General features: G+C 45.5%; 2 protein-coding genes and 1 pseudogene across 2 annotated transcripts; 2 read left to right on the top strand and 1 right to left on the bottom strand.

The window, feature by feature from the left end:
* The first annotated feature begins 11,515 nt into the window (after positions 1 to 11,515).
* Positions 11,516 to 14,468, top strand: LOC109783207 (transcription factor PCL1). The gene is made up of 2 exons (XM_040404436.3): positions 11,516 to 12,236; positions 13,599 to 14,468. The coding sequence occupies exons 1-2, from the start codon at positions 11,587 to 11,589 to the stop codon at positions 13,768 to 13,770; spliced, it is 822 nt and encodes a 273-aa protein (XP_040260370.1). The 5' UTR covers positions 11,516 to 11,586; the 3' UTR covers positions 13,771 to 14,468.
* On the bottom strand, positions 11,556 to 16,171 carry LOC109783201 (protein Brevis radix-like 4; annotated as a pseudogene).
* Positions 16,172 to 44,935: 28,764 nt separating this feature from the next.
* Positions 44,936 to 45,978, top strand: LOC109783199 (uncharacterized). The gene is made up of 2 exons (XM_020341799.4): positions 44,936 to 45,056; positions 45,129 to 45,978. Exon 2 carries the CDS (start codon positions 45,174 to 45,176, stop codon positions 45,726 to 45,728), a length of 555 nt encoding a protein of 184 aa, XP_020197388.1. The 5' UTR covers positions 44,936 to 45,056; positions 45,129 to 45,173; the 3' UTR covers positions 45,729 to 45,978.
* Positions 45,979 to 72,089: the final 26,111 nt, after the last annotated feature.

Here is a 72,089-nt window from a genome sequence, read left to right on the forward strand (position 1 = left end):
AATTTCAGAGTGAAGTGGAAAATCATCGTAACAAGAAAATAAAGTTTCTACGATCTGATCGTGGAGGAGAATATTTGAGTTACGAGTTTGGTCTTCATTTGAAACAATGCGGAATATTTTCGCAACTCACGCCACCCGGAACACCACAGCGTAATGGTGTGTCCGAACATCGTAACCACACTTTATTAGATATGGTGCGATCTATGATGTCTCTTACTGATTTACCGCTATCATTTTGGGATTATGCTTTAGAGACGACTGCATTCACGTTAAATAGGGCACCATCTAAATCCGTTGAGATGACACCTTATGAACTGTGGTTTGGCAAGAAACCCAAGTTGTCGTTTCTTAAAGTTTGGGGCTGCGATGCTTATATGAAAAAGCTTCAACCTGATAAGCTCGAACCCAAATCGAAGAAATGTGTCTTCATACGATACCCAAAGGAGACTGTTGGGTACACCTTCTTTCACAGATCCAAAGGCAAGACATTCGTTGCTAAGAATGGATCCTTTCTAGAGAAGGAGTTTCTCTCGAAAGAAGTGAGTGGGAGGAAAGTAGAACTTGATGAGGTAACTGTACCTGCTCCCTTATTGGAAAGTAGTTCATCACAGAAATCAGTTCCTGTGACTCCTACACCAATTAGTGAGGAAGCTAATGATGATGATCATATAACTTCATATCAAGTTACTACTGAACCTCATAGGTTAACCAGAGTAAGATCCGCACCAGAGTGGTGCGGTAATCCTGTTCTGGAGGTCATGTTACTTGACCATGACGAACCTACGAACTATGAGGAAGCGATGATGAGGCCAGATTCCGCAAAATGTCTTGAGGCCATGAAATCTTAGATGGGATCCATGTATGAGAACAAAGTGTGGACTTTGGTTGACTTGCCCGATGATCAGCAAGCCATCGAGAATAAATGGATCTTCAAGAAGAAGACTGACGCTGACGGTAATGTTACTGTCTACAAAGCTAGACTTGTTGCGAAAGGTTTTCGACAAGTTCAAGGAGTTGACTATGATGAGACTTTCTCACCCGTAGCGATGCTTAAGCCCGTCCGAATCATGTTAGCAATTGCTGCATTTTATGATTATGAAATTTGGCAAATGGATGTAAAGACTGCATTCCTAAATGGATTTCTGGAAGAAGAGTTGTATATGATGCAACCTAAAGGTTTTATCAATCCAAAGGATGCTAATAAAGTGTGCAAGCTCCAGCGATCCATTTATGGACTGGTGCAAGCATCTCGGAGTTGGAATAAACGTTTTGATAGTGTGATCAAAGCATATGGTTTTATACAGACTTTTGGAGAAGCCTGTATTTACAACAAAGTGAGTGGGAGCTCTGTAGCATTTCTAATATTATATGTGGATGACATATTGTTGATTGGAAATGATATAGAATTTCTGGATAGCATAAAAGGATACTTGAATAAGAGTTTTTCAATGAAAGACCTCGGTGAAGCTGCTTATATATTGGGCATCAAGATCTATAGAGATAGATCAAGACGCTTAATTGGACTTTCACAAAGCACATACCTTGATAAAGTTTTGAAGAAGTTCAAAATGGATCAAGCTAAGAAAGGGTTCTTACCTGTGTTACAAGGTGTGAAGTTGAGTCAGACTCAATGCCCGACCACTGCCGAAGATAGAGAGAAAATGAAAGTCATTCCCTATGCTTCAGCCATAGGTTCTATCATGTATGCAATGCTGTGTACCAGACCTGATGTGTGCCTTGCTATTAGTTTAGCAGGGAGGTACCAAAGTAATCCAGGAGTGGATCACTCGACAGCTGTCAAGAACATCCTGAAATACCTGAAAAGGACTAAGGATATGTTTCCCATCTATGGAGGTGACAAAGAGCTCGTCGTAAATGGTTACGTTGATGCAAGCTTTGATACTGATCCGGATGACTCTAAGTCACAAACCGGATACGTATTTATATTGAACGGTGGAGCTGTCAGTTGGTGCAGTTCTAAGAAAATCGTCGTGGCGGGATCTACGTGTGAAGCGGAGTACATAGCTGCTTCGGAAGCAGCAAATGAAGGAGTCTGGATGAAGGAGTTCATATCCAATCTAGGTGTCATACCTAGTGCGTCGGGTCCAATGAAAATATTTTGTGACAATACTGGTGCAATTGCCTTGGCAAAGGAACCCAGATTTCACAAGAGAACCAAGCACATCAAGAGACGCTTCAATTTCATCCGCGATCAAGTCAAGGAGGGAGACATAGAGATTTGCAAGATACATACAGATCTGAATGTTGCAGACCCGTTGACTAAGCCTCTCTCACGAGCAAACCATGATCAGCACCAAGACTCCATGGGTGTTAGAATCATTACTGTGTAATCTAGATTATTGACTCTAGTGCAAGTGGGAGACTGAAGGAAATATGCCCTGGAGGCAATAATAAAGTTGTTATTTATATTTCCTTATATCATGATAAATGTTTATTATTCATGCTAGAATTGTATTAACCGGAAACTTAGTACATGTGTGAATACATAGACAAACAGAGTGTCACTAGTATGCCTCTACTTGACTAGCTCCTTGAATCAAAGATGGTTAAGTTTCCTAGCCATAGACATGAGTTGTCATTTGATTAACGGGATCACATCATTAGAGAATGATGTGATTGACTTGACCCATTCCGTTAGCCTAGCACTTGATCATTTAGTTTATTTTCTATTGCTTTCTTCATGACTTATACATGTTCCTATGACTATGAGATTATGCAACTCCCGAATACCGGAGGAACACTTAGTGTGCTACCAAACATCACAACGTAACTGGGTGATTATAAAGGTGCTCTATGGGTGTCTCCAATGGTGTTTGTTGAGTTGGCATAGATCGAAATTAGGATTTGTCACTCCGATTGTCGGAGAGGTATCTTTGGGTCCTCTCGGTAATGCACATCACTATAAGCCTTGCAAGCAATATGACTAATGAGTTGGTTGCCGGATGATGCATTACGGAACGAGTAAAGAGACTTGCCGGTAACGAGATTGAACTAGGTATTGAGATACCGACGATCGAATCTCGGGCAAGTAACATACCGATGACAAAGGGAACAACGTATGTTGTTATGAGGTTTGACTGATAAAGATCTTCGTAGAATATGTGGGAGCCAATATGAACATCCAGGTTCCGCTATTGTTATTGACCGGAGACGTGTCTCGGTCATGTCTACATAGTTCTCGAACCCGTAGGGTCCGCACGCTTAACGTTCGGTGACGATCGATATTATTAGTTTATGTGTTTTGATGTACCGAAGGTAGTTCGTAGTCCCGGATATAATCACGAACATGACGACGAGTCTCGAAATGGTCGAGGCATGAAGATTGATATATTGGACGGCTATATTCGGACACCGGAAGTGTTCCGGTGATTTCGGAGAAAACTGGAGTGCCGGAGGGTTACCGAAACCCCCCTGGGGAACTAGTGGGCCTAGATGGGCCTTAGTGGAGAGAGAGAGGGGCTGCCAGGGCAGGCCGCGCCCCCCTCCCCCTTGAGTCCGAATTGGACTAGGAGGGGGGTGGCGCCCCCCTTTTCCTTCCCCTCTCCCACTCCTTCCTTCCCCCTCCTAGTAGGACTAGGAAAGGAGGAATCCTACTCCTACTAGGAGGAGGATTCCTCCCCTCCTTGGAGCGCCCTAGGGTCGGCCGGCCTCCCACCTTGCTCCTTTATATACGGGGGCAAGGGGCACCCTAGGACACACAACAGACAACTGTCTTAGGCGTGTGCGGTGCCCCCTCCACCATAATCCACCTCGGTCATATCGTCATAGTGCTTAGGCGAAGCCCTGCGCCGGTAACTTCATCATCACCGTCATCATGCCGTCGTGCTGACGAAGCTCTCCCTCGACACTCAGCTGGATCGAGAGTTCGTGGGACGTCACCGAGCTGAACGTGTGCAGATCGCGGAGGTGCCGTACTTTCGGTATTGGGATCGGTCGGATCGTAAAGACGTACGACTACATCTACCGCGTTGTCATAACGCTTCCGCTTTCGGTCTACGAGGGTACGTGGACAACACTCTCCCCTCTTGTTGCTATGCATCAGCTAGATGGATCTTGCGTGTGCGTAGGAAAATTTTGAAATTACTGCGTTCCCCAACAGAGCTTATGCGGTCATTGCTGATCCACTCAGAGCACCAGGTCTCCTTGAAATGCTCTACCCTTGACGTTCCTTGCATGGAATCGACGAAGATCTTGCTGATAAATAGTCGACCTGATCAAAGCCATTTCTCGTTCTTCTTCCAGAAGGTCTACTGCATCTTGATGTGCCTGCTCTGCTTCAACTTCCGAATAAAGTTCCACTCGGGTCGCATTGTGCAGCAGGTCACTCGGAAGCACAACTTCAGCTCCGTACACCATGAAGAAAGGGGCTCGGTTGGTGGAACGGTTGGGAGTTGTCCTCAATCCCCACAAGACAGATGGCAATTCTGTTACCCAAGCTCCAGCTGCGTGCTTAAGGTTGCACATGAGTCGAGGCTTCAGACCTTGGAGGATTTGACCATTTGCTCTTTCAGCTTGACCATTCGACTGCGGGTGCGCAACGGATGCGTAATCCACCCGAGTGCCCTGGGAGGCGCAGAACGCTCTGAATTCTTCCGAGTCAAAGTTTGAGCCAATGTCTATGATGATGCTGTGCGGAACTCCATATTGGAATATCAACTCTCTTATGAAACTGATGGTTGTGCTTGAGTCTAAGTTCTTGATAGGCTTGGCCTCAATCCACTTGGTGAACTTGTCGACTGCTACAAGTAGATGAGTGAAGCCACTTCTGCCGGTCCTGAGTGGTCCAACCATATCCAAACCCCACACAGCGAACGGCCAGACGAGTGGGATGGTTTTTAGGGCAGATGCGGGCTTGTGGGACATGTTTGAGTAAAACCGGCAACCTTCACACTTCTCAACGATTTCTTTTGCAGTTTCATTGGCTCGTGACCAATAGAATCCTGCTCGGTATGCTTTGGCCACGATGGTCCGAGAGGACGCATGGTGACCACAGGTCCCCGAGTGGATCTCATCCAATATCAGTCGACCCTCTTCTGGAGAGATACATTGCTGAGCCACGCCAGTAACACTCTCTCAGTAGAGCTGTCCTTTAATCACTGTGAAAGCTTTGGATCTGCGGACAATCTGACGCGCTTCAACTTCATCTTCTGGAAGCTCCTGCCTGAGCAGATATGCGATGTACGACACTGTCCAGTCGGGTGTGATCACGAGGATTTCCATAACAAGGTCAATAACGGCTGGTACCTCAATTTCAGTCGGATTGGTAGGACTTATTGCTTGGGGAGGTTCCTCTGTGAAAGGGTCTTCTTGCACCGACGGGGAATGGAGATGCTCAAGAAACACATTACTGGGGATAGGTTTCCGAGTGGAACCTATTTTCGCCAGGTCGTCAGCTGCTTGATTCTTGATTCGAGGAATGTGGTGAAGCTCCAAACCCTCGAACTTTTTCTCCAACTTCCTCACTGTGTTGCAGTATCTAGTCATGGCAGGGTTTCTGACATCCCACTCCTTCATCACCTGATTGACCACCAAATCTGAGTCACCGTAGACAATCAGGCGACGGACGCCGAGTGAGATGGCCATATGCAACCCGTAGAGGAGCGCTTCATACTCAGCTTCCTTATTGGAGGAATCAAAGTGAATCTGGAGGACATAACTGAGTTTGTCACCTCTTGGGGACACCAGGACCACTCCGGCACCAGAACCATTTAACATCTTAGATCCATCAAAGAACATGGTCCAGTGTTCCAAGTGAACTTGAGTCGGGTGCTGCTGCTCAATCCACTCGGCCAGGAAATCCGCGATTGCTTGAGACTTGATTGCCTTCTTTGCTTCAAACTTGATATCCAGAGGAAGAAGTTCAATTGCCCACTTAGCCACTCGGCCGGTTGCATCTCGATTGTTCAATATTTCTGATAATGGAGCGTCGCTGATGACTGAAACCGAGTGGTCTTGGAAATAATGTGCAACTTTCTTCGCAGTCAAATAAATCCCATATACAAGCTTCTGGTAATGCGGATACCTTTGCTTGGATGGAGTCAAGACTTCAGAGATGTAATACACTGGGCGTTGAACTTTATAGGCCTTTTCTTCTTCTTCTCGCTCCACTGTGAGCATTGTGCTGACAACTTGATCAGTGGATGCAATATACAACAGTAGATGCTCTTTGCTAATCGGAGCAGCAAGCACCGGCTGGGTGGAATGCAGGGCTTTGAGCTCCACAAACGCTGCTTCAGCTTCAGGAGTCCACTCGAATGTATCAGACTTTTTCATCAGTTGGTAAAGAGGCAATGCCTTTTCACCGAGACGAGAAATGAATCCACTTAATGCAGCCAGACAACCTGTAAGCTTCTGAACATCATGCACACGCACAGGGCATTTCATTTGAAGAATTGCACCGATCTTTTCGGGATTTGCATCTATCCCTCATTCAGAAACGAGAAAACCGAGCAACTTTCCTCCAGGAACTCCGAATGTGCACTTGGACGGATTCAGCTTGATGTCACATCTTCTCAGATTGGCAAAGGTTTCAGCAAGGTCAGATAGCAGGTTGGAACTCTTGCGTGACTTAACCACGATATCATACATACATGCCTCCACATTCCGACTGATCTGAGTGAGCAGGCACTTCTGGATCATGCGCATGAATGTGGCACCAGCATTCTTGAGACCGAAAGGCATGGTGACATAGCAAAAACACCCGAACGGAGTGGTGAAGGTCGTTTTTATTTCATCGGGCCCATACAGTCGGATCTGATGGTACCCAGAATATACATCCAGAAAAGACAAACGCTCACACCCCGCAGTCGAGTCGACTATTTGATCGATGTGGGGGAGAGGAAAATGATCTTTCGGGCAGGCCCAGTTGATATGCTTGAAATCAATACACATACGAAGTGAATTATCCTTCTTGGGGACCATGACGATGTTGGCGAGCCACTCGGAGTGGTATATCTCGCGGATGAACTCAGCTGCCAGGAGCCGAGCCACTTCCTCGCCAATCGCCTTCCTCTTTTCCGCGGCAGACCGACGGAGATGCTCTTTGACTGGTTTGGCTTTGGAGTCGACACACAAACGGTGCTCAACCAGTCCCCTGGGTACACATGTCATGTCTGAAGGTTTCCATGCGAAGATGTCCCAGTTCTCACGGAGGAACTAGATGAGCGCGACTTCCTATTTGCTGTCGAGTGTCGTTGAGATATGGGTCGGAGCAGCCATGGGATCTTCTGGGTGAATGTGAACTGGCTTCGTCTCCCTGGTCGACTGAAATGCGGACTCAAAAGCGGGCTTCTTGGCTCAGAGCAGATCACTCGGATTAGCGTTCTTCTTGTATTCCACCAGTTCAACCACTGCCATTTGCTCGTCAGCGATCTTGGACCCCTTCTGGAGGCATTCCTCCGCTCTCTGCCTGTTCCCAGTGACCGTGATCACGCCTTTGGGTCCGGGCATCTTCATCTTAAGATACACGTAACATGGACGGGCCATGAAACGAGTGTATGCCGGTCTGCGCAGAATAGCATGATAGGCACTGTGGAAATCCACTACCTCAAACGTCAACTTCTCCTTGCGAAAATTCTTGGAATCACCGAAAACTACGTCCAGAGCAATCTGTCTGAGTGACTTTGCCTTCTTCCCTGGTATGACTTCATGGAATTGCATGTTGCTTTCACTGAGTTGGGACATCGGAATGCCCATCCCCTGGAGGGTCTCAGCATACAGAATGTTCAAACCACTGCCACCATCCATGAGAACTTTCGTCAGTCGGGTGCCCCCAACGACTGGGTCGACCACCAAAGCTTGCTGCCTGGGGGTAGCAACGTGAGCTGGGTGATTGGACTGGTCGAATGTAATGGGAGTCTTCGACCACTTCAGGTATGTTGTAGTTGCCGGAGCAACCATGTTCACCTCTCTGTTTATGACTTTCAGTCGACTCTTGCTCTCAACATCAGCAAAAATCACCAAGGTAGCATTGACCTTCGGGTAACCATCATCCTTTTCTTCATCTTCGTCCTTATCAGAGTCCTTCTCACTGGGCTGACCATCTCGGAACTGCTGAATCAGGAGTCTGCACTGTCGAGTGGTATGCTTGGGCAGAATCAAGTTACCCTCCTCATCCTTCTTCGTGTGAATGTGACACGGCAAATCCATGACGTCTTGGCCCGACTGATCTTTGATCTTCTTGGGTGTCCATTGCCCCTTGGGCTTTCCCTTGAACTTTCCTTGGGTATTCACCACTGCGTCTTCTGCCTGACCTGAGGCTTCGGCTTTACGTTTCTGCTTCCGACTGGTATTTCCCCCTCCGGTGTCAGGGTCGACTGTCTTCCCTTTGCCATAGCGGAGTCGGTCTTCCTCTTCGCCATTCATGTACCGAGTGGCTATCTCCATCATCCGATTTAGAGTCATGGCCTCGGAGCGACCAAATTTCAGTGTGAGCTCTCTATACCGTACGCCTTCCTTGAAAGCGTAGACCGCCTGATGCTCTGAAACATTCTCCACCAGATGATGAAGTGTAGTCCACCGCTGGATGTAATCTCTCAAAGTTTCATTCGGCTTCTGGACACAGTGCTGCAACTCAGACAGCCCAGCGGGGCATTTGCAAGTGCCTTCGAATGTCTTGATGAACACTCGGGCCAAATCTTCCGAAGAGAATATGCTTCCAGGAGCCAACTGATTCAACCAAGCCCTGGCCGAACCTTCAAGCATCAAGGGGAGGTGCTTCATGGCTACTTCGTCGTTGCCTCCACCAATCTGCACTGCCACTCGGTAATCTTCCAACCATCTGTCTGGCTTCGACTCGCCAGTGAACTTGCTCACTCCCGCAGCCAATCTGAAGTTGGGCAGGATCTCAACTGCTCGGATGGCTCTGCTGAAACATTCGGGCCCAGAGACGAATGCTCTGCTTCCACTCGGACGATCTCTGTCCAATCCTTCTCTGTAAGCTCTACAAGGACTGACCTTGCATCAAATCCGGGCTCTCGGGGTCGACTGGAACCCTCCGCTCGTCGCCGTACGGCGCCTATCATCATACCGCCGGGGCACGTACGAACCACCCCTCGGAGGGGGCATAGACACTCGACGGCGGTCATCGTGGTGATATCGAGGGTCAAACTGCCCGTGGCCTCGACCCAGGTACTAGTCCTGGTGAAAACCACGATCTTCACACCGCAGAGGCGATCTCGGGCTGTGTGCCGACTGAACTGTGTCTGCCATGACAGATCTGCTGTGAATCCTACTGCGCGACTGGGAAACAACTGAGTTCTGTTCACCAGCCGCCTTGAGCAGTGCTCGAATCTGCTGTAAACCTCTTCCAGCCTAAAAGCGGGACGACTGGATGGAATCTGCAATACAGGCCGCTGCCACAACATTCTAAATCGGAGTGCGGTATACCTGACACTCATCTTGAGGCCCAGTCGGAAACAACTATCGTCGACTGGAACTTGGAATCTCCCTGCGGGCGCGGTCGTCGAGTGCTTGTTGAAGATTCTCTAGACGCGCACGCTCGGCCAGAGTGGCCACACGCGCAGTCTCCAGAGCTTGAGCCTCAGGGGTCTCCCCAATGATGGGGGTCTGGAGAGCCTCCTCATTCTTGCGCCGCAGTTCCTCCCTCTGCTCGGCAGTGAGGGCTTGGGGATAATACTCGTCGTTGCCGTGCGACGGGCCGCCGAATTCACCCCCACCATGGGGAAAACCCGGCAGGCTACGCTGAGATCCAATCACGAGGACCTCAGCCGCTGGGTCGTTGCTTTCGCACTCGGAAAGCGTATCCGAATGGCGAGTCGACAGATCGAACAAGCCATAAAGGGATTCATCGGGCTCGATTGTCGCGATTTGAGGCGTGGTCGACTGTCGAGCCACTGTGTGCTTCACCCACCGCTGAAGTCGCGAGCGGCCGGATCGCTTGCGGCGACGGGCAGCGGGGGAGCGAAGATGCCGCGGGGGCCTGCCGATATTGAGTCGACGGCTGCCGCAGGAGGACGACGCAGAAACTCGCGCGGAAGTGCGCCTCCCCACGAATGGGGAGCGCCTCGACGTCGAGGGGGGCCTCCTGGAGCCAGGTCGAGTCGTCGGCGATGAAGGTGAGCGCGCCGAGACGGATCTCACGACCCAAGGACAATCCACCGCCGAAAACCATGTTGACGAAGATCGCAACCTCACCGGGAGTCGCTTAGACGCCTGCCCCACGGTGGGCGCCAACTATCGTGGGAACGGATCTGACAGTAGAGATGGGGGGGGGGTACATAGGAGAGGGCAGAGTCCTAGGTACGGTGAAGCTGTACACTCGGATTTACGAGTTCAGGCCCCTCTCGGAGGAGGTAAAAGCCCTACGTCTCGGTGCCTCGGAGGCTCTGTTGATTAGAGTGTGAGTTACAGGGGGTGCGAACCCCTAATTTTTTCAAAATTTTAGGAAACCACTCTCACGAGTGGAACTACTCTATTCCGAACAACGGTCGGTCGGTTTGGAAACCTCGACCCCCTTTCTTCACTGATTGTGAGCGTGCTTTTCTCCGCTTTTGCTTCTTTGTGAAAGCAACGCGGAAAAGCACCAATCAGTGCTTGACACCCCCAGTAGGCCCCCTCGAGGGGGACGGACACCTCTACTGGGATGAAAGGAAGGTTAGTGGATTAGATAAGGAATACTGTTTATTTCCTTTCATACCCAGGAGGTGAGGTAGAGATGGAGGGCGGCCCTCGGGGGGAGGGCCATTACACCGTTAGGTTTCCTAACATAGGACTGAGGGGTGGCTTATATAGAGTGCGCCGACCCCTCGCAGCCCTCAGTTACACCAGGGTTCAATGAGAATTAAGTCACGTACGTTACTGGTAACGCCCGTATTAAATGATCTTTATGACGAGGAGTGAATGCCTGACCGTTGCCATCCAGGGGTGGCTCTAGGTCTTCTGAACTCCGAGTGGATTCTTGTCTTCCGAGTGAATAATGTCGGTCGAGTGGAATTGGGATATCCGAGTGAGATCTGCTGTGGAGTGTACCGCACTTCATGAGGATTTCAATCGGTATCTTCTGTTGAACTTTATAGGTCTTGGATCTTTGTACAGTGTCCTTGGGTAGGGTGTCTAGTTCAGGCCTAAGACCCTACTCTAGATACATGTCATCGTCACCGGCTGGGTGCCACTTGGCTCTACTGATTGGCCTAGGACCAAATCGTCACATGTGCCACAAGTTTGAAGACGACAGGGTCACATTTTATAACTTTTGGACCAAATCATCACAATTCGTGCAAGTTGTAGGACTGTTAACTAAAAAATAAGCCTAAAAAAGAAAAACTACTCGCGCCACTTGTCGTGGAAAGCATGCACGGGGCCGACTGACTCGCTCCACGTACGTGCCCGGGGCCGAGTGACGAGCGCAGCTCCCCGCGGCTCGCGCCCACGGATCAGCGGGGCATCGCCCACGTCGTCACATATCCAATCCCTTCTTCCCTCGAGAAATATCCTACCCCTTCCGCCTTTTGAGCCACCCCAGGCCCCACCCCGTCCTCAGCAAACCTGACCCCGCCCCCGCCCCCGCCGGGAAAGAGAAGAGAAGAGAAGAGAAGAGTATATGCCATGTTATCCCCTCGCGTCGTCCGGCCCCAGCCCCACGACGGCGCGGCCTCCGCCGGCTCCTCCTCGTCGCGGCGCCACATGGTGGACCGCGTGTCCGAGTGGGAGCTCGGCCTCCCCTCGGCCGCCGAGCTGACGCCCGTCTCGCAGCCGCTCATCCCGCCGGCCCTCGCCGCGGCCTTCGGGATCGGCCCCGCGGACGCGCTCTCCTCCCCCGTGGACGCCGGCTTCCTCCACGACTCGCCCACCTCCCACCTGACCCTCAGGTTCGACGAGTACGACGAGGAGGACGAGGAGGAGGGGGAGGGCGAGACCGACGACGCCGCCGCCCCCGGGGGCCGGAGGGGCGGCGGCGGCGGCGGGAAGAAGGCGAGGATGGTGTGGACGCCGGAGCTGCACCACCGGTTCGTCGAGGCCGTCGAGCACCTCGGCGAGAAGGGCGCCGTGCCCAAGGCCATCGTGCGCCTCATGAACGTCGACGGCCTCACGCGGGAGAACGTCGCCAGCCACCTCCAGAAGTACCGCCTCTACCTCAAGCGCTCCAGCCCCGGCGCCGCCGCGCCCGCGCCGCCGCCACCGCCCTTCTTTCCCCGCTTCGACGTCCAGCGACCGCATCAAGACTCCGCCAACCGGAGCGGTTACTGCGCGTATCCGTATGTTTCCTACCAGAAGCTCGGATGCGATTGAGCAGTAAGCTCGATCGATGCAATTGCTCCGCGGTTTCCCCGCACTGGAAATCGTTCTGAATTTTGTCTTCCAAAGAAAACAAATGGCAAACACGAACAGTGTATGAGATTCACACTTTTGAATCCACCCTGTCGTTTAAAAAACGGAGTTTCCAATACATGTACTGCCATCAAAAGACCCTGGTGGCAAGCATTTCAGGCATAGGTACAATCCATTTTCATTCAGCAAACTGACCCAGAACCTAAAGCTGCCAGGCTAAGTTTGCTACCAATTAGTATGCACTTCTACTCCACCTCTCGTGGCAATTTCTTTACTAGATTATTGTAACGAGTATGTCCTTGCTTTGTTCTTTGGTTGTTTTTGTTTATAAATCAACTTGTATGTCTGCCAGAGTGTGATTTGTTGTTGCTACAATCAAAAGTTTATCAGTACATGGCCAAACTTAGTAATGCCTGTTTTCAGTAATGCGGTTGGGGAGATACTGGAAGCAACTTTATGACCACACCAGTTTCTCTTCAGTTCATTGAGGTAGCTTCAGTTGTTTAGTTCCTGTAACTAGTTCTGAATGACTGCTGGAGTTTTCCACATTTTGCTTTGCTGAAGTCGATTTGGATGCATGGTTGGGTACTTGGCAATTACCACCTTTGCACCAATTTGATCTGGAGACCTATTTGTTGTTTTGACGAGAAACTCCTTTTTTATGCTGTCAATTCTTGCCCAGGAAAAATCATTCTCTCTTTACAAAATACAACACACATGTACTTTCACTTAGAGTTAAAAGCACCAGGAGTCCTAGAACTTGCTCTCAATGTGATGCTTTAGTCCTACAACTTGAAATTTGACCCTACCCAGTCCCTCAACTTGCATAAGATGTGCAAATTTGGTCCTGACGAATCAGAGAGCGCCATGTGGACGTGTGGGTGCATACCCGGTCAGCGCGTGCTCTTTTGCAAAGAGGCCCCTGGCGTTGCTGTGAATCAACCCGCATAGATGAGCACTTCTCTGATTCTCAAAGTGGCCCGCTGCACTGGTAAAGGTATGGTTTGAATCATCCGGGGTCTACTGTGGTCCAAACGCAGCAATGACTACCAACTGTTACACTAGTTGTTTTTAAGCTAACTGATACACTGGTTCATAGTAGTAATAGGAGCAATAGTTTTGGCTAGTAGCAATTTTTTCCTGGTTCTATAGCATGACTCTTGATGATGCTGAATTCTCTGATTTTTGAAGTCAGTCGCATCTTCTGCTTCCTATAGCTATTATAGATAGAGGTCATAGCTTTTAACCCACGGCAGTAAAAAAAAACTAACCTATATCTATTTCTGCAGCAAGCAAATGACCCTTGTGATTCGACACTCAACTCAGAGTTCAGAACACAGCGGCAGACAGAGTACTTGCTGGAAGCATTCCACCTTCAGCACCGAGCAGCTGAAACAAGGCAGAAGCTCGGCACAGTGCAGGCAGAGACCGCGAAAAGCAGCTTCGGCGATGCCAAAGTGAGCACAAGAAGAGCACTAAGTTCAGTCAGGAACAATTTCAAGGAAATCCAGCGAAGGCTGGAGATTTGGCTCGCGAGAATCCTCGGAGACCTCGAGGGCATGCTGGCGAGGGACGGGGCATCCCGGATAAGAGAGTACATTCTGTCCCCCTACGCGTCTGCTGTTCGATGAGCCGGGCTGCTATGGAGCGTTTCTGACTTCAATCGTCGATGTGTGCACTACATTGATGCGCCGTCGTCAGGTAAGTTACCGAATGCAAATTCAGCATGTGAAGCCATCAGGCTCCCTGTGTGTCTTGGTTGGTATTATTGCAACCCTTGGCAAATGTGAAGAGGAGTGATCTAAGACCATGTCAAACCTCAGATCACATTTTGATCCAACCCTCTACAAACAGTAATCTCTTTCTCCTCCCAGTATCAAGGTTTGACACCGAGTCTGGTCATGTTTTAGATCACTTCTCTTCACATTTTATCAAGATTACTGTCAAGAAAACCGCGTGACAGGGGTGCATCCAGTTTGCGGGCTCGTGGTGTTTATGTCCCTTGCCGTAGTTCATTTGGGTAGCAGTTGTACATGTGGTATGTGCTTATGATTTCTGGTGGATTCATCATATTTACTGTATGCCTGTATGTAGCACATTTCTTTGATGCACAGAACTGTACCAGTCTTGTTATTAGTCTATAAGATTATTACTGATCTGTGTACATTGGTGATTGTTGCAGTGCTAGGATATTGCCATGTTAGTTGTATGCCTATTAGCACTGCATAATAAATAAATAAACAAATGGACAGATAAATAAAAGAGCATTACTACTGAAACAACATGTTCTGCATGCAGAGAAAATGAGGACTAAACATACTCAAGTCAAGCATTGTGAATGGTTCTCAACATGAACATGGTACACCTGCATGCAGTGACAGTCACAGGTCACCTGGGCATGCATCATGGCACTGCCCTAATTAAACCCTAAACAAACATTTCTCTTTCCCCTCACCCCCCCTCCTATCCCTCTCTCTCTCTTTCCCAGCTCCAACCCCAAACACAAATTAAACTCTATATTTACTTGTAATTAAGCAGCAGCAGTAGTATCAGAGACTATTAATCTTTCCCCTTCCCTTGCACAAAGCTTGAAGCTTCAGAATGAAAGTGTCCCAGTTTTACCAATGGAGATTCAGAGGTACTGCGCGTGTATCCTCTCCTTGTTCTCCTCCCACCACAGCTTCGCGTTCAGCTCCGCAAACTTCTCACGGCTGCATGCAACAAGATGATAATAAGACTCTAGGACCCCAAAGAATCACCATCGGTGGATGCAATGCAGCAGCAGGAGAGATCATCTGATCATGTGCTGGATTCAGAGAAGGAAATTTGTTTAAGATTACCTGAAGCGGACGCGGCGGAGCTCGCGGGCGCCGTCGGCGAGCTCGCGGACGGTGATGTACACGCCGGGCTCGTCCTGGATCACCAATTCCGTCACCTCCAGCTCGCTGGCGTTGCTGATGGACACGTCGTCCGGCATGGACGAGGTGGTCGTCCGCGCCGGCTCCGGGACGTCCGGCTCAGGGCGCTGCGGGTGTTGCTGCTGCTGCTGCTGCCAGGCGCGCTCCGACGGGTTGGACGACGACGGCGGCGGCGGGGACAGCGGGCCGCGGAAGCTGTGCTGCCGCGCCGCGCCGCCGGGCCCGCCTGGGCCGGCGCCGGTCGTTGCGGAGGGCTGCCCATCGTCGAGCCCACCTGCGACTGCGAGTAGAACGACTCCCTCTGCTGCAAACAAATCCTTGAGCCTTAAGCAACGATGCACGACGATGGCGCCGTCGGCGCACAGAGTGCCAGTGACACTGACCTCGGCGTCGTCGTCGTCGCGGGGCGGGTCGGGGAGCACCTGGCGGGTGAAGCGGCGGACGTTGTAGAGCTCCATGATGCGCTCGTTGTTGTCGCCGCACCACCGCTGCGCCTGCCACTTGTAGTACATCTCCCGGCTGAACCGGATGCGCTTCAGGTCGTTGCCGGCGCCGCCCGCCAGCGACACGAACGTGATCTGCACCCCGGGCTCCACCTGCGCCACCCACTCCCGCACCGCCGCCTCGCCCTGCCCCCCGTTGGGCGGCCGCTCCCACGCCGGCGTGGAGCTCGCGCTCGACGCCGCCGTGCCGCCCCCGCCCCCGGCGCCGTGGCCCAGGTACGTGGCCGGCGGCACCGCCATGTCGTCCTGCACCACGCCCGACCGGTAGTACCCGCTCCGGTACAGCGACGTCGTCCGGCCCCTCGGCGGCGGCGAGCCGCCCCGCTTCGGCACCCCCTGCCTCTGCGTGCCCGACAGCTTCAGCACCATGTTCTTGAGTACGGGTTGACCGGGTATGCACCATACCATGAGAATCAGAGAAGTGCTCATCTGTGCGGGTTGATTCACAGCAACGCCAGGGGCCTCTTTGCAAAAGAGCACGCGCTGACCGGGTATGCACCCACACGTCCACATGGCGCTCTCTGATTCGTCAGACCAAATTTGCACATCTTATGCAAGTTGAGGGACTGGGTAGGGTCAAATTTCAAGTTGTAGGACTAAAGCATCACATTGAGAGCAAGTTCTAGGACTCCTGGTGCTTTTAACTCTTTCACTTAAGTAACAATCATACAATACAAGGTTGTACCCTGTCGATTCTGTGGTTTGGAGTTTAGGACTAATATCTGAAACTAGTACTGTCTTCCTGAAGGTAGCCAGGGCAGAACGTGTGGCCTTCCTTTTTTACTTTTGTTCTCGAAGTTCAGTTACTACTAAACTTTTGCCCCGATGTTAACTGCAATTACATAGAAGAAGGAAATGTAAAGTAAGCAAGACACAGATCTGAGGGAAATGGTGCATCTTTTAATCATGAAAATAAATCCCTTGTTCTTTGCACTATCCTGGGGATCACTCGAAGTGTCTTCCATGGAGAGTTTGTACTGAGGGCCTCTTTGATTCGTAGGATTTTCAAAACAGGGGAATAGGAAAAACGTGGGATTAGAGTGGCATGTCATCTTGAATTCTACAGGATTGTATGAGTATTTGATTGTGCATAGGAAAAGCGTAGGATTCTTTCAAAGAGGTTTGAGTGGATGAAAAATTTCCTATGAAATCTAGTGCAAATGAATCCTATAGAAAAATTCCTATGGTTTACAATCCTACGAATCAAACAACCCACATAGGAAAAGTTCCTAAGGACTAGAATCCTTTAAAATTCTTTTGAGAATCCTTTGAATCAAAGAAGCCCTAAGGGCCCGTTCGCTTCATGGGAAGAGTGAAGGAAACGTCGAGGGAATTGATACCTATGGGTTTTGTTGCTGTAGCTGCGTTCGGGACGTAGGAATCCATCATTTCCAATCCTCTGGAAAGTTTTCCTAGCATGTACTTTTGGAGGAAATCAAACATCCACTCCCAGCTCTTTTTTGTGTGCGTTGGCTCTGGCTCGAGGTGGTGCAGCTCAACCATGCAGCTTTGGGCCCACATCAAGTTAAGAACAGGCTGCATCTGTGCATGCTGGGGCCCATTGACCTGAACTCAACCAATGTGTTATCTTTTTCAACATTACAATTTCATTTTGTGGGACCAACTTGTCTAGATTTCCTGCACTATTTCTCCTGCATTCCGAACACCTACGTTGTTGTTTCTGCAAGGTTTTTATATTCCAATGTTTTACACCTGCCTTCTTTTCCTTTTCCTCCATTTTGTTCCAATCCTTTATATTTCTTCCCTTTGATTCGAACGGGGCCTAAGTCTTAAGAAAGAAATAGAGATAACGTTAAACTTTATGGTCCATTTATCTGTTTTTTTATAAAGAGGCTGGACACCCTCGGTATCTGAATAGTTGGACGCACACAACCCTCAATTACTTATTGCAGAGTTTACAAGTATCCAAATAGGTAGATAGTATAAGTGCGACAAAAAAGCCACAAGCGCAAACCAAGGAACAAATTTCATCCAACTGCTATGCTCAATTGGTTAGAGCAAAGCCCAGCCAAAGCGGAAGCTGAGGGTTCGAGCTGGCGCAAAAGTGCATTGAAGAGAAGGGGATACCTGCAACCAGTGCTCTCTCCTTGAAGAGAAGGAGATACCTGCAACCAGTGCCTAAATAAAGGTATATGTTGAAATGTTCCACTACTAATAGATTCAGTAAAGGAAGGTCCGGAGCAAACAAGAAATATGAAGCTCCATGCATGATGCATCACATATCCTATTATTAGGTTACCACCTAAATCAGTTGAAAAGGCTTCGAACGATCATCTCCAATTAATTGCATGCAGAGACCATGGATGCACGGTCCTCCTCCCGGTGAAGAAAGAACTATGGATTGGCCCTGTTTGTTTGGGTTTTTACTTCTATTTTAGCAAAAAAGCCACAAAAGCTCCTAAATAGGGGACGCCGAGTTTCTCAGCCCGAGCTCAAATGAGCTCGGGTGAACAGTAAATAAAAAATTCAAACAAATTAAAAAAAATATATTTTTTTTGTGACTAAACACTAAGAAAAGTTTCAAGTGCTTCCAAAAATTCGTCATGAAATCGCATTCCTAGAAGGCGTGGCAAATCAAAATTGATACTCTGAAAATGCTACTTTCAAAAGCATTTTGGAGCACTGATTTTTTTTGCCATGCCTTACAGGAATGTGGTTCCGTAACGAATTTTTGCAAGCCCTTGATACTTTTGTCAATGTTTGTCACCAAAAAAATCCAGGATTTTTTGTTTTTATTTTATCTTATTGTTCACCGAGCTCATTTGTGCTCGGAAACAGAAGGGTACTTTCACTAAATAGGGGCTTTTTTGCTTCGACTTTTGGCATATGAATCAGTATTGTTGATGGTATAAGCCAAAAGCTAAAGCAAAAATGCACCTATTTAGGAGCTTTTTTTGGCTTTTTTGTCAAAGTGGAAAAGCTGCAAAAGCACAAGCAAAAGCCCAAACAAATAGGGCCTAATATGTGTCTATGTAATGATCCGTAAAAAATTGGCAACTTACGTTTAAAACAATCACCGTGACAATTCTATATAGCTCAAAGTAAAACACAAACTCTCACAAAGATCCAAGCCTTAATATTAGGATGCACCACGCCAGCTAACTACCAAACAAATTTGTAATACCCGCGGGGGTGGTAGATTGAAAGCAATATGAATAGAGCGCCACAAAATCTTAGCAAGTGGGCAATGTTGGAACAAATACTGAATAAATTCCTTATTTGCACAAAAACATCTTTTTGTGCAATCTTGCCATCTGCGGTTTTTGAGGTTCTCTACTGTTAGGACACTTTCCCATCACAAGGATATTATCATCAAAGGGACTTCAAGTTTAAAATAATTTGTGGTTATATAGGTCTGGCCATCATTGATGAGATAGAAATACATTGATTTAACAGTGAAAACGGCCTGAGGCAATTAGTTTTCCATCGAAAAGTGTCCGATTCATGTTTTAGATTGATCGTCATCAATCTATTAACCAAATGCAACCATCACGCCCACTTCACACCGGTGAGTGCCTAATGGAAAGCAATATTTAGAGGGAATTGTCGTAGAACAGAAGCAACGAGAATCCCTTTCATTGAATAATGTTGTAGAGACGATGACACTGCAAGGCCAAGGGCGCATCCCCTGACCAAATGTCCTCCTAGAATCTAGTTGTTTGCACATCTCTTGGGTCAAAAACACATCTACAGAGAAAATGCTCTTGACTCGTCAATCATTTCCAAAAGGGTTAATCTTGGCAGTTACTTGTGATAGGTTTTAGAGGGAAGATACTTGTTTCTAAGTAGCTCCTTCCAAACGCCATCCCCCATAAGTAGCTTGCACAATCATTTGCCGAGCAAGCACTTATTCTTAATCTCGAGATCTTCCACCCAAGGTCACCTTGATCCTTAGGTCTACAAATAACATCTCACCTAGTTAAATGGTAATATGTTTGTGTTCATTAGATTGCCAAAACAATTTGGATCCTTAATAGTCTAGTCTCTTCCATACTCAATTGGTTGTCTCAAATAAAGACAACATGAACATAGGTATGGTAGTGAGGAGCATGTTGATTTGAACATGATGTGCCCCAGAAGGCATGAGCTTCTCCATCCAAATTGTCAAGCTTGTTTTCAAAGTGGTCACCAATGCACTTCCATTCCTTATGTAGGAGTTTATGAAAGTGCATCATAACACCAAGGTACTGAAAGGGAAGAGCTACAGATTCGCAGCCGGACAACAACTTGTAGTGATTCTCCTCTGCTCTGTCCTTTTTAAAACAGAAAAGTTCACTCTTATTGAAGTTTATTTAAAGGCCAAATAATAGCTTACTATAGAGCGAGATCCCACCATCCGCAAGTTGCGGAATTTTTCTACCCACTTGGCCGACTTCCTTAGCTCTCCCAATGAGTAATGCCAACCTATCTACAACAATGTTGAAGAATATGGTGAAAAGGGTCGCCTTGTTGCAGCCCCTTACTAGTCTGAAAAGAATTACCAATGCCATCGTTATGATGCCCGTGCTACCATCTCGGACGAAGGTGTCAATCCATTGACACTACTTTGTCATGAAACCATTTATGCACATAGCCTGTTGGAGAAAAGTCCACTTGACCATGTCATATGCTTTTAAAGTCCACCTTGAATATTGTTCATCAGATTTCTCAAAAGCAACTCATGAATGGTCTCATGTAGCAAAACAAACCCTTCTAATTTATGTCGTCCTAGCATGAAAGCTGACTGAATCAGTCATACCACTTTGTCTGTTGTTGCTATGACATAGTTATTGGCAACCTTGGTGAAAATGTCAGGTCCCTTTTTATTATCCCCCAAAAATGTTGGTAGAACTCCACACAGAACTCATTTGGTCACGGTGTTTAAACCGGATATTTTGAGATACTTTTTATGTGTATCCCTCCAACTTGCCCGCTAATCACTAATAAATGCAAAGCTGTGCAAATATCTTTGTTTATTTTATTCCTTGTAGATATGGACGTTTTAGGTGAAAATCAACTCATATGTGGGATGTACTGGAGAACAAGATCATTTCCATATAATTTGCCGCGCACTGAAAGTAACACAAGAGAAGATGATGCCTATATAAATGAGTAGGAAGACGCTATCGTAAGAAACAACCCATCCATCCATCGAAGCACACACACAACCATCATTAACCTTGCTTCACATCTCATTTCCATAGCCATATCCACCATCGCTATTAGTTTAGTTACTATTAATCAAGATACCATCGTCATCAACGACATTGTAAGACTATCGAGCATTACTTCCATAAAGAATGCTGGAGCCACCACACGTGGGAGTGCTCTCTGCATCATTTGTTTTGCGCAGGCCTCACACGGCCGGCTCCCTGGGGCTCTCCGGCCATCAAATTTGCGCGTCCGGCTCGCGCCCAGACAACTTCCCTCGAGGGTCAATGACGGGTGGGCCATGGCCGGGGCCACCGTCATGTGTTGTTTTCGCGTGCTGCCTCACGTGCGCCCACTCGCGCGCTGCCCCGTGTGACGGGTCAGCTGGGTCCGCCTGTCAGCGTCTTCGCCCACTGCCAAAGTGCTTCACTCGCGCTGAGTCGGGCAGGCTGCAAGCGTGGTAGGGGCCACAGCAGGCGAAGCGGATCCGCATAGACCGGGCAAACAAATGAGATATATTCCATGTACCCTCCTTCATCTCTTTGATGTGTTTGGTTGTGTTATTTTTCCAAGGTAAGCAAAACCAATTCAACCAAATAAAATTAACATCATGTTGTGGCCTACCATCACATAGATTAGCATCGTGCTTTTATGCTTTCAGATACTTCGCGAAGAACTTCTTTATAATAGTTTGCTTAACTTTTAAGCTGTGTTCGTTAAAATCAATTTCATATAGTATGGTTGGCTTCTTTGTTGCTTATTCATAGTCATGTAGGGAACCATACATCCTCCACAGATAACTCATGAAACATGTTGTTCATAGGTTGCTTGGCTTCTTGACTGCAATTGATCTCTACGCATCTAGTAGCATAAACATAGGGCATATGCAACAAGCTCATATTCTTCAACCCATGTAGGCATGTATTCCAGCTTGCAATAAGAACTTGCACAACATCTTTTCTAGTACCCTCTCGTTTCAACACGATTCTAATGAAAATTGAGGGTAATTTTTTTCGACAAAGAGTGGATTTTATTGGCTCAAAATGGAGCATCACGAGGATACAAAACACAATGAGCACACACCCGTTATCTGCATAGCTAGGATGCACACAGCCAATACCAACACACGCACACGCCATAAAATAGCAAAGTCATACAAGACCAAAGCTATGTGTAGGCGAGAGGAAAAAGAGCGATCAGATCCGCGATCAGCACACTACAACAATGACCTTATTCGCACCAACCATCTCATGACAACACATGGACGACGAGGTTGTTCAACAACAACGCACCGGAGCAAAGCATAAACACTCAATGAATACATGTAATCATCAAATTATAGCGATTCCCATTGATATCCAAATTATTTTCAATTTCAGGTCTCCATTTCAGAAACTATAATAGGTGCATACGCATTGTAGGTAAGATCCAAACACATACATATTCATGAAACAAAAACAGTTCACATCTGAAGCCATATCAGTCGGACCCTAGTGACAAGCATTAAGTGAAGTAAGTGTTGGGAAACGTAGCATACAATTTCAAAAAAATTCATACGATCACGCAAGATCTATATAGGAGATGCATAGCAACGAGAAGGGGAGAGTGTGTCCGCGTACCCTCGTAGACCGAAAGCGGAAGCGTTTAGTAACGCGGTTGATGTAGTCGAAAGTCTTCACGATCCAACCGATCCAAGTACTGAACGTATGGCACCTCCGTGTTCAGCACACGTTCAACACGATGACGTCCCTCGAACTCTTGATCTAGCAGAGGGTCGAGGGAGAGTTTCGTCAGCACGACGGTGTGGAGACGGTGATGGTGATGTGATCCGCGCAGGGCTTCGCCTAAGCACTACATGAATATGACCGGAGGAGCAAACTGTGGAGAGAGACGCCGCACACGGCTTGGAACAATTGTTGTGTCTCCAAGGGGTGCCCTGCCCACGTATATAAAGGAGGGAGAGGGAGGAGGCCGGCCCTAGGGGGCGTGCCATAAGTGGGGAGTCCTACTAGGACTCCTAGTCCTAGTAGGATTCACCCCCCTTCTTTTCCTTCTCATGGAGGTGGAAAGGGGGAAGGAGAAGGAAAGGGGGGGGGGTGGCGCCCCCTTCCGTAAACCAATTCGGCCTCCTCCCTTGTGGGGGGCGCACCAGCCCCTTGTGGGCTGGTTAGACTCCCTCCAATGGCCCATATCTTTCCCCGGGGGTTTCGGTAACCCCTCCGGTACTCCGGTATGTACCCGATACACTCCGGAACCCTTCCGATGTCCGAATACTACCTTCCAGTATATCAATCTTTACATCTCGGCCATTTCGAGACTCCTCGTCATGTCCGTGATCTCATCCGGGACTCCAAACAAACTTCGGTCACCAAAACACACAACTCATAATACAAATCGTCATCAAATGTTAAGCGTGCGGACCCTACGGGTTCGAGAACTATGTAGACATGACCGAGACACATCTCCGGTCAATAACCAATAGCGGAACCTGGATGCTCATATTGGTTCCTACATATTCTACGAAGATCTTTATTGGTCAAACCGCATAACAACATATGTCATTCCCTTTGTCATCGGTATGTCACTTGCCCGAGATTCGATCGTCGGTATCCTCATACCTAGTTCAATGTCGTTACCGGCAAGTCTCTTTACTCGTTCCATAATGCATCATCCCGCAACTAACTCATTAGTCACATTGCTTGCAAAGCTTATAGTGATGTGCATTACCGAGAGGGCCCAGAGATACCTCTCCGATACTCGGAGTGACAAATCCCAATCTCGATCTGTGCCAACCCAACAAACACCTTCGGAGACACCTATAGATGATACGTCTCCAACGTATCTATAATTTTTGATTGTTCCATGCTATTATATTATCCATCTAGGAAGTTTTATATGCATTTATATGCTATTTTATATGATTTTTGGGACTAACCTATTAACCTAGAGCCCAGTGCCAGTTTTTGTTTTTTCCTTGTTTTTGAGTATCGCAGAAAAGGAAAACCAAACGGAGTCCAATTGACCTGAAATTTCACGGAGATTATTTTTGGACCAGAAGAAGCCCACGGAGTATCGGAGATGGGCCAGAAGAATCCCGAGGCACCCACGAGGGTGGGGGGCGCGCCCCCCTACCTCGTGGCCGCCTCGGAGACCCCCCTGACTTGTTCCCGATGCCAACACCTCTTATATATACCCAAACTTCCAGAACATAACCTAGATTGGGAGTTCCGCCGCCGCAAGCCTCTGTAGCCACCGAAAACCAATCTAGACCCGTTCCGGCACCCTGCCGGAGAGGGGAATCCCTCTCCGGTGGCCATCTTCATCATCCCGGCGCTCTCCATGACGAGGAGGGAGTAGTTCACCCTCAAGGCTGAGGGTATCTACCAATAGCTATGTGCTTGATCTCTCTCTCTCTCTCGTGTTCTTGATTCGGCACGATCTTGATGTATCGTGAGCTTTGCTATTATAGTTGGATCTTATGATGTTTCTCCCCCTCTACTCTCTTGTAATGGATTGAGTTTTCCCTTTGAAGTTATCTTATCATATTTAGTCTTTAAGGATTTGATAACACTTGATGTATGTCTTGCATGTGCTTATCTGTGGTGACAATGGGATATTCACATGATCTACTTGATGTATGTTTTGGTGATCAACTTGCGGGTTCCGTGACCTTGTGAACTTATGCATAGGGGTTGGCACACGTTTTCGTCTTGACTCTCCGGTAGAAACTTTGGGGCACTCTTTGAAGTTCTTTGTGTTGGTTTGAATAGATGAATTTGAGATTGTGTGAGGCATATCGTATAATCATACCCACGGATACTTGAGGTGACATTGTAGTATCTAGGTGACATTAGGGTTTTGGTTGATTTGTGTCTTAAGGTGTTATTCTAGTACGAACTCTAGGATAGATCGAACGGAAAGAATAGCTTCGTATTATTTTACTACGGACTCTTGAATAGATCGATCAGAAAGGATAACTTTGAGGTGGTTTCATACCCTACAATAATCTCTTTGTTTGTTCTCCGCTATTAGTAACTTTGGAGTGACTCTTTGTTGCATGTTGAGGGATAGTTATATGATCCAATTATGTTATTATTGTTGAGAGAACTTGCACTAATGAAAGTATGAACCCTAGGCCTTGTTTCAACGCATTGCAATACCGTTTGTGCTCACTTTATCATTAGTTACCTTGCTGTTTTTATATTTTCAGATTACAAAAACCTATATCTACCATCCATATTGCACTTGTATCACCATCTCTTTGCCGAACTAGTGCACCTATACAATTTACCATTGTATTGGGTGTGTTGGGGACACAAGAGACTCTTTGTTATTTGGTTGTAGGGTTGTTTGAGAGAGACCATCTTCATCCTATGCCTCCCACGGATTGATAAAACTTAGGTCATCCACTTGAGGGAAATTTGCTACTGTCCTACAAACCTCTGCACTTGGAGGCCCAACAACGTCTACAAGAAGAAGGTTGTGTAGTAGACATCAAGCAGTTTCTGGCGCCGTTGCCGAGGAGGTGAGTGCTTGAAGGTATATCTTTAGATCTTGCAATCGAATCTTTTTGTTTCTTGTTTTATCACTAGTTTAGTTTATAAGAGAAAACTACAAAAAAAATGGAATTGAGGGTGCCTCATATGCTTCATCTTTTTAATATCTTTCATGAAAATAAGGATTCCGATAATTGTGCTCAATTGCTAGAGGAAGAATGCATTAGAATGTTTGCCACTAAATCTTTGAATGATGAGCATGATTGCAATGTTGTTAGTACGAACTCTTTGAATATCCATTGTACTAATGATGATTGCCCTAGTAATGATGAAAATGTCTCTTATAAGCATGTCAACTTTTGTGGAGTGCATAGAGTTTGCAAGTACACACCAAATAGGGAAGATAGTTTTGCAAGAGGCATAAGTATTTAGAAACTAAATGGTTGCAAAAAAGGCTAGATGTTTGTGTTGAAAATTTAAATTTTCTTAGCCATCCTTGTGAACTTTGCAATGAAGGTGGTCATTTAAATATCCAATGCAAATTGTTTCATGATCAAATCGTGTCCAAAAATTGTGATGACTTGATTTCCCTTGCACATCATAATGAACTTAGTTTGCTTCTGGGTTATGAAGAAATGAAACGTATAACTAAGGATCTTCCAGAATTTGTCCTTGATAAAGTTCTTGATTTTGATCTAGAGGAAATTTATATGTATTATGAGGTGAATTGCATTGAAAATCCTTATATTGCCAATTACATAAAGACAAGAAAACAAATAGAAGATGAAGAGAATAATAATGGAAGGGAAGAGGTTTCCCAATATCCTCCTATTATTTCCTATGATGAATCAGGTAACGAGGAAGAGCCTTCTATTCAACCAATCTCATTAATAAGGAGCTCCAAAAAGAGGATTAAACCCACACATAATGTGAAGAAGAAAAAGAAAAGACGGAGAAGCAAAGGTAAAAAGGTATCCCTCCCAAATGATGTTGCTCCTATTACTCATTGTGATGATGATAATTGCTATACTATTGGTGCTATCCATACTATTAATGATGAGAGTGATTATGCTTATGATATGAAAAGGCCCAAGCTTGGGGATGCTATGTTTGATGAGAATGACATGTTTGAGAATTTATTTGCTGCAATTAATGTTTGTCCCAAGCTTGGGGATGCTATGCTTTATTCAGATGATATTTTTAAGCTCCCAAGTTTTGATATGCAAATTTATTATGATGATAGCATGCCTCCTATTTATGATGATTATATTGATGAAAGTGGGTTTGGAAGAGTGTCAACTTTAGGAAGTAATGATCCCACTATTTTGGAGGGTGTTGAATCTTATTGTGACAATTATGAAACTGGATTTGGAGAGGTCATGACTTTATTTAGTAATGATTCCACTATCTTGGAAGAGGTTTCAATTGATCATGACGAGAACAAAGTTGCTACTTATGATCATTATTGTGATGACACTTATGCTCTAAAAAGTAGTGATGATTATATTTATAAAACTTTTCATGATTATGATTACCCTTCTTCTGAAAATTACTCTTTTAATATGGAAACAATTTATAGTATTCGAGTTTCTTATGACACTCCCACTATTCCGAATGAGAAGAATTTTGCTTATGTGGAGAGTAGTAAGTTTTCTATGCTTGTAGATCATGAAAAGAATGCTTTATGTGATGGTTATATTGTTGAATTCATTCATGATGCTACTGAAAATTATTATGAGGGAGGAACATATGCTTGTAGGAATTGCAATAATATCAAGTTTCCTCTCTATGTGTTGAAAATCTTGAAGCTATGCTTGTTTTGCCTTCCTATGCTAGTTGATTAATGTTCCCATAAGTTGTTTGCTCACAAAATCCCTATGCACAGGAAGTGGGTTAGGCTTAAATGTGCTAGTCATATTCTTCATGATGCTCTCTTTATGTTTCAATTCTTATCTTCTATGTGAGCATCATTGAAATCATCATGCCTAGCTAGGGGCGTTAAACGATAGCGCTTGTTGGGAGGCAACCCAATTTTAGTTTTGTTCTTTGCTTTTTGCTACTGTTTAGTAATAAATAATTCATCTATATTCTGTTTAGATGTGGTTTTATGTTTTAATTAGTGTTTGTGCCAAGTAGAACCTTTGGGAAGACTTGGGTGAAGTCTATGCGATCTTGCTGTAAAAAACAGAAACCTTTGCGCTCACGAGATTAGCTGCCATTTTTTACTGGAGAGCGATTTTAGGTTGATTATTTTTGCAGATGATTAATAGACAAATTTCTCAGGTCTGCCAATTTATTTCAGAATTTTTGGAGTTACAGAAGTATTCGGATGATACAGATTACTACAGACTGTTCTGTTTTTGACAGATTCTGTTTTCATTGTGTTGTTTGCTTATTTTGATGAATCTATGAGTAGTACCGGAGGGTATGAACCATAGGGAAGTTTTAATACAGTAGATATTGCACCAATATGAATTTAGAATGAGTTCACAACAGTACCAAAGTGGTGGTTTTATTTTCTTATACTAACGGAGCTTACGAGTTTTCTGTTGAGTTTTGTGTTTGAAGTTTTCAAGTTTTGGGTAAAGATTCGATGAACTATGGAATAAGGAGTGGCAAGAGCCTAATCTTGGGGATGCCCAAGTCACCCCAAGGTAATATTCAAGGACAACCAAGAGCCTAAGCTTGGGGATGCCCCGGAAGTCATCCCCTCTTTCGTCTTCGTTCATCGGTAACATTACTTGGAGCTATATTTTTATTCACCACATGATATGTGTTTTGCTTGGAGCGTCATTTTATTTTATTTTGTTTTGATTTCTGTTTGAATAAAATACCAAGATCTGAAATTCTTAAATGTTAGAGAGTCTTCACATAGTTACATAATTATTCAACTACTCATTGATCTTCACTTATATCTTTTGGAGTAGTTTGTCATTTGCTCTAGTGCTTCACTTATACCTTCTTAGAGCATGGTGGTGGTTTTATTTTATAGAAATTATTGATCTCTCATGCTTCACTTATATTATTTTGAGAGTCTTTTAGAACAGCATGGTAATTTGCTTTGGTTATAAAATTAGTCCTAATATGATGGGCATCCAAGATGGGTATAATAAAAACTTTCATATAAAGTGCATTGAATACTATGAGAAGTTTGATACTTGACGATTGTTTTGAGATATGAAGATGGTAATATTAGAGTCGTGCTAGTTGAGTAGTTGTGAATTTGAGAAATACTTGTGTTGAAGTTTGCAAGCCCCGTAGCATGCACGTATGGTAACTGTTGTGTAACAAATTTGAAGCATGAGGTGTTTCTTTGATTGTCCTCCTTATGAGTGGCGGTCGGGGACGAGCGGTGGTCTTTTCCTACCAATCTATCCTCCTAGGAGCATGCGCGTAGTGCTTGGTTTTGATGACTTGTAGATTTTTGCAGTAAGTATGTGAGTTCTTTATGACTAATGTTGAGTCCATGGATTATACGCATTCTCACCCTTCCATCATTGCTAGCCTCTTCGGTACCGTGCATTGCCCTTTCTCACCTTGAGAGTTGGTGCAAACTTCGCCGGTGCATCCAAACCCCGTGATATTATACGCTATATCACACATAAGCCTCCTTATATCTTCCTCAAAACAGCCACCATACCTACCTATTATGGCATTTCCATAGCCATTCCGAGATATATTGCCATGCAACTTTCCACCGTTCCGTTTATTATGACACGCTTCATCATTGTCATATTGCCTTGCATGATCATGTAGTTGACATCGTATTTGTGGCAAGGCCACCATTCATAATTTTTCATACATGTCCCTCTTGTTTCATTGCACATCCCGGTACACCGCCGGAGGCATTCATATAGAGTCATACTTTGTTCTAGTTTCGAGTTGTAATCTTTGAGTTGTAAATAAATAGAAGTGTGATGATCATCATTAATACAACATTTTCCCGAAAAAAAAGGGAAGGCAAAAAAAATGGGCAAAAAAAAAACCAAAACAAAAAAAAAAGAAATAAAAGGGACAATGCTCCTATCCTTTTTCCACACTTGTGCTTCAAAGTAGCACCACGATCTTCATGATAGAGAGTCTCTTATATTGTCACTTTCATATACTAGTGGGAATTTTTCATTATAGAACTTGGCTTGTATATTCCAACAATGGGCTTCCTCAAATGCCCTAGGTCTTCGTGAGCAAGCAAGTTGGATGCACACCCACTTAGTTTCTTTTGTTGAGCTTTCATACATTTATAGCTCTAGTGCATCCGTTGCATGGCAATCCCTACTCCTCGCATTGACATCAATTGATGGGCATCTCCATAGCCCGTTGATTAGCCGCGTCAATGTGAGACTTTCTCCTTTTTGTCTTCTCCACACAACCCCCATCATCATATTCTATTCCACCTACAGTGCTATATCCATGGCTCACGCTCATGTATTGCGTGAATTTGTTTGAAAAAGTTTGAGAATACTAAAGTATGAAACAATTGCTTAGCTTGTCATCGGGGTTGTGCATGATGAGAGCATTTTTGTGTGACGAAAATGAAGCATGGCCAAACTATATGATTTCGTAGGGATGAGCTTTCTTTGGCTATGTTATTTTGAGAAGACATAATTGCTTGGTTAGTATGCTTGAAGTATTATTATTTTTATGTCAATATTAAACTTTTGTCTTGAATCTTTCGGATCTGAACATTCATGCCACAATAGATAAGATTACATTGAAAATTATGTTAGGTAGCATTCCACATCAAAAATTCTGTTTTTATCATTTACCTACTCGAGGACGAGTAGGAATTAAGCTTGGGGATGCTTGATACATCTCCAATGTATCTATAATTTTTTATTGTTCCATGCTATTATATTATCCATCTAGGATGTTTTATATGCTATTTTATATGATTTTTGGGACTAACCTATTAACCTAGAGCCCAGTGCCAGTTTTTGTTTTTTCCTTGTTTTTGAGTATCGCAGAAAAGGAAAACCAAACGGAGTCCAATTGACCTGAAATTTCACGGAGATTATTTTTGGACCAGAAGAAGCCCATGGAGTATCAGAGATGGGCCAGAACAGTCCCGAGGCACCCACGAGGGTGGGTGGCGCGCCCTACCCCCTGGGCGCGCCCCCTACCTCGTGGCCGCCTCGGAGACCTCCCTGACTTGTTCCCGACGCCAACACCTCTTATATATACCCAAACTTCTAGAACATAACCTAGATCGGGAGTTCCGCCGCCGCAAGCCTCTGTAGCCACCGAAAACCAATCTAGACCCATTCCGGCACCCTGCCGGAGGGGGAATCCCTCTCCGGTGCCCATCTTCATCATCCCGGCGCTCTCCATGACGAGGAGGGTGTAGTTCACCCTCGGGGCTGAGGGTATGTACCGGTAGCTATGTGTTTGATCTCTCTCTCTCTCGTGTTCTTGATTCGGCACGATCTTAATGTATCGCGAGCTTTGCTATTATAGTTGGATCTTATGATGTTTCTCCCCCTCTACTCTCTTGTAATGGGTTGAGTTTTCCCTTTGAAGTTATCTTATCGGATTGAGTCTTTAAGGATTTGAGAACACTTGGTGTATGTCTTGCATGTGCTTATCTGTGGTGACAATGGGATATTCACGTGATCTAATTGATGTATGTTTTGGTGATCAACTTGCAGGTTCCGTGACATCGTGAACTTATGCATAGGGGTTGGCACACGTTTTCGTCTTGACTCTCCGAGAGAAACTTTGGGGCACTCTTTGAAGTTCTTTGTGTTGGTTTGAATAGATGAATCTGAGATTGTGTGATGCATATCGTATAATCATACCCACGGATACTTGAGTGACATGGGAGTATCTAGGTGACATTAGGGTTTTGGTTGATTTGTGTCTTAAGGTGTTATTCTAGTACGAACTCTAGGATAGATCGAACGGAAAGAATAGCTTCGTGTTATTTTACTACGGACTCTTGAATAGATCGATGAGAAAGGATAACTTTGAGGTGGTTTCGTACCCTACAATAATCTCTTCGTTTGTTCTCTGCTATTAGTAACTTTGGAGTGACTCTTTGTTACATGTTGAGGGATAGTTATATGATCCAATTATGTTATTATTGTTGAGAGAACTTGCACTAGTGAAAGTATGAACCCTAGGCCTTGTTTCAACGCATTTCAATGCCGTTTGTGCTCACTTTTATCATTAGTTACCTTGCTGTTTTTATATTTTCAGATTACAAAAATCTATATGTACCATCCATATTGCACTTGTATCACCATCTCTTCGCCGAACTAGTGCACCTATACAATTTACCATTGTATTGGGTGTGTTGGGGACACAAGAGACTCTTTGTTATTTGGTTGCAGGGTTGTTTGAGAGAGACCATCTTCATCCTACACCTCCCACAGATTGATAAATCTTAGGTCATCCACCTGAGGGAAATTTGGTACTGTCCTACAAACCTCTGCACTTGGAGGCCCAACAACGTCTACAAGAAGAAGGTTGTGTAGTAGACATCAGTAGAGCATCTTTATAATCACCCAATTACGTTGTGACAATTGATAGCACACAACGTGTTCCTCCGGTATTCGGGAGTTGCATAATCTCATAGTCAAAGGATTATGTATAAGTCATGAAGAAAGCAATAGCAATAAAACTGAACGATCAACATGCTAAGCTAACGGATGGGTCTTGTCCATCACATCATTCTCCTAATGATGTGATCCCTTTCATGAAATGAAAACACATGTCTATGGTCAGGAAACTTAACCATATTTGATTAACGAGCTAGTCAAGTAGAGGCATACTAGGGACACTCTGTTTTGTCTATGTATTCACACATGTACTAAATTTACGGTTAATACAATTCTAGCATGAATAATAAATATTTATCATGATATAAGGAAATATAAACAACAACTTCATTATTGCCTCTAGGGCATATTTCCTTCAGTCTCCCACTTGCACTAGAGTCAATAATCTAGTTCACATCGTCATGTGATTTAACACCAATAGTTCACATCTTTATGTGATTAGTTCACATCTCCATGTGACTAACACCCAAAGGGTTTACTAGAGTCAATAATCTAGTTCACATCGCTATGTGATTAGCACCCAAAGAGTACTATGGCATGATCATGTTTTGCTTGTGAGAGAAGTTTAGTCAACGGGCCTGCCACATTCAGAGCCGTATGTATTTTGCAAATTTTCTATGTCTACAATGCTCTGCATGGAGCTACTCTAGCTAATTGCTCCCACTTTCAATATGTATCCAGATTGAGACTTAGAGTCATCCGAATCAGTGTCAAAGCTTGCATTGACGTAACCCTTTACGACGAACTTTTTGTCACCTGCATAACCGAGAAACATGTCCTTATTCCACTAAGGATAATTTTGACCGCTGTCCAGTGATCCACTCATGGATCACTATTGTACTCTCTTGCCAAACTCATGGTGAGGTACACAATAGGTCTGGTAGACAGCATAGCATACTTTATAGAACCTATGACTGAGGCATAGGGAATGACTTTTCATTCTCTTTCTATTTTAACCCGAGTATTCTGCGTATGCAAAACTGGCTTGCACCCGTTGTATGTGAACGTAGAGCTTATCACACCCGATCATCACGTGGTGTCTCGGCATGACGAACTGTCGCAACGGTGCATACTCAGGGAGAACACTTATACCTTGAAATTTAGTGAGGGGTCACCTTATAATGCTACCGTGATACGTCTCCAACGTATCTATAATTTTTGATTGTTCCATGTTGTTTTATTATCAATCTTGGATGTTTTATAATCATTTTATGTCATTTTTTGTACTAACCTATTGACATAGTGCCAAGTGCCAGTTGTTGTTTTTTCCATGTTTTTTACATCACAGGAAATCAATATCAAACGGAGTCCAAATGCCACGAAACTCCATGATGATTTTTTATGGGCCAAAAGGAAGCAGATGGGCCCTGGTTGCACCTGGGGGAGTCCCGAGGAGGGGACAACCACTAGGGCGCGCCAGGAGGCCCTGGCGCGCCCTGGTGGGTTGTGCCCACCTCGGGTGCCCCCCGGACTGCCTCTTTGCTCTATAAATACCACAATATTCCAGAAACCCTAGAAGCATCGACGAAATATTCATCCAGCCGCCGCAGAGCCAGAACCACCAGATCCAATCTAGACACCATCATGGAGGGGTTCACCACTTCCATTGGTGCCTCTCCGATGATGCGTGAGTAGTTCTTTGTAGACCTTCGGGTCCGTAGTTAGTAGCTAGATGGCTCTCTCTCTCTCTCGCTGAATTCTCAATACAATGGTCTCTTGGAGATCCATATGATGTAACTCTTTTGCAGTGTGTTTGTTGGGATCTGATGAACTTCGAGTTATGATCAGTTATATCTTTTTATATCCATGAAAGTTATTTGAGTTTCTTTGATCTCTTATATGCATGATCTCTTATAGCCTCGTATTTCTTCTCCAATATTTGTGTTTTGCTTGGCCAACTTGATCTATTTATCTTGCAATGGGAAGAGGTACCTGGTAGTGGGTTCGATCTTACGGTGCTCGATCCGAGTGACAGAAAGGGAAACGACACGTATGTATCGTTGCTGCTAAGGATAAAAAGACGAGATCTATATCTACCTCCATATAGATAAACGGATCTTGTCTACATCATGTCATCGTTCTTATTGCATTACTCCGTTTTTCCATGAACTTAATACACTAGATGCATTGTGGATAGCGGCCGATGTGTGGAGTAATAGTAGTAGATGCAGGCAGGAGTCGGTCTACTAATCTTGGACGTGATGCCTATGTAATGATCCTTGCCTGGATATCGTCATAATTATTTGAAGTTCTATCAATTACCCACCAGTAATTTGTTTACCCACCGTTTGCTATTTTTCTCGAGAGAAGCCAGTAGTGAAACCTACGGCCCCCGGGTCTTCTTTCTCATATATTTGCCTTGCGATCTACTTTTCCTTTGCATTTTTATTCAGATCTATTAAACCAAAAATTACGAAAATACCTTGCTGCGTTTTATCTTTATTTATTTTATTTGGCGTTCGATCTATCAATCTACTACAATTTACCTCACGTCAGCTTGCCTATCTTGAGGCGCCGTACCCCGGAAGGGATTGACAACCCCTTTAACTCGTCAGGTTGCGAGGTGTTGTTGTTTGTGTGCAGGTGATGTTTATGTTGTGTTGCTTGGTTCTCCTACTGGTTCGATACCTTGGTTTCATAACTGAGGGAAATACGTACAGTCGCTTTGCTACATCATCCCTCCCTCTTCGGGGAAATGCTGACGTAGTTCCAGCTGCCATCATACCGCCGTACTAAGCAAAATAAGATGCATAAAAAGATAAACATCACATGCAATAAAAATATGTGACATGATATGGCCATCATCATCTTGTGCCTTTGATCTCCATCTCCAAAGCACCGTCATGATATCCATCGTCACCGGCTTGACACCTTGATCTCCATCGTAGCGTCATTGTCGTCTCGCCAACTATTGCTTCTACGACTATCGCTACCGCTTAGTGATAAAGTAAAGCAATTACATGGCGATTGCATTTCATACAATAAAGCGACAACTATAAGGCTCCTGCCAGTTGCCGATAACTTTTACAAAACATGATCATCTCATACAACAACTTATATCTCATCACGTCTTGACCATATCACATCACAACATGCCCTGCAAAAACAAGTTAGACGTCCTCTACTTTGTTGTTGCAAGTTTTACGTGGCTGCTACGGGCTTCTAGCAAGAGCCGTTCTTACCTACGTATCAAAACCACAACGATTTTTCGTCAAGTGTGCTGTTTTAACCTTCAACAAGGACCTGCCGTAGTCAAACTCGATTCAACTAAAGTTGGAGAAACAGGCACCCGCCAGCCACCTGTGTGCAAAGCACGTCGGTAGAAACAGTCTTATGAATGCGGTCATGTAATGTCGGTCTAGGCCGCTTCATCCAACAATACCGCCAAATCAAAGTAAGACGTTGGTGGTAAGCAGTATGACTATTATCGCCCACAACTCTTTGTGTTCTACTCGTGCATATCATCTACGCATAGACCTGGCTCGGATGCCACTGTTGGGAAACGTAGCATGCAATTTCAAAAACTTTCCTACGATCACGCAAGATCTATCTAGGATATGCATAGCAACGAGAAGGGGAGAGTGTGTCCACGTACCCTCGTAGACCGAAAGCGGAAGCGTTTAGTAACGCGGTTGATGTAGTCGAACGTCTTCACGATCCAACCGATCGAAGTACCGAATGTACGGCACCTCCGTGTTCAGCACATGTTCAGCACGATGATGTCCCTCGAACTCTTGATCCAGCAGAGGGTCGAGGGAGAGTTTCGTCAGCACGACAGCATGGTGACGGTGATGGTGATGTGATCCGCGCAGGCCTTCGCCTAAGCACTACGTGAATATGACCGGAGGAGCAAACTGTGGAGAGATACGCCGCACACGGCTTGGAGCAAATGTTGTGTCTCCAAGGGGTGCCCTGCCCATGTATATAAAGGAGGGAGAGGGAGGAGGCTGATGACCCGCAAGTATAGGGGATCTATCGTAGTCCTTTCGATAAGTAAGAGTGTCGAACCCAACGAGGAGCAGAAGGAAATGATAAGAAGTTTTCAGCAAGGTATTCTCTGCAAGCACTGAAATTATAGGTAACAGATAGTTTTGTGATAAGATAATTTGTAATGAGCAAGAAGTAACAAAAGTAAATAAAGTGCAGCAAGGTGGCCCAATCCTTTTTATAGCAAAGGACAAGCTTGGACAAACTCTTATATAGAGAAAAGCGCTCCCGAGGACACATGGGAATTATCGTCAAGCTAGTTTTCATCACGTTCATATGATTCGCGTTCGGTACTTTGATAATTTGATATGTGGGTGGACCAGTGCTTGGGTGCTGTCCTTACTTGGACAAGCATCCCACTTATGATTAACTCCTATTGCAAGCATCCGCAACTACAAAAGAAGTATTAAGGTAAACCTAACCATAGCATGAAACATATGGATCCAAATCAGCCCCTTACGAAGCAACACATAAACTAGGGTTTAAGCTTCTGTCACTCTAGCAACCCATCATCTACTTATTACTTCCCAATGCCTTCCTCTAGGCCCAAATAATGGTGAAGTGTCATGTAGTCGACGTTCACATAACACCACTAGAGGAGAGACAACATACATCTCATCAAAATATCGAATGAATACCAAATTCACATGACTACTAATAGCAAGACTTCTCCCATGTCCTCAGGAACAAACGTAACTACTCACAAAGCATATTCATGTTCATAACCAGAGGGGTATTAATATGCATATAGGATCTGAACATATGATCTTTCACCCAATAAACCAACTAGCATCAACTACAAGGAGAAATCAACACTACTAGCAACCTACAGGTACCAATCCTAGACTTGGAGACAAAGATTGGATACAAGAGATGAATTAGGGTTTGAGAGGAGATGGTGCTGGTGAAGATGTTGATGGAGATTGGCCCCCTCCCGATGAGAGGAGCGTTGGTGATGACGATGGCGATGATTTCCCCCTCCCGGAGGGAAGTGTCCCCGGCAGAACAGCTCCGCCGGAGCCCTAGATTGGGTCCGCCAAGGTTCCGCCTCGTGGCGGCGGAGCCTCGTCCCGAAAGCTTTCTTATGATTTTTTCCCGGACGAAAGACTTCATATAGCAGAAGATGGGCACCGGAGGGCCACCAGGGGGCCCACGAGGCAGGGGGCGCGCCCAGGGGGGTAGGGCACGCCCCCCACCCTCGTGCCCAGGGTGTGGGTCCCCTCTGGTATTTTCTTCGCTTAGTATTTTTTATTATTTCCAAAAATAACTCCCGTGGAGTTTCAGGACTTTTGGAGTTGTGCAGAATAGGTCTCTAATATTTGCTCCTTTTCCAGCCCAGAATTCCAGCTGCCGGCATTCTCCCTCTTTATGTAAACCTTGTAAAATAAGAGAGAATAGGCATAAGTATTGTAACATAATGTGTAATAACAGCCCATAATGCAATAAATATCGATATGAAAGCATGATGCAAAATGGACGTATCAACTCCCCCAAGCTTAGACCTCGCTTGTCCTCAAGCGGAAGCCGATAGCGATAAATATGTCCGCATGTTTAGAGGTAGAGGTGTCGATAAAATAAAATACGGACATGAGGGCATCATGATTATTCTTATAACAGCAACATATATAGATATTGTCATATGATTTCTTATGCTCAAGTAATAATCTATTCACAATGTCAAGTATGAATCAGAAACTTCATTGAGAACCAACAAACTATAATCTCAGTCATTGAAGCAATTGCAATTTATCATAACATCGGAAAGAGTCTATGTCAGAGCTTTTCAGCAAGTCCACATACTCAACTATCATATAGTCTTTCACAATTGCTAACACTCTACGCAATACTTGTGGTTACGGAGTTTTAATCGGACACAGAGAAAGATAGGGGCTTATAGTTTCGCCTCCCAACCTCTTACCTCAAGGGTAATGTCAACAATAATAGTTCATGCTAACTTACATCCAATTGGATATATATATCAGGATCTTTCCAACACACTGTGCTTGCCAAAGGATAAAATGTAAAAAGGAAAGGTGAAAATCACGATGACTCTTGCATACGGGTAAGAGATAAAAGTAAAAGATAGGCCCTTCGTAGAGGGAAGCAGAGGTTGTCATGCACTTTTATGGTTGGATGCACAAAATCTCAATGCGAAAGAATGCCACTTTAGAGTAGAAGATGGGCACCGGAGGGCCACCAAGGGGCCCACGAGGCAGGGGGCGCGCCCGGGGGTAGGGCACGCCCCCACCCTCGTGCCCAGGGTGTGGGTTCCCTCTGGTATTTTCTTCGCTCAGTATTTTTTATTATTTCCAAAAATAACTTCCGTGGAGTTTCATGACTTTTGGAGTTGTGCAGAATAGGTCTCTAATATTTGCTCCTTTTCCAGCCCAGAATTCCAGCTGCCGGCATTCTCCCTCTTTATGTAACCTTGTAAAATAAGAGAGAATAGGCATAAGTATTGTAACATAATGTGTAATAACAGCCCATAATGCAATAAATATCGATATAAAAGCATGATGCAAAATGGACGTATCAGAGGTCGGCCCTAGGGGCGCGCCATAAGGGGGATTCCTACTAGGACTCCTAGTCCTAGTAGGATTCGCCCCCCTTCTTTTCCTTCTCATGGATGTGGAAAGGGGGAAGGAGAGGGAGTAGGAGAAGGAAAGGGGGGGGGGGTGGCGCCCCCTTCCCTAAACCAATTCGGCCTCCTCCCTTGTGGGGGGCGCACTAGCCCCTTATGGGCTGGTTAGCCTCCCTCCTATGGCCCATATGGCCCATATCTTTCCCTGGGGGGGTTCCGGTAACCCCTACGGTACTCCGGTATGTACCCGATACACTTCGGAACCCTTTCGGTGTCCGAATACTACCTTCCAATATATCAATCTTTACCTCTCGACCATTTCGAGACTCATCGTCATGTGCCTGATCTCATCCGGGACTCCGAACAAACTTCGGTCACCAAAACACACAACTCATAACACAAATCGTCATCGAACGTTAAGCGTGCGGACCCTACGGGTTCGAGAACTATGTAGACATGACCGAGACACATCTCCGATCAATAACCAATAGCGGAACCTGGATGCTCATATTGGTTCCTACATATTCTACGAAGATCTTTATCGGTCAAACCGCGTAACAACATACGTCATTCCCTTTGTCATTGGTATGTTACTTGCCCGAGATTCGAACATCGGTATCCTCATACCTAGTTCAATCTCGTTACCGGCAAGTCTCTTTACTCGTTCCGTAATGCATCATCCCGCAACTAACTCATTAGTCACATTGCTTGCAAGGCTTATAGTGATGTGCATTACTGAGAGGGCCCAGAGATACCTCTCCGATACTCGGAGTGACAAATCCTAATCTGGATCTATGCCAACCCAATAAACACCTTCGGAGACACCTGTTGAGCATATTTATAATCACCCAGTTATGTTGTGATGTTTGATAGCACACAACGTGTTCCTCCGGTATTCGGGAGTTGCATAATCTCATAGTTAAAGGAATATGTATAAGTAATGAAGAAAGCAATAGCAATAAAACTGAACGATCAACATGCTAAGCTAACGGATGGGTCTTGTCCATCACATCATTCTCCTAATGATGTGACCCCGTTCATCAAATGACAACACATGTCTATGGTCAGGAAACGTAACCATCTTTGATTAACGAGCTAGTCAAGTAGAGGCATACTAGGGGCACTCTGTTTTGTCTATGTATTCACACATGTACCAAGTTTTCGGTTAATACAATTCTAGCATGAATAATAAACATTTATCATGATATAAGGAAATATAAATAACAACTTTATTATTGCCTCTAGGGCGTATTTCCTTCAGTAAGGTCATAGCAACATCAATCTCAAAACATAATGGCACTAGCCATCAAATCCTAACAAATTTGATAATTATTATATGATGGATCTCAACCAATTTCATCCATCCCATGTGCCTACAGAGAATTACTCATACATAGATGGAGGAAGGAGGATGGTGATGATGAAGAAGAAGTTGGTGATGTCAGTGACGAAAAATCCCACTATTTAGAGGCCAGATCGGCCTCAAGAGAGCCCATGAGAGAATATTAGAGATGGCAGAGGCTTTGCCCGAAAAAATTAGGCAAAAATATGTTTTGCATTTGAAGGTCATGAGTGGATGTATGTGCGAAGAGTCAACACACGGGCTACTTGGTGCGGCCAAGGGCTAGGCCTTGTGGGCGGCCCCTGGCCTGTCTCGTGGTTCTTTTTCCTTGTTGTCTGAGAGTACTTTCCGGGATGTTTTCTACATAAAGACAACACCAATGAAAATGGAAACAACACAATTTCAATTATTTTTTATTCTTTTTAAAGCCTGAACCATAGAACAATTGTTCTACGGTATATTTTCCATTAATTAAAGTAAATATGTATAAGCAGAGCCATCAGGCCTGAGTAACTCTATCCAATACCAGTTTTCTCTAACATGAGTAAAAAAATTAAAGACTGAGCTTAGAATCTATCCAGAGGAGAAGAGGGTATAGAAATTTTGCTTTCATCATGTGCCTGACTAGCATGAGATCCTGCTTTAGATTGTACTTCCAGCTCCTTATGCTTGAGCTTTCCTGCTTGAAGATAACACCATTTCATTGCATCAAAATATTCCAGCTCCCCATAATTATTATGTCCATAGCAATACCTTTTGGTAGTTCTTGGTGGAGGAGGAGGACCTCATCATAGAAGGAAATGCCTCTCTTCTTAGTGGGGCAAATTTCTACCCAGCATTGTTGAGCAAATGTGCAGTCCCAGAGTAAATGGGTAATGCTCTCCTCACAGTTTTCACTAGAGATAACACAATTGTATGAGGGCATGAGGAAGGATTTCGGGTAGACCTCTGGTGCTCACTCTGTCATACATGGCCAGCCAAAAGAAAATCTTATGTCTTATTCTACTCGCACATTTCCATAACCACTTGAAGATGCAATGACTAATGGAATTCCCCATGATGTACTTGTATACCTATTTGGAAGAATATTGAGTCTTATGCCAACTATAGTACCATAGGTCTTTCTCCTTAGTTAGAGCGATTTAAGTGAGGTCTTGTTGCAGCGAGAGGTATTGAGCATGTGCTTGTATAGACAGTGGTCTGTGGAATTTAACTAACATCTCCTACACAGATATCATTTCTGTGACTAGGGCCTTTTGATTAATTGCAAAAGAGTGTAGCTCAGGGAATTGGGTTGCAAGTGAGTGTCCTTTCCAAATATCTTCCCAGAAGGGAACTGACATCCCATTGCCAACTATACATTTTGCAAATTCTTTATAAAGAGGAATGCGTTTTAATAGAGCTTTCCACCAGAGGAACCCTCATTTTGCCAATGGGGGAGATTCAGAGTAATAGGATTCCCACAATAGATTGACCCATGGTATGTTATCTTTATTGAAGAACTTATACAGATTTTTAAGAAGCAAGGCCTTATTTGACTAGCTAAATCCATAACTCCCCCCGCCTTGGGCTTTAGGTTTGCAAACTAGGTCCCAAGAAATCATAGCAGTGCCCATTTGATCAGAACCAAATTTCCTCCAAAAGCAGTGAGCTTCAAGTATTTGTTAATTTGGTCCACTACACCAGCTGGAAGTGCCAGACTACCCATGTAAAAAGTGGGCAATGAGCGGTACACATATTTTATAAGCTGCAATTTTCCATCAAATGATATTAAGGTTGAGCAGCCTAAGATTCTTCTGTCAATTCTTTGCATCATGGGTGAGAAATCATCTATCTTGAGTTTGTGAGTGCTTAAAGGCAGGCCCAGATAAGTGAAAGGAAAGGAGCCAACCTAACATCCCAGCGTGTTTTTAGTAATTTCAATCTTTTCAGCTCTAACATTCAATGGAATGATCACTGATTTATGATAGTTCACTTTAAGCCTAGTTTGTGCAGTGAAGAGCAGTAGTATATTCCTAATCTGACTTACTTGACTGATGTCAGTAGGTAGTACTAATATTGTATCATTAGCATATTGTATAACTGGAAAGTCGGGACATGAGTGCCTTATCAGTGTGGTGCAATCAGATTGTTTCTCATAGCTTCATTGAGGATTGACTGTAGCAGATCTGCTGCTAATACAAGAAGCAGAGGGGAAAGTGGGTCTCCCAGTCTAACTCCTCTCTTGCAATGAAAATTTTCCCTGGTATGCCATTTAACAGAACCGTTAAAGTTCCCGAATTAAATTTTTTCTTAATCCATCCAATCCACCTTTGGCTAAACCCCCTTGCTTCCATAATCTACAAAATTAGGTCATGCTCAATTAAGTCAAAGGATTTCTCAAAATCCAATTTAGCTACTATGATATCTTGCTTAGAGAGCTGACACTGATGTAGATATTCAAAAGCCCAACCCAAAAAATCATGTATTGATCTCTCTTTTAAGAAGACATATTGGTTTATATGCACCAGCTTGAGGAGGATCTTCTGCAATCTGTTTGCCAGCAATTTTGTGATGATTTTGATGGAGCAGTTTAGTAGTGATATAGGCCTAAAGGCACCGGGTGTTGCTGGATTTTTCTTCTATGGAACCAGTGTGATGTATGAGCTGTTAATGCTCTACAGATTGAGGTTGGCATGATAGAAGTCCTGAATGAGCCGGTAAAAATCTTCAGATATAATATCCCAGCACGTTTTCATGAATGCATCATTGAATCCATCAGGTCCAGGGCTTTATCTACGGGCATGTTTGCAATAACTTCATCAATTTCTTCCTTGCTGAAAGGTGCATCTATTTCAGAAAGGTTTTCATTTCTACTCAGCAGATCTTCCAACCTGAAAGCTTCATATATAGGGACAGTGGTACTTAGTCTTCGCTTGAAGGATCTCCAGAGGACTGCAGCCTTGGCATTGTGCTCATTGTCCTCATTTCCAAGTTCATCAAGAAGGTGAGAGATTTTTTTTCTGTACTTGATTGTAGCCTTTGCGTGGAAAACTTAGTATTAGCATCACCAAACTTGACCCATCTAATTGTTGCTCTTTGTTTCCAATAAGTGTTTTGAAAAGAGAGAAGTTTTACGCACTGTTCCTTGATGTCAACTCTACCATTCCATTCTTCATTAGATAATACCCTGAATTCCTCAATAATATCAAAGAGCAGAATACATTGATTGCAAGCTCTGATAGAAGTAGCTAAGTTTGAGATGGATCTTGACCAAATTTTGAGTCCCTTTCTTAACCTTTTGAATTTAGTTGTGATCTTTTCGGCACTATCAAGTTCATTTGTTTCTTGGCTCCAGATGTTTTTGACCACTTCCTTGAAGTCAGTGTGCTCAATCCAGTAGTTTTCAAATCTAAAGAGTGAGGACTTAGGGATGGTTGTGCCAATTTTGACTATAGAAGGAGCATGATCGGAAATTGGTTTGGATAAGGAAGTGGCAGTGGTGTCAGGGTAGTGTAGGGTCCATGCTTCAAAGGAAAAGATCCAATCTAACTTTTCAAGCAAGGGAGCTGATTGCATGTTACTCCATGTGAAATTTCTTCCTTTAAGTGGAATCTCCACTAGGCCAAGGTTGTTGATTGCTTCATTGAACTGCAGAAGTTACCCCTTGTCCGTTCCTATTCTCTGGATATCTTATGTAATTGAAATCACAAAGAACAAGCCAATCCACATCAGAAGGTGTTTGTATATTATAAAACCAATCAATGAATTCCATCTTTTCCTCTTGATGACAAGGGCCATAGATGTTTGTCAAGATCTAGGTGTCCCCACTGTGAAGTGAGGTGAACTGAATAGAAAGGGAGAATTTTATTTTCAAAGATTTTCTGAGCATGAAACAGATTATCATTCCAAGCAGTGAGCTAGCAATCTACCAGAGGCTCCAACAAAGGGGAAGTATTCAAACTTATCAATTCTTTTGGGGCAGAATTTTTTCAGATAGGAGTCAAAGCTTTCTCTCTTAGTTTCCTGAATGCACAGAATGGCACAGCTAGATTCTTCAATCTTGTTTGAGATAGCAAGCCATTTATCTGGGGAGTTAATCCCTCTCACATTCCAATTTAGAATATTCCAGTTTGCAAATCTATTGTTCATAGCATATATAGGTTAGATCTTCATGAGCATACAGGACATGGAAGACATGATAGATTGCACCCAACTTTCTCATGCAAAAGAGAACATTCAAAGGAGTCTGTCCAGAATTAGAAATCAGAGAGGAGCTACTAAAAGTGTACTGGTTTATTACAGACATGTTCCAAAATACTACTGACTGCAGATATACAATCTTAGCAGAATAAACACAACAAAATTATTTACAAACGTAGTATCAACCAATGAAAACTAATCACAGCGACGAGAGCCTGAATGATTATCTGGCGGCGAGAGAAGGGCATGTCGTCGAATATGTCGTGTGGAACACCCGTGATCCGCACCCACACTTTCCTCCAGAAGCAATGAAGCATCATGGTCGTCGGGACCGACAAAGCGGAGTACTGGACTTCCACTCTCTCAATGTGGACCGCCCAAGAGAGGTCATCGCCCGTCGGCACTGGGAAAATAAAGATCTGGAACACACCATCGCCGCCGGGGGGTGACTGTTAGGAACTAGTTATTCTCTGAATATTTCTCAAGCGAGTACAGGTTGGGGATACACCACAAGTCTCTCTCAGTTACAAATTGCAGAGAAAAGGGAAAGAGTAGGAGGAGCCGGTGCCGTTGCCTTGTGCCTGATCCAAGCCCGGATGCCCTTCTTTCGCTCTCTCTCAGACTTATGTAGAGCTGACCCACTGTGGACCCACGAACCTCCGGTTGGCATGCTTGATTCGAGTTGGCCTGGCGATGACGCGGTCCTCGCCCTGATTGGTCCACTTGGCTTTCTTTGGTGCTGACTTGGCAGTGGTCGTGGTTGTATTATTGCTAGTCGCGGGTAGGCTGCTGACAGTGACGTTGTTCCAGTCGTCGTCGTAGCCAACAGCCACCGAAGCTCCTCAGCCACCTGGGAAGCCGACAGGTATATGGTTAACCGAAGCAAGTCATGGCCCATTCGTCTCCGGGCGCAATAAGTTTAAGTGGCATGCATTAAACCATCCCAAAGTCAGCGGCAAACCTACTGGATCCATGTGCTACTTGCCCCGGATCACATGCCTGATGTCTGCTCTCTCCCTCCCGTTTCAAGGTCAGCACAGCACATCTCACATTTCAAGAAGTATCTCACACTAGATTCCGAACTCACATTGCGTACGTCTAGTCTCATCTGGGAAGAGACGAGCAAAACTAGCCAGGCAAAGGGAGGATGAGCTCCAGCCAGAGGACGCTCCGGGACGTGATGATGCAGGAGGAGAGGCCGACCACCATGGCCAGCCGCCTCCTCGCTCCGGACGCCTCCCTCTCCAACCCCTCCTTCCGCACCTACTACGGCGTCGCCTCCGCCGGCTCGGTGCCGTTCCTCTGGGAGTCGGCGCCGGGGACGCCCAAGAACGACGGCGCCTCGTCCAGGGCGCTCCCGCCCATCACGCCGCCGCCTTCCTACTACAGCAAGACGAAGATCACCAAGTCGGAGTCCTCCAAGAAGCTGCTCTCGTCCTCCAAGCCGGCCAGCTTCGTCCCGACGATGTTCCGCAGGAGCCACACGATGCCGGCTCCCTCACCGTCCAAGGAGTACAGCCGGAGGAAGAGGCTGGTGGCGAGCCCGCCGCGGTCGTCCTTCTCGTCCACGTCAAGGGGAGAGGACGAAGAAGCGGACGGCGGGGCGGCGTCACCGACGTCTACCCTGTGCTTCCGCGCCCGGCGCTCCGGCGGAGGAACCGGCAGGCTGCATGGGATGATTGCCTCCGTGGTGGGAAGGTAAGGTTCAGCTGAATCTTAGCCACGGTGGTTTCCATTTTTCGACCGTCTGTCGCCTCGTTGGGTAGTTTTACAGTACTGTGGCTTCATCTTTGTTTACTACGCGGGAAGCAGACGACAGGAGGTTAATTTGTAACTTTACGCGGTTACAAGCTTATGACATGCATGGATATTTTAAGTTTTGGACACGGTAGAACAATGATGTGTGATCAGTTTGTGTCATTTCGTGTATATAATTTGCGTCCTTATGTTAATATCTGTGTTACTGACTCTCTGTGTCTGTCTGTTACCGTGTTTGGCGAAAAAAAGGTACGTATATTACCGACTTTTTATCAAGTATATCTACCATGGATATTAAACTATAGACATGATTGTATGGATTGTGCCTTCTTTGAGGTCGTGTCATCTTCTCTACCAAACATACATGTAGCCTCTGTTGAAAAAGACAGTGCCTAGAAGGCGTTTAGGCACGCTTAGGCATTTGACGATGGCCAAATGTCTCACCTAGGGCATAAATGGAAGTCTAGATAGGACAAGCAAAGAATTGTCTACTCAAGCGAGAAATGATGCCATACCGCACTGATATGCCAAACGGGTCATATCCAATGGCAGCAGCTGATAGTTAACTTATTTATATGCCTTAAATTAATATCGACACATATATAATAATCACAAATACACCCTGACAGTAAAACCTATATTACCGCCTAGGGCCCTTAAGCACCACCTAGGCACCAGGCGAAGGCCAACCGCCTCCCTTACGCCAACCGCCTTTTCCATCCTTGCATGTAGCTCGCATGCATGGTTTAAAGCAATAGGTTGTTTGTTTTTAATACACTTGATCAGTTTGTGCCATTTCCATCTAAAAAAGAGTGAATTCCAATTTTTTTATCCTCTATTTTGACATTTTTGGCATAAATTGTATCATTTATCAACTATTCTTTTAGATTACCCTATTTACCAAATGTTTTGCCACTTTTTACCTCATTTAGCGTAAGTTTTGCTAGTTTCTACTTTCTACCCCATTTAGTCATCTATCGTGTGTAGCTTGATTCAACCCAAATTTTCTCCTTGTGTTTTTTCCTCGTAACCTAACTGGTTGGATGGCTTAGTTGGACATCATTTCTTCTCACGGTCATCATGTGAACATACGCTCTCCTTCACCTTGACGGGTTTCTTCTTCACGTCACACAACTCCTTGTTTATTGCTTCCACCACAAGTTTTCTTCACCACATTTGCTCCGTGGTGCCGGGTTGTACTAGACAAGGCTCCATTGGCGCTTTGTCTAACAAAAGAACTACTAAAAGAGCTATGAGCAACCTAAAATACTTTAAAAGAGGTCAAAATGATAAAACTTTTGCTAAATGAGGTAATCCGGATGAAAAGTTATTAGATGGGCTAATAAGCGTAAAATATATCAAGGTACAGGGACATAAACTGAAATTCACTCTCTCAAAAAATATAAAACTGTGCATCTGGTGTATATTAGTTGCTTCCTGATGTTAATATTTGTTATTAACTTTCTATGCATGTATGTCACCGTGCCTAGAGTAAAGGGTTTGTATATTAAGACAAGTATGATCGCCCGTTTTTTGTATCAAATAAGGATATTAAATTATGGACACAACAAGTTGATCTAAACAATAATGTGTTTAATACGCATGATCAGTTTATGACATCTCGTTATATAATTTGCTTGTTGATGTGAATATATGTGTGTTTTTTATGGGAGTGACCGAGTGAATATCAGCTATTGAATGAATATGCTTGTCGGTCACCATCCCTGGTGTAAGAGCATCTCTAACAGACGAGCCAAATAAAGCGCGCACTGGAAAAGATACCTATATAGGCGCGCGATCAAAAACAGCACTCCAGCTAAGCTGTAAAATAGAGCACGCACAAAAACGAAGCTGTAAATTTAGTGCACGCGGGCTGCGGGGCTGCAAATTTGGGACGTCAGCTTGTGCGCGCGGGCTGCTGCATGTGGGGCCGCCAGGTTGGGCGCCATGTTTTTGTGCGTCTGGTAAACCTCGCGCGCGAAAACACTATTTCAGCGCTGCAAAACTTTTTTAGCGCGCATATGTTGGAGATGCTCTAAAGGATTTGTATGTTCAAACAAGTCTAATCGACCCGTTATTATTCTTTTGTAGAAGGCTATAGGGAATTGATTGTCCCACCTGGAATTTGATGTCTCTCAGATATCTGACGTGAATAGTTTCTTCGAGGGACAAAAAAAATGTTTGGAGCTTGAAGAAGATTATGTTTTGTCATGTCTTTTTTTCGGCAAGGCTGAGGAAGGGGGGAGGGGTAGAGAAGGGGGAGTTCATTCATCTGAATATATTGCTCAAATAATTTAACCCGTTACTAGACTATGACAACTGAAAGATTGCATGAGAACATTTGCACATGAGAAGAGGCATTGCCGCCAAGAGTAGGCGGTGACCTTTTCGCTCGGTGCCCTAAACCGACGAGTCCAAAGTGTGAGATCGGGGATGACATTTCTTAGAGTGGAGGAGGTACAATTGTATTCATCTTAGAAGATCTTCATGTTTCTAGCATCTCATATTTTTCAGCGGATGGTAAGGAGAACCGATGTGCAAATGGAATCATCAAAACTGTTGATTCCATCGAGTTTTTACATCTGAACCCGGGAGAACGTCAATGTGTTGCCAAACACTTACCGTCCGGCTCAGTGAATGAATATTTTTTCGGAGTCTTCGTAATAGTGGACACATGGCGGACGATAGTCACCGTTGTCCATAATGTTCTTGTAGGCAAGATTTGTAAAGCTTGGGTGCTCATAAGCAGTTTTTTGGCCACAAAAGCAAAGATCAAGAGTTTGTAGCAAGCGGTAATTTCACACACCACGGAGCCCAACCATCATTGTCCAGAATGTGTTTGTAAACAAGGTTTTTTAGTGCTTGGTAGTTAGCAATAGGTAATTTTTCTCATAGTTCGAGAAACCACCATTACCAACAAAGGATACAATTTTAATTATCTCCCCTGTCACTTGGGAGGGGCAACCCGGGGAATTCTAGAGCGTCTTCGCCAGGTCTTGGACACAGCGCTCCCTCTCGGCGGCACACTCCTCTTCCATGGTGACCAATTCCTCGAGGCGAGCCAGACGGCGGGTCCATCTTGTTGGTGGTTGGTTATGGTCCAGAGGTAGCTGGTGGCTGCAATGTAGCGATGGAGGTGCTCGATGGCAGGAGGCTTGTGCCCTTGGCTTGTGGCAGTGGTGCTCGAGGCTGAGTGGCCTCTGAATGTGCCCTACAACGGACTCACGTACGTGGCTTGTGGCGATATTTTCGACATCGAGCTCCAGATATGTGGGGGTTCAAGGTGGACTCTCAGCTTGGTCTGTGATGACTCCAGATCTACGGTTGTGGGACACTGCGTCTTGGGGTCCTTCGTGATCTACGCACAGTGGCGTGAGCCGGTGTGTGCGCGGCAATTTGAGGCAATGCTGTAGGTTGGGAGGTGGCACTGGCGTCGAGAACAGCTAGTGAGGGTATTGTTTGACCATACCGGAGATTCTTCATCCTTGATATGTCGGTTGGGCGGTGATTTGCTTTCACACGCGAGGACGACATCGCAAAAGGCGGCGTATTCTGGTGTTGCCTGATACAGATCTGCCATTGGCTGCCACCTAAGAGGATGGTGCGGGTTTGCTGGAGCGTCTCGAACGAGGGATTTTGGTGGTGCTCGTTGAAGGAAATATGCCCTAGAGGCAATAATAAAGTTGTTATTTTATATTTCCTTATTCATGATAATGTTTATTATTCATGCTAGAATTGTATTGATCGGAAACCCAAATACATGTGTGAATACATAGACAAACATTGTGTCCCTAGTGAGCCTCTACTTGGCTAGCTCGTTGATCAAAGATGGTTAAGGTTTCCTAACCATGGACATGCGTTGTCATTTGATAACGGGATCACATCATTGGGAGAATGATGTGATGCACAAGACCCATCCGTTAGCTTAGCATATTGATCGTTCAGTTTTATTGCTATTGCTTTCTTCATGTCAAATACATATTCCTTCGACTATGAGATTATGTAACTCCCGGATACCGGAGGAATACCTTGTGTGCTATCAAATGTCACAACATAACTGGGTGATTATAAAGATGCTCTACAGGTATTGATATGTCCATTTTGCATCATGCTTTTATATTGATATTTATTGCATTATGGGCTGTTATTACACGTTATGTCATAATACTTATGCCTATTCTCTCTTATTTTACAAGGTTTACATGAAGAGGAAGAATTCCGGCAGCTGGAATTCTGGGCTGGAAAAGGAGCAAATATTAGAGACGTATTTTGCACAACTCCAAAAGTCCTGAAACTCCACGGAAGTTATTTTTGGAAATAATAAAAAATACTAAGCAAAGAAAATACCAGAGTGGGCCCACACCCTGGCCACGAGGGCGGGGGGCGCGCCCTACCCCCTGGGCGCGGCCCCTGCCTCGTGGGCCCCCTGATGGCCCTCCAGTGCGCATCTTCTGCTATATGAAGTCTTTCGTCCGAGAAAAAATCATAAGCAAGCTTAAGGGACGAAACTCCGCCGCCACGAGGCAGAACCTTGGCTGAACCAATCTAGGGCTCCGGCAGAGCTGTTCTGCGATACGTCTCCAACGTATCTATAATTTTTGATTGTTCCATGCTATATTATATTCTGTTTTGGACATTAATGGGCTTTATTATACACTTTTATATTATTTTTGGGACTAACCTATTAACCGGAGGCCCAGCCCAGAATCTAGGGCTCCGGCAGAGCTGTTCTGCGATACGTCTCCAACGTATCTATAATTTTTGATTGTTCCATGCTATATTATATTCTGTTTTGGACATTAATGGGCTTTATTATACACTTTTATATTATTTTTGGGACTAACCTATTAACCGGAGGCCCAGCCCAGAATTGCTGTTTTTTTGCCTATTTCAGAGTTTCGCAGAAAAAGAATATCAGATGGAGTCCAAACGGAATGAAACCTTTGGGAACGTGATTTTCGGAACGAACGTGATCCAGAGGACTTGGACCCTACGTCAAGACATCAACCAGGAGGGCACGAGGTAGGGGGCGTGCCTACCCCCTGGGCGCGCCATCCACCCTCGTGGGCCCCATGTTGCTCCACCGACGTACTTCTTCCTCCTATATATACCTACGTACCCCCAAACTACCAGATACGGAGCCAAAAACCTAATTCCACCGCCGCAACCTTCTGTACCCGTGAGATCCCATCTTGGGGCCTTTTCCGGAGCTCCGCCGGAGGGGGCATCGATCACGGAGGGCTTCTACATCAACACCATAGCCTCTTCGATGATGTGTGAGTAGTTTACCTCAGACCTTCGGGTCCATAGTTATTAGCTAGATGACTTCTTCTCTCTTTTTGGATCTCAATACAATGTTCTCCCCCTCTCTCGTGGAGATCTATTCGATGTAATCTTCTTTTGCGGTGTGTTTGTTGAGACCGATGAATTGTGGGTTTATGATCAAGTTTATCTATGAACAATATTTGAATCTTCTCTGAATTCTTTTATGTATGATTGGTTATCTTTGCAAGTCTCTTTGAATTATCAGTTTGGTTTGGCCTACTAGATTGATCTTTCTTGCAATGGGAGAAGTGCTTAGCTTTGGGTTCAATCTTGCGGTGTCCTTTCCCAGTGACAGTAGGGGCAGCAAGGCACGTATTGTATTGTTGCCATCGAGGATAACAAGATGGGGTTTATATCATATTGCATGAGTTTATCCCTCTACATCATGTCATCTTGCTTAAAGCGTTACTGTGTTCTTTTGAACTTAATACTCTAGATGCATGCTGGATAGCGGTCGACGTTTGGAGTAATAGTAGTAGATGCAGGCAGGAGTCGGTCTACTTGTCTCGGACGTGATGCCTATATACATGATCATACCTAGATATTCTCATAACTATGCTCAATTCTGTCAATTGCTCAACAGTAATTTGTTCACCCACCGTAATACTTATGCTCTTGAGGGAAGCCACTAGTGAAACCTATGGCCCCCGGGTCTATTTTCCATCATATTAATTTCCCGACAACAAGCTATTTCTGGCGCCATTTTTATTTTGCTTTCTTTACTTTGCATCTTTATCATAAAAATACCAAAAATATTATCTTATCATATCTATCAGATCTCACTCTCGTAAGTGACCGTGAAGGGATTGACAACCCCTTTATTGCGTTGGTTGCGAGGATTCATTTGTTTGTGTAGATGCGAGGGACTCGTACGTGGCCTCCTACTGGATTGATACCTTGGTTCTCAAAAACTGAGGGAAATACTTACGCTACTTTGCTGCATCACCCTTTCCTCTTCAAGGGAAAACCAACGCAGTGTTCAAGAGGTAGCATTCTGCCGGGGAAACTTCCCTCCGGCAGGGGGAAATCATCATCACCAATGCTCCTCTCATCGGGAGGGGGGCCAATCTTCATTAACATCTTCACCAGCACTATCTCCTCTCAAACCCTAGTACATCTCTTGTATCCAATCTTTGTCCCAAAGCCTCAGATTGGTACCTGTAGGTTGCTAGTAGTGTTGATTACTCCTTGTAGTTGATGCTAGTTGGTTTATTTGGTGGAAGATCATATGTTCAGATCCTATATGCATTAATACTCCTCTGATTATGAACATGAATATGATTTGTGAGTAGTTACGTTTGTTCCTGAGGACATGGGAGAAGTCTTGCTATTAGTAGTCATGTGAATTTGGTATTCGTTCGATATTTTGATGAGATGTATGCTGTCTCTCCTCTAGTGGTGTTATGTGAACGTCGACTACATGACACTTCTCCATTGTTTGGGCCTAGAGGAAGGCATTGGGAAGTAATAAGTAGATGATGGGTTGCTAGAGTGACAGAAGCTTAAACCCTAGTTTATGCGTTGCTTCGTAAGGGGCTGATTTGGATCCATATGTTTCATGCTATGGTTAGGTTTACCTTAATACTTCTTTTGTAGTTGCGGATACTTGCAATAGGAGTTAATCATAAGTGAGATGCTTGTCCAAGTAAGGACATCACCCAAGCACCGGTCCACCCACATATCAAATTATCAATATACCGAACGCGAATCATATGAACGTGGTGAAAACTAGCTTGACGATAATACCCATGTGTCCTCGGGAGCGTTTTCCTTCATATAAGAAATTGTCTAGGCTTGTCCTTTCCTACAAAAAGGATTGGGCCATCTTGCTGCACTTTATTTACACTTGTTACTTGTTACTCGTTACCAATTACCTTATCACAAAACTATCTGTTACCGATAATTTCTGTGCTTGTAGAGAATACCTTACTGAAAACCGCTTATCATTTCCTTCTGCTCCTCGTTGGGTTCGACACTCTTACTTATCGAAAGGACTACGATAGATCCCCTATACTTGTGGGTCATCAAGACTCTTTTCTGGCACCGTTGCCGGGGAGTGAAGCGCCTTTGGTTGGTAAGGAAAAATTTATATAGTGTGCTGAAATTTACGGTCACTTGTTACTATGGAAAGTAATCCCTTGAGGGGCTTGTTCGGGGTATCTTCACCCCGACCGGTAGAGCAAATAGTTGCTCCTCAACCTACTGAACCTACTGAAAATGTTTACTTTGAAATTCCTTCGGGTATGATAGAGAAACTGCTAGCTAATCCTTTTGCAGGAGATGGAATATTGCATCCCGATTTACACTTAATCTATGTGGATGAAGTTTGTGGATTATTTAAGCTTGCAGGTATGCCCGATGATGTTATCAAGAAGAAGGTCTTCCCTTTATCTTTGAAGGGAGATGCATTGACATGGTATAGGTTATGTGATGATATGGGATCATGGGACTACAAGCGATTGAAATTGGAATTTCATCAGATGTTTTATCCTATGCATCTTGTTCATCGTGATCGTAATTATATATATATATAATTTTTGGCCTCGCGAAGGAGAAAGCATCGCTCAAGCTTGGGGAAGGCTTAAGTCAATGTTATATTCATGCCCCAATCATGAGCTCTCAAGAGAAATGATTATTCAAAATTTTTATGCTCGGCTTTCTGACAACAATCGCTCCATGCTCGATACTTCTTGTACTGGTTCTTTTATGATGAAGACTATTGAATTCAAATGGAATTTATTGGAAAGAATTAAACGCAACTCTGAAGATTGGGATCTCGACGAAGGTAAGGAGGCAGGTATAACACCTAAGTTTGATTGTGTTAAATCTTTTATGGATACCGATGTTTTCCGTAAATTTAGCACTAAATATGGACTTGACTCTGAGATAGTAGCTTCTTTTTGTGAATCTGGTGCTGCTCGTGTTGATCTCCCTAAAGAGAAGTGGTTTAAATATCATCCTCCCATAGAAGTAAAAGTAGTCGAACCTATTAAAGTTGAAGAAAAGACTATCACTTATAATGATCCTATTGTTCCTACTACTTATGTTGAGAAACCACCTTTCCCTGTTAGAATAAAGGATCATGCTAAAGCTTCAACTGTGGTTCGTAAAAGTAATATTAGAACTTATACACCCCCTGAGCAAGTTAAAGTTGAACCTAATATTGCTATTGCTAAAGATCTCTTGGATGTAATATCGATGGGCATGTTATTTATTTCTGTGAGGAAACTGCTAGAATTGCTAAACCTGGTGCTAAAGATAAACATAGACCTGTGGTAGGCATGCCTATTATTTCTGTTAAAATAGGAGATCATGGTTATCATGGCTTATGTGATATGGGTGCTAGTGCTAGTGCAATACCTATTTCTTTATATCGAGAAATTATGCATGATATTGCACCCGTTGAGTTAGAAGAAATTGATGTCACCATTAAGCTTGCCAATAGAGAGACTATTTCACCAATTGGGATTGTCAGAGATGTTGAAGTCTTGTGTGGGAAGGCAAAATATCCTGCTGATTTTCTTGTTCTTGGTTCCCCACAAGATAGCTTTTGTCCCATTATATTTGGTAGACCCTTCTTGAACACTGTTAATACTAAGATAGACTGCGAAAAGGATGTTGTACTATTGGTTTGGATGATATGTCTCATGAGTTTAATTTTTCTAAATTTCGTAGACAACCTCGCGATGAGGAATTGCCTAGTAAAGATGAAATTGTTGGTCTTTCTTCTATTGCCGTGCCTCCTAATGATCCTTTAGAACAATATTTGCTAGATCATGAAAATGATATGTTTATGAATGAAAGATGGGAAATAGATGAAGTATTCTTTAAACAGGGACCTATTTTGAAACACAACCTGCCTGTTGAAATCCTAAGGGATCCTCCTCCACCCAAGGGTGATCCCGTGTTTGAGCTTAAACCATTGCCCGATACTCTTAAATATGCTTATCTTGATGAAAAGAAGATATATCATGTTATTATTAGTGCTAACCTTTCAGAGCATGAGGAAGAGAAATTATTGAAAACTCTGAAGAAGCACCGTGAACTCTTGATGATCTTAAGGGCATTAGTCCCACTCTATGTCAACACAAAATAAATCTGGAGAAAGACGCCAAACCAGTTATTTATCACCAACGACGGCTGAATCCTAAGATGAAAGAAGTGGTAAGAAAGGAAATATTAAAGCTCCTTGAGGCAGGTATAATTTATCCCATTGCTGATAGTCAGTGGGTAAGTCCTGTCCATTGTGTCCCTAAGAAGGGAGGTATTATTGTCGTTCCTAATGATAAAGATGAATTGATTCCGCAAAGAATTATTACAGGTTATAGGATGGTAATTGATTTCCGTAAATTAAATAAAGCTACTAAAAAAGATCATTACCCCTTGCCTTTTATTGATCAAATGCTAGAAATATTATCTAAACATACACATTTTTGCTTTCTAGATGGTTACTCTGGTTTCTCTCAAATACCTGTGTCAGCTGATGATCAAGCAAAGACCACTTTTACTTGGCCTTTCGGTACTTTTGCTTATAGACGTATGCCTTTTGGTTTATGTAATGCACCTGCTACCTTTCAAAGATGCATGATGGCTATATTCTCTGATTTTTGTGAAAAGATTTGTGAGGTTTCATGGACGATTTCTCCGTTTATGGATCCTCTTTTGATGATTGCTTGAGCAACCTTGATCGAGTTTTGCAGAGATGTGAAGAAACTAATCTTGTCTTGAATTGGGAGAAGTGCCACTTTATGGTTAATGAAGCCATTGTCTTGGGGCATAAAATTTCTGAAAGAGGCATTGAAGTTGATAAAGCTAAAGTTGATGCTATTGAAAAGATGCCATGTCCCAAGGACATCAAAGGTATAAGAAGTTTCCTTGGTCATGCCGGTTTTTATAGGAGGTTCATTAAGGACTTCTCAAAAATTTCTCGGCCTCTGACTAATCTATTACAAAAAGATATACCTTTTGTCTTTGATGATGATTGTGTAGAAGCATTTGAAATACTTAAGAAAGCATTGATTTCTGCACCTATCGTTCAGCCACCTGATTGGAATTTACCCTTTGAAATTATGTGTGATGCTAGTGATTATGCTGTAGGTGCTGTTCTAGGGCAAAGGGTTGATAAGAAATTAAATGTTATTCAATATGCTAGTAAAACTTTAGACAATGCCCAGAGAAATTATGCTACTACTGAAAAGGAATTCTTAGTAGTTGTTTTTGCTTGTGATAAGTTCAGACCTTATATTGTTGATTCTAAAGTAACTATTCACACTGATCATGCTGCTATTAAATACCTTATGGAAAAGAAAGGTGCTAAGCCTAGACTTATTAGATGGGTTCTCTTGCTACAAGAATTTGATTTGCATATTATTGATAGAAAGGGAGCTGAGAACCCCGTTGCAGACAACTTGTCTAGGTTAGAGAATGTTCTTGATGACCCACTACCTATTGATGATAGCTTTCCTGATGAACAATTAAATGTCATAAATGCTTCTCGTACTGCTCCATGGTATGCTGATTATGCTAATTACATTGTTGCTAAATTTATACCACCTAGTTTCACATACCAGCAAAAGAAAAAGTTTTTATATGATTTAAGACATTACTTTTGAGATGACCCACATCTTTATAAAGAAGGAGTAGATGGTGTTATTAGACATTGTGTACCTGAGCATGAACAGGAACAGATCCTATGCAAGTGTCACTCCGAAGCTTATGGAGGACACCACGCTGGAGATAGAACTGCACATAAGGTCTTGCAATCTGGTTATTATTGGCCTACTCTCTTCAAGGATGCTCGTAAGTTTGTCTTATCTTGTGATGAATGTCAAAGAATTGGTAATATTAGTAGACGTCAAGAAATGCCTATGAATTATTCATTGTTATTGAACCATTTGATGTTTGGGGCTTTGATTACATGGGACCTTTTCCTTCCTCTAATGGGTATACACATATTTTAGTTGTTGTAGATTACGTTACTAAGTGGGTAGAAGTTATTCCAACTAGTAGTGCTGATCATAACACTTCTATTAAGATGCTTAAAGAAATTATTTTTCCGAGGTTTGGAGTCCCTAGATATTTAATGACTGATGGTGGTTCACACTTTATTCATGGTGCTTTCCGTAAAATGCTTGCTAAGTATGATGTTAATCATAGAATTGCATCCCCTTATCACCCACAGTCTAGTGGTCAAGTAGAATTGAGTAATAGAGAGCTTAAATTAATTTTGCAGAAGACTCTTAATAGATCTAGAAAGAATTGGTCCAAGAAACTTGATGATGCATCATGGGCCTATAGAACTGCATATAAAAATCCTATGGGTATGTCTCCGTATAAAATGGCTTATGGAAAAGCATGTCACCTACCTCTCGAACTAGAACATAAGGCATATCGGGCTATTAAAGAGCTCAATTATGATTTCAAACTTGCCGGTGAGAAGAGGTTATTTGACATAAGCTCACTGGATGAATGGAGAACCCAAGCCTATGAGAATCCCAAGTTGTTTAAAGAAAAAGTTAAAAGATGGCATGACAAAAGGATACAAAAGCGCGAGTTTAATGTAGGTGATTATGTATTGCTATACAACTCTCGTTTTAGATTTTTTGCAGGAAAACTTCTCTCTAAATGGTAAGGTCCTTACGTTATCGAGGAGGTCTATCGTTCCGGTGCCATAAAAATCAACAACTTTGAAGGCACAAATCCGAAGGTGGTGAACGGTCAAACAATCAAACATTATATCTCAGGTAATCCCATAAATGTTGAAATTAATATTATTGAAACCGGAACCCCGGAGGAATACATAAGAGACACTTTCCGGAACGTTTCAGACTCCGAAAAAGGATAGTTATGTGGTACGGTAAGTAAACCAACTCCAAAACAGTTCTAATGGCAATTTTTCTCCGTTTTGGAATATTTAAGAAAATAGGAAAATAAGAAGCAGTCCGGGAAGGACACGAGGCTTCCACGAGGGTGGGAGGCGCGCCCTACCCCCTGGGCGTGCCCCCCTACCTCGTGGGCACCTCGTGTGCTCTCCGGACTCCGTTTGCTTGCACGATACTTCTTTCGGTCGGTAAAAATTCATTATATAATCTCCTGAAGGTTTTGACCACCGTATCATGCAATTATCCTCTGTTTTTGTTTCGAGCTGTTTTGCTGACAGATCTAGATCACCATGACGTCTCCAAGCGCCCCCAAGGACAAGTTCTTCGAGAAGGTCATCAACCCCTACCTCGCGGAGGTGCTGCAACACCCTCAAACCATTGAGATGCGTGATGGGTTGCTGCACATCCACGATGTTGAGGGACCAAGGAGGACCGGAAGCGTGGAGACGAGGCTCGAAGCAATGGAACAACAAGTTTTCAAGTGCCAGGGGATGGTGGAGCGTGGACTCAACGCCAACCACATGATGATCGTAGAGTTCACCAACAACCACAAGCTGGATGCCAAGAACATTGGGGAGACCATCTTCAAGCTTCACGAGAAGATCGAGCATCACCAAGCCCAAATCTATGACCTGCAAAATCAAAACTGTGAGTATGAATATATATTCAAGAGGATGAGTTTGGCTGCAGGATCCCGGAGACTCGATCATCCTTCTATGATGGTGAGCCTATGCCTTGGAAGATGGACGACAAGCCCACATCATCAACAACTCCACCATCGTCTTCATCAGCAAAGGAGATATAATCACATGGGTATGGGCACTCCCCTTGGCAACTGCCAAGCTTGGGGGAGTGCCCCGATATCGTATCACCATCACACTCCTATCTTTACCGTTTTTCTTAGTTCGAGCCTTTTAGTAATATCTTGATCTAGTAGAATAAAATTTTAGTATGATTTAGTTTTGAGTTTTGCTTTATGATCCTTCTATGTAATTGAGTCCGTGAGTTATATAATAAAGATTAGTGTTGAGTCAAGGGCTTGATTATTTTGCCATGATCTTAAGGGAAGAAAAGAAAAGAATAAAGAAAGAATAAAAAGAAATAAAGAGATCATATTGAGCTTATGGGAAGTAATGACTTCACATATAAAGAGTATGATGATTAAAAGTTGTTGAGAGTTGACAAACATAATTTTGGTCATCATTGCAATTAATAGGAAGTAATAAGGAAAGAGAGTTTCTACATATAAATATACTATCTTGGACATCTTTTATAATTGTGAGCACTCATTAAAATATGACATGCTAAAAAGTTGATGTTGGACAAGGAAGACAACATAATGGGTTATATTTTCTTACATCTGAAATAAAGTATATTGTCATGGATCATCCAACATGTTGAGCTTGCCTTTCTCCCTCATGCTAGCCAAATTCTTTGCACCAAGTAGAGATACTACTTGTGCTTCCAAATTCCCTTAAACCCAGTTTTGCCATGAGAGTCCACCATATCTACCTATGGATTGAGTAAGATCCTTCAAGTAAGTTGTGATCGGTGCAAGCAATAAAAATTGCTCTCTAAATATGTATGATTTATTAGTGTGGAGAAAATAAGCTTTATACGATCTTGTGATGTGGAAGAAATAAAAGCGACGGACTGCATAATAGAGGTCCATATCACAAGTGGCAATATAAAGTGACATTCTTTTGCATTAAGATTTCGTGCATCCAACCATGAAAGCGCATGACAACCTCTGCTTCCCTCTGCGAAGGGCCTATCTTTTACTTTTAGCTCTTACCCTTATGCAAGAGTCATGGTGATCTCCACCTTTCGTTTTTACATTTTATCCTTTGGCAAGCACCTTGTGTTTGAAAGATCCTGATATATATATATATATACAATTGGATGTAAGCCAGCATGAACTATTATTGTTGACATTACCCTTGAGGTAAAAGGTTGGGAGGCGAAACTATAAGCCCCTATCTTTCTCTGTGTCCGATTAAAACTCCGTAACCACAAGTATTGCGTGAGTGTTAACAATTGTGAAAGACTAAATGATAGTTGAGTATGTGGACTTGCTGAAAAGCTCTTATATTGACTCTTTCTGATGTTATGATAAATTGCAATTGCCTCAGTGACTGAGATTATGGTTTGTTAGTTCTCAATAAAGTTTCTGATTCATAGTTGACATTGTGGATAGATTGGTACTTTATCATAAGAAATCATATGACAATATCCATATATGTTGCTGTTATAAAAATGATCATGATGCCATCATGTCCGTATTTTATTTTATCGACACCTCTACCTCTAAACATGTGGACATATTTATCGTTACCGGCTTCCGCTTGAGGACAAGCGAGGTCTAAGCTTGGGGGAGTTGATACGTCCATTTTGCATCATGCTTTTATATTGATATTTATTGCATTATGGGCTGTTATTACACGTTATGTCACAATACTTATGCCTATTCTCTCTTATTTTACAAGGTTTACAAGAAGAGGGAGAATGCCGGCAGCTGGAATTCTGGGCTGGAAAAGGAGCAAATATTAGAGACCTATTCTGCACAACTCCAAAAGTCCTGAAACTCCACGGAAGTTATTTTTGGAAATAATAAAAAATATTGAGCGAAGAAAATACCAGAGGGGGCCCACACCCTGGCCACGAGGGTGGGGGGCGCGCCCTACCCCCCTGGGCACGCCCCTGCCTCGTGGGCCCCCTTGTGGCCCTCCAGTGCCCATCATCTGCTATATGAAGTCTTTTGTCCGAGAAAAAATCATAAGCAAGCTTACGGGACGAAACTCCGCCGCCACGTGGCAGAACCAATCTAGGGCTCCAGCAGAGCTGTTGTGCTGCGGAAACTTCCCTCCAGGAGGGGGAAATCATCGCCATCATCATCACCAACGCTCCTCTCATCGGGAGGGGGGCCAATCTTCATCAACATCTTCACCAGCACCATCTCCTCTCAAACCCTAGTTCATCTCTTGTATCCAATCTTCGTCCCAAAGCCTCAGATTGGTACCTGTAGGTTGCTAGTAGTGTTGATTACTCCTTGTAGTTGATACTAGTTGGTTTATTTGGTGGAAGATCATATGTTCAGATCCTATATGCATATTAATACTCCTCTGATTATGAACATGAATATGATTTGTGAGTAGTTACGTTTGTTCCTGAGGACATGGGAGAAGTCTTGCTATTAGTAGTCATGTGAATTTGGTATTCGTTTGATATTTTGATGAGATGTATGTTGTCTCTCCTCTAGTGGTGTTATGTGAACGTCGACTACATGACACTTCACCATTGTTTGGGCCTAAAGGAAGGCATTGGGAAGTAATAAGTAGATGATGGGTTGCTAGAGTGACAGAAGCTTAAACCCTAGTTTATGCATTGCTTCGTAAGGGGCTGATTTGGATCCATATGTTTCATGCTATGGTTAGGTTTACCTTAATACTTCTTTTGTAGTTGCGGATACTTGCAATAGGAGTTAATCATAAGTGGGATGCTTGTCCAAGTAAGGACATCACCCAAGCACCGGTCCACCCACATATCAAATTATCAAAGTACCGAACGCGAATCAGATGAACGTGATGAAAACTAGCTTGACGATAATTCCCATGTGTCCTCGGGAGCGTTTTCCTTCATATAAGAAATTGTCCAGGCTTGTCCTTTGCTACAAAAAGGATTGGGCCATCTTGCTGCACTTTATTTACACTTGTTACTTGTTACTCGTTACCAATTACCTTATCACAAAACTGTCTGTTACCGATAATTTCAGTGCTTGCAGAGAATACCTTACTGAAAACCGCTTATCAGTTCCTTCTCCTCCTCGTTGGGTACAACACTATTACTTATCGAAAGGACTACGATAGATCCCCTATACTTGTGGGTCATCAGGTATCTCTGAAGGTGTTTGTTGGGTTGTTATAGATCGAGATTAGGGTTTGTCACTCCGAGTATCGGATAGGTATCTCTGGGCCCTCTCGGTAATGCACATCATGATGAGCCTTGCAAGCAATGTGACTAATGAGTTAGTTGCAGGATGATGTATTACGGAAAGAGTAAAGTGACTTACCGGTAACGAGATTGAACTAGGTATGTAGATACCGACGATCGAATCTCGGGCAAGTACATACCGATGGACAAAGGGAATAACGTATGCTGTCATAACACTTTGACCGATAAAGATCTTCATAGAATATGTAGAAGCCAATATGAGCATATAGGTTCCACTATTGGTTATTGACCAGAGAGGTGTCTTGATCATGTCTACATAGTTCTCGAACCTGTAGGGTCCGCACACTTAACGTTCGATAACGATATTATATTATATGAGTTATGTGATTTGGTGACCGAATGTTGTCCGGAGTCCCGGATGAGATCACGAACATGAAGAGGAGTCTCGAAATGGTCTAGAGGTAAAGAATGATATATAGGACGATAGTATTCGGACACCGGAAGTGTTCCAGAGTGTATCGGGTATTTATCGGAGTACCGGAGGGGTTACCGGAACCCCCGGGGGACGTATATGGGCCATAAGAGGGGATCACACCAGCCCACAAGGGGTGCCCCCCCTTGGCATGTGGTCGAATTGGAGAAGGAAAAGGGGGGGGGGGGGGTTCCCCCCTTCCTTTCTCTCTTCCCCTTCCTTTCTTCTCCGGTGGAAAAAGGAAAAGGGGGGCGCCACTTTGGGAAACCCCAAGTAGGATTCGGATCCTACTTGGGGCGCCCCTTGGCTGCCTCTCCTTCCCTCCCACCTATATATATGTGGGGAGGGGGCGCCTAGAAGACACAACATCAATTGTTAGCCGTGTGCGGCGCCCCCTCCACAGTTTACACCCCCGGTCATATTCTCGCAGTGCTTGGTGAAGCCCTGCGCGGATCATTTCACCATCACCGTCACCATGCCGTTGTGCTGACGGAACTCATCTACTACCTCGACACCTTGCTGGATCAAGAAGGTGAGGGACGTCACCGAGCTGAACATGTGCAGAAGTCGGAGGTGTCGTACGTTCGGTACTTGATCGGTCGGAGCTAGAAGAAGTTCGACTACATCAACCGTGTTGTCAAACGCTTCCGCTTACGGTCTACGAGAGTACGCAGACACACTCTCCCCCTCATTGCTATGCATCTCCATGGATAGATAATTGCATGTGCGCAGAATTTTTTTTGTTTTCCACGCAACGATTCCCAACAGTAGCATCATGAGCCAGGTCTATGCGTAGATGATATGCATGAGTAGAACACAAAAAGTTGTGGGCAGCGTGTTGGAAATATGCCCTAGAGGTAATAATAAAATGGTTATTATTACATTTCTTTGTTCATGATAATTGTCTATTGTTCATGCTATAATTGTGTTATCCAAAAATCGTAATACATGTGTGAATACATAGACCACAACGTGTCCCTAGTAAGCCTCTAGTTGACTAGCTCGTTGATCAACAGATAGTCATGGTTTCCTGACTATGGACATTGGATGTCATTGATAACGGGATCACATCATTAGGAGAATGATGTGATGGACAAGACCCAATCCTAAGCATAGCACAAAGATCGTGTAGTTCGTTTGCTAGAGCTTTTCCAATGTCAAGTATCATTTCCTTAGACCATGAGATTGTGCAACTCCCGGATACCGTAGGAGTGCTTTGGGTGTGCCAAACATCACAACGTAACTGGGTGGCTATAAAGGTGCACTACGGGTATCTCCGAAAGTGTCTGTTGGGTTGGCACGAATCGAGACTGGGATTTGTCACTCCGTATGACGGAGAGGTATCTCTGGGCCCACTCGGTAATGCATCATCATAATGAGCTCAATGTGACCAAGTGGTTGGTCACGGGATCATGCATTACGGTACGAGTAAAGTGACTTGCCGGTAACGAGATTGAACAAGGTATTGGGATACCGACGATCGAATCTCGGGCAAGTAACGTACCGACTGACAAAGGGAATTGTATACGGGATTGATTGAATCCTCGACATCGTGGTTCATCCGATGAGATCATCGTGGAACATGTGGGAGCCAGCATGGGTATCCAGATCCCGCTGTTGGTTATTGACCGGAGAGTCGTCTCGGTCATGTCTGCATGTCTCCCGAACCCGTAGGGTCTACACACTTAAGGTTCGATGACGCTAGGGTTGTAGAGATATTAGTATGTGGAAACCAGAAAGTTGTTCGGAGTCCCGGATGAGATCCCGGACGTCACGAGGAGTTCCGGAATGGTCCGGAGATGATGAATTATATATAGGAAGTCCAGTTTCGGCCACCGGGAAAGTTTCGGGGGTTATCGGTATTGTACCGGGACCACCGGAAGGGTCCCGGGGGTCCACCGGGTGGGGCCACCTATCCCGGAGGGCCCCATGGGCTGAAGTGGGAGGGGAACCAGCCCCTGGTGGGCTGGTGCGCCCCCCATCGGCCTCCCCCTGCGCCTAGGGTTGGAAACCCTGGGGGTGGGGGGCGCCCCACCTGGCTTGGGGGGCAAGTTTCCCCCTTGGCCGCCCCCCATGTAGATGGGATCCCAGGGCCGGCGCCCCCCAGGGGGCCTATATATAGTAGGGGGGAGGGAGGGCAGCAGTACGACAGCCCCTGGCGCCTCCCTTCCCCTCCCGTGACACCTCTCCCTCCCGCTTGCGCTTGGCGAAGCCCTGCCTGGATCCCCGCTACTTCCACCACCACGCCGTCGTACTGCTGGATCTCCATCAACCTCTCCTTCCCCCTTGTTGGATCAAGAAGGAGGAGACGTCGCTGCTCCGTACGTGTGTTGAACGCGGAGGTGCCGTCCGTTCGGCGCTCGGTCATCAGTGATTTGGATCACGACGAGTACGACTCCATCAATCCCGTTCACTTGAACGCTTCCGCTCGCGATCTACAAGGGTATGTAGATGCACTCTTTCCTTCCCATTGCTAGTAAACTCCATAGATGGATCTTGGTGATGCGTAGAAAATTTTAAAATTCTGCAACGATCTCCAACACGGCGATAGTCATACTGCTTACCACCAACGTCTTATTTTGATTCGGCGGTATTGTGGGATGAAGTGGCCTGGACCAACCTTACATGTCCACGCACATGAGACCGGTTCCACCGACAAACATGCAACTAGTTTTGCATAATGGTGGCTGGCGGGTGTCTGTTTCTCCTACTTTAGTTGAATCGAATTTGACTGCGGCCGGTCCTTGAAGAAGGTTACAACATCAAACTTGACGAAACACCGTTGTGGTTTGATGCGTAGGTAAGAACGGTTCTTGCTAGAAGCCCGTAGCAGCCACGTAAAACTTGCAACAACAAAGTAGAGGACGTCTAACTTGTTTTTGCAGGGCATGTTGTGATGTGATATGGTCAAGACATGATGTGATATACGTTATTGTATGAGATGATCATGTTTTGTAAAAGTTATCGGCAACTGGCAGGAGCCTTATGGTTGTCTCTTTATTGCATGAAATGCAAACGCCATGTAATTGCTTTACTTTATCACTATGCGTTAGCGATAGTTGTAGAAGCAATAGTTGGCGTGACGACCACGATGCAACAATGGAGATCAAGGTGTCGAGCCGGTGACGATGGAGATCATGATGATGCTTTGAAGATGGAGATCAAAAGCACAAGATGATGATGGCCATATCATGTCACATATTTTTAATTGCATGTGATGTTTATCTTTTATGCATCTTATTTTGCTTAGTACGGCGGCAGCATTATAAGATGATCCCTTAACTAAAATTTCAAGGTATAAGTGTTCTCCCTGAGTATGCACCGTTGTGACAGTTCATCGTGTTGAGACACCACGTGATGATCGGGTGTGATAGACTCTACGTTCACGTACAACGGGTGCAAGACAGTTTTGCACATGCGGAATAGTCGGGTTAAACTTGACGAGCCTGGCATGTACAGACATGGCCTCGGAACACTAGAGACCGAAAGGTCGAACGTGAATCGTATAGTAGATATGATCAACATAGAGATGTTCACCATTGAAGACTACTCCATCTCAAGTGATGATCGGACATGGTTTAGTTGGTTTGGATCACGTATCATTTAGATGACTTGAGGGATGTCTATCTAAGTGGGAGTTCTTAAGTAATTTGATTAATTGAACTTAATTTATCATCAACTTAGTCCTGATAGTTTTTGCATATCTATGTTGTAGATCAATGGCCTATGCTACCGTTCCCTTGAATTTTAATGCGTTCCTAGAGAAAGCTAAGTTGAAAGATGATGGTAGCAATTACACAGACTGGGTCCGTAACTTCAAGATTATCCTCATTGATGCACAGAAGAAATATGTCCTTAATGCACCGCTAGGTGAAAGGCCTGCTGCAGGTGCAGATGTTGATGTTATGAACGTCTGGCAAGCTCGATCTGATGACTACTTGATAGTTCAGTGTGCCATGCTTTACGGCTTAGAATCGGAACTTCAAAGATGTTCTGAACATCATGGACCATATGAGATGTTCCAGGAGTTGAAGTTGACATTTCAAGCAAATGCCCGAGTTGAGAGATATGAAGTCTCCAACAAGTTCTATAGCTGCAAGATCGAGGAGAACAGTTATGTCAGTGAACACATACTTAAAATGTCTGGGTATCATAATCACTTGACTCAGTGGGAGTTAATCTTTCAGATGATAGTGTTATTGACAAAGTTCTTCAATCACTGCCACCAAGCTACAAAGGCTTCGTGATGAACTATAATATGAAAGGGATGGACAAGACTATTCCCGAGCTCTTCGCAATGCTCAAAGCTGCGGAGGTAGAAATTAAGAAGGAGCATCAAGTGTTGATGGTTAACAAGACCACTAGTTTCAAGAAAAAGGGAAAGGGAAAGAAGGGGAACTTCAATAAGAATGGCAAGCAAGTTGCCACTCCCGGGAAGAAGCCCAAAGCTGGACTCAAGCCTGAAACTGAGTGCTTCTACTACAATGGGACTGGTCACTAGAAGCGGAACTGCCCCAAGTATTTGACGGATAAGAAGGATGGCAAAGTGAATATAGGTATATTTGATATACATGTTATTGATGTGTACCTTACTAATGCTTGTAGTAGTGCTTGGGTATTTGATACTGGTTTGGTTGCTCATATTTGTAACTCGGAACAGGGGCTACGGATTAAAGGAAGATTGGCTAAGGACGAGGTGACGATACGCGTCGGGAATGGTTCCAAGGTCGATGTGATCGCCGTCGGCACGCTACCTCTACAACTACCTTCGGGATTAGTTTTAGACCTGAATAATTGTTATTTGGTGCCAGCATTGTCGGATGTGGGGTTCCGGCAAACCCTTAAGGTTCAAACTCTGGGGTGCGCGCGAAGTCTTTCCCTCCTACCGATCCGCGCCCTAGCTCGCTAAGATCTCGCGGATGAACTCGACGAACTCGCAACACAGGAGGACAAGAGATTTATACTAGTTTGGGCCACTGTTGTGGTGTAATACCCTACTCTAGTGTGGTGGTGGTGGATTGCCTCTTGGGCTGATGATGAACAGTACAAGGGGAAGAACAGCCTCCTGAGGTTGAGGTGTTCTTGTGCTAGGTGAACTGGCGGATCAGAACTCTCCCCTCTACTATGGTGGCTAGCTCTACTTATATAGGCCCTGGCCCTCTTCCCAAATATTGAGCGGGAAGGGAGCCACAACGGCGGGCAAATTTGAAGGGGGGCAGCTAGTACAAGCTATCCTCACAAAAGTGGTCTTCGCCTGCGAAAAGCTCTGGTGGTGACGCCGTCTTGGGCTCCATGGTGACCTCTGTCCTACCGTCCTTCTGGTCTTGGTCTCGTTGCACCGGTATGGCAACCTTTGCCTGATGCCTCGGTACTCCTCACCTGTGCTCGCCTCCTTAGCACCAAAGAGGAAACAAGGATGCTGCGCGCGCTGGTGCCCACCTGATCTCGATCGTCATGGCTCACGTCACGAGAGCCTCGTGAGGTTTGCCCCGCCTTGATATCTCCGCTCCTCGTGCGCCTGCCTGGCTAGGCCACTCCTGAGGAGGTCTTGCGTCGTCCGCCTCGCGAGGCTTGGCCCCTCGCGAGGGTCTTGGATGCCTTGTTGATGAAGATGGGCCGTACGGCCCGCTGACTCAGCCACACCGTGGGCCGCAGGCAGGCAAGTCTGGGGACCCCCGTTCCCAGAACACCGACAGTAGCCCCCGGGCCCAAGGTGCGCTTGGGCTTGGCTTCGCGGCGAAGCCAAGGGTCAAGTACGGAGCGCCATGGGCCCCAAAAGCCTGGGGCCTCGGTTGATGCGTGGCGGTTGATTGGACGTGGGTGTCTCCACTTCCCCACGCTGCCTCGGCAACTGCTTGACCTGACAAAAGGCTGGTGCAGGCAGTACTTGCCTTCATTGCTTCTTCCTCGCCTCACTCCAGATCCCCTTTCTCGCTCCTCGCCACCGCTACCTCCAGATCCGCTCCAATCTCATCCTGCATCTGCGATCCATGGCGCCGCGCAAAGTCAGGACTTCCTCAGCACCGGCTTGGTATGAGCCGGCCCTTGAGGCGCCCACCATCACGGAGAAGAGCCTCGCCTCCGTGCGCCTGCTGACGGCGGGTGAGAGCAATGAGTGGGGAGAGACCGAGCTCTGGCTTGCCTCCGACGTGCCGGAGCCTGAGGAAAGCACCTTCTTCCCCTTCTTCTCGAGCAGTGTTGCCGTCGGGTTGGTTCCTCCCTTCTCCGATTTCTTTTATGAAGTCCTCGACCACTACGGGCTGCAGGCGTTGCATCTCCATCCCAACTCTGTCCTCCTCCTATCCATCTTCGCCTACTACTGTGAGGCGTACCTGGGCGTGATGCCATCCGTGGCGCTCCTGCGCCATTCTTCTTCCTCCGTGTCAGTGAAGGGCACATCTCCGGATGCGCTAATTTCGTCGCATCCGGCAAGGCCAACTCGATCTCGAGCACCGGGAAGAGGGCCGACAACATTCGATCCAAATGGGTCATGATGGACACCAAGCGCGCCGATCTGCGTCTGGTGTTGCCAACGGTGTCGCCCTCTTCCAACGGGGGGTGGCCCAAGGCGGAGCTTGCTGATGAGCGGGCATCGTTAGTGTTGGGGCAGATGATGAACGACTTGAAGCCGGGCAACAAGAAGGCGGCCAAGGTGACGGGGGTCATGCTCCTGAGGGAATTCTTGACACTGCAAGTTGCCCCGCTCCAGGCGCACGCGTGCCCCCTGTAAGAGCTTGAAGAAGAGGGAAACAAGACCCGCCTGAGGCCGGGGGCCCTGCCTGACGACGAATTGGCCGCTTTCCTGCGTCTCATAGTTGGGGACAACCAGGAGTACCCGCCAAGCACCTCCTGGCCGACCTTTGACGCGCGCGGGCTGGTGCTGCCGGCGCTCCCAGGAGCCCCCGCGGCACCAAAGCTGGTGGAGGTGTCCTCTGACGAGTCCCGTGGGGAGGAGGAAGAGGAGGTGGACTCGGAGAAGACTCTTGAAGAGGTGGGAGAGACTTCCCCTCTGAGCAAGGCCGAGATCCTCCGCGCCCTTCCTGACGATGCCGAGGCCGACACCCGCCAGGAGGAGAGGGAGCAGCCCCTCATCCCGACGAGGGGTAGGTCATCGCTGGTGCCTCGCGATGCTGCCTTCGTCCCGACACCTCCTGGGGCTGGCTCCGGCCCTGCCTCCACACCGCCTGCCGCTGCCGGAGCCCGCACGCCTGTTCCTCGGGTCCCAATGCTGTCAGGCTTCAAGCTCCCCAAGCGGAAGTATGTCGCAGTGGACCGGTAAGTGTCTTAAGCTTCGCCTTGTCCCTGTTTGTACTTGTTATTTCCTGATGGTCGCCCTCGGTCGATCAGGCCGGCGCCTTCAGCGAAGAAGAGGAAGGAGGTTACGGTGGTCGTGCCTTCCTCCGCAGAGAAAGGAGGCAGCAACGCCCGTACCTCCCCAACCCGGTCGTCCTCGCGAGGCCAAGAGGAACATCGCCATGTGGAATCAGCCCCCATGGCCCCGTTAGCTCCGGAAGTGCCGGTGTCTGGCGCGGTTGATGAGGTCCCAGCTGCTCCGGAACCCGCTATCTCCCAGGTCCTGGCGACGACGTCGGCTCCTCCCACTGCTGCACCTCCACTCTCTGGTTCTTCTGCTCCTGCTGCTGTTCTGAAATGTGCTCTTTTGGAAATGACCCAGTTGCAGGCAGATCTCCTGGGCGCGGACCCACGCCTGGTGGCCAGGCGCCTGGAGCTGGCCTCTGGCTGGCTTCACGCCGACCTGGCGGTTCGCGCGACGCTGAGCTAGGCCACTGCGGCTTCCGAGAAGGAGAAGCAAAGTGCCGCCAACGCTGCCGCCGATCGTGAGACGGTGCTGAAAGACGCCAAGGCCGCCCGTGACCGCTGCCAAGTGCTAGAGGACGAGTTGCAGAGCCTGCGCGACAAGCACGCCGAAGAAGCACGTGGCCGCCTGTAAAAGGAGGAGGAGGTGAAGGCCCGGGCGGACGCTGTCAAGAACCGTGATGCTGAGCTCGCGGAGTTGGGGAAGACGCAGGCCGCTGAGCGCAACCGGTTGGAGGAGTTGGAGCGGAAGGTGGAGGCGAGGGAAGACGATCTTGATGCCAAGGCGCGAGTCCTAGCTGAAGACCGCGTGGCCTTTGCCGATCTCGAGAAGAGATCTCGCAAGGCGCTGAAGACGCTCTACGAGCACAGCATGGAGAAGTCGCTGGCCACCGATGAGGACGGCCCTGCCCGGTTGTTTCCTCTCTTGGTGAAGGCGCTCGAGGAAGTCGTTGACGGTGTCAGTCCTATGGCGGAGGCAGAGGCTCGCGTCCTGTCTTCAGCTACATTGACCCGCGTTTTCAGCCACTTGCACCTTCGCGACCCCAACGCTTGCCTTGAGGAGTTGCTGGAGCCTGTGGCTGAGGATGACCGCGAGGCCGCCGCCGCAGGTGTGCAAGGTCAGGTGGAGCCCCTGCTGGAGAAGTTTCGCGGCTTTGCCTCCACACCCTTGTCTGGCGATGCTGCCGACCCTGCGGTTGGTGGTGCAGGTGAAGGCGTCGCTACCCGGGATGGAGCACCTTCTGCGGGCGACGGCGATGTCCAGGGGTGACCTGCAGCTAGTTTCCTGTTTTGTTCCTGCACCATGCGTCAGGGCTCGTGAAGGTGTTTAGACTTTTCATTTGATATTGTGAGGACAATATGTTTGTAATATTTGCTTTGAGATGTTGCGATTTTCTTCCTATCCGCTTTGTGTTCTGCGTCGGCAGAGCCTGGCCCCGCGCATACCACAACCGCCATTGGGTCGACCGTAGACCAAGACGGACCAAGGAGTGAGGGGCTACGTGACCAGTTAGGCTCCTGAGTCGCGATGCTCAGGAGTCCCCCTTGACGCGCAAACAGCTTATAGGGAGAGTACGCGAGGATAGATTAATGTTCTACGTTAGCAGAGCCCGGCCCCGCGCATACCTCAACCGCCGTTGGGCCGACCGGAGACCAGGACGGACCAAGGAGTGAGGGGCTACGTGACCAGTTAGGCTCCTGAGTCGCGATGCTCAGGAGTCCCCCTTGACGTGCAAACAACTTCCATACCTGCCCTCGCCGAGGCCTCGGGAGGGGCGCGCGACGCCCAGGTCCGGGAGACCTGGTTGGGTGGCGTGCGCTTGGGCGTGACCCGAGCGTAGCCCCCGTGCCCAGCCCCCTCGCGTGGCTCTCCCAAGGGGAGGCGTTGCGGTGAGGCTGGACGCTGAGCTCTGGGCTCTCTGAGGTTGGTACGACCATGGGGCCGCCCTCAGTTGTTTATCACCAGCGCGGAGCATAGTGCTTCCGCTTGTGCACGGGCATAGCCGCTCCTCGGCAGTGTCGAAACCAGCGCGGAGCATGGTGCTTCCACTTGTGCGTGGGATGGGGGGCCCCTCCGGGAGGAGCCCCCGGGGCGTGTACAGCCCCGCCCTGACACGTGGCTTGCACGGCAGGGCTGCGAGGTGTATCTGGGCACTCGTGAGCCAGCGCGGGACTCACGAGGCCCTACCTCAAGGCGGGTTGCGCCTGGTCTTGAGTCTTGGTGACTGTATGTTCCTGCAAGGCGGTTAGGTGCAAGCACTCTACGTCCTCAGGTCCCGGCCCTCGAGCGAGCTCAGCCGCTGCTGGTATGCCAGGTCGCGATGCCGTGGTCAAGGCCAGGGGGTGAGGGCTGGAGAGC

The sequence above is a fragment of the Aegilops tauschii genome, chromosome 3, assembly GCF_002575655.3.
Source record: "Aegilops tauschii subsp. strangulata cultivar AL8/78 chromosome 3, Aet v6.0, whole genome shotgun sequence".
Classification (NCBI taxonomy): Eukaryota; Viridiplantae; Streptophyta; class Magnoliopsida; order Poales; family Poaceae; genus Aegilops; species Aegilops tauschii.

Excerpts from the sequence above, each read along its gene's own strand:
- LOC109783199 (XM_020341799.4), top strand. The coding sequence starts at position 45,174 with ATGAGCTCCAGCCAGAGGACGCTCCGGGACGTGATGATGCAGGAGGAG.
- LOC109783207 (XM_040404436.3), top strand. The coding sequence starts at position 11,587 with ATGTTATCCCCTCGCGTCGTCCGGCCCCAGCCCCACGACGGCGCGGCC. Across the intron at positions 12,237-13,598 it reads AGCGGTTACTGCGCGTATCC|CAAGCAAATGACCCTTGTGA; the intron begins GTATGTTTCCTA and ends CTATTTCTGCAG.